The sequence below is a fragment of the Bos indicus x Bos taurus genome, chromosome 16, assembly GCF_003369695.1.
Source record: "Bos indicus x Bos taurus breed Angus x Brahman F1 hybrid chromosome 16, Bos_hybrid_MaternalHap_v2.0, whole genome shotgun sequence".
Classification (NCBI taxonomy): domain Eukaryota; kingdom Metazoa; phylum Chordata; class Mammalia; order Artiodactyla; family Bovidae; genus Bos; species Bos indicus x Bos taurus.
In genome coordinates, this window is record NC_040091.1 from 5,038,120 (window position 1) to 5,110,208 (window position 72,089).

At 37.9% G+C, this 72,089-nt stretch overlaps 1 protein-coding gene across 8 annotated transcripts; it reads left to right on the forward strand.

Moving 5' to 3' along the window:
- Window positions 1–21,502: 21,502 nt before the first annotated feature.
- On the forward strand, window positions 21,503–50,096 carry CD55 (CD55 molecule (Cromer blood group)). Of its 8 annotated transcripts, none has more exons than XM_027564373.1 (12): window positions 21,503–21,573; window positions 22,791–22,975; window positions 23,708–23,890; window positions 25,278–25,469; window positions 26,578–26,677; window positions 27,694–27,779; window positions 31,531–31,719; window positions 35,914–36,522; window positions 40,022–40,042; window positions 45,494–45,566; window positions 47,570–47,667; window positions 48,905–50,096. In XM_027564373.1, exons 2-11 carry the CDS (start codon window positions 22,876–22,878, stop codon window positions 47,622–47,624), a joined length of 1,608 nt encoding a protein of 535 aa, XP_027420174.1. In that variant the 5' UTR covers window positions 21,503–21,573; window positions 22,791–22,875; the 3' UTR covers window positions 47,625–47,667; window positions 48,905–50,096. The 8 variants fall into 8 exon arrangements, with proteins under 8 accessions (XP_027420174.1, XP_027420180.1, XP_027420182.1 ...); XM_027564379.1 differs by lacking the exon at window positions 21,503–21,573 and having other exon boundaries at window positions 22,368–22,975; window positions 35,914–35,964; window positions 36,439–36,522; XM_027564374.1 differs by lacking the exons at window positions 21,503–21,573; window positions 22,791–22,975 and adding an exon at window positions 22,370–22,730.
- Window positions 50,097–72,089: the final 21,993 nt, after the last annotated feature.

A 72,089-nucleotide genomic window follows, 5' to 3' on the forward strand; every position in this document is an offset into this window, starting at 1 on the left:
AGCTTGGCATGATAACGTTGCAAAGAATAAATGGAGGAGAATTTTTCTAAATGTGGCCTGCCCTACATTTATCCTTCTGTGGGGATAAACAGTTCAGTAGAACTGTTTCCCTCTGATGAAATCCAGCATGACTTTGAACACATATGCCCATGTGCTCCAAGTGGTGACTGGCAGCAAAGAGAGGTTTTCTCCTGGTGGAGTTAGGAAAGATAAGGAGAAGCAGATGGTGCAGTGAGGCAGCTTCCAAGGGCTCAAGAGCCAAAGTGTTCCTTCTTCACACTGGTGAAGTGAACTTTAAAGTGTGTTTCCAAAATTAGGGAAAATCCTTTACTGAGAGTTAGAAATGTGTTGAGTGGAGGGCAGATATTTGAGAAAAGTGGAAAAAGTATGAAAAAGGTGAGATAGAGGATGGCAGAGAGATGTGATGGAGAAACACAGTTCAGATGGTTTAGTATCCACTGGGTTGTCTTATTTCTCTAGTAGATCACCCATTTAGAAATGGGCTGCAAGGGGTTCACCCCCTTGGTATTTGATCAGGAAGATACAATACAATGGGAGAACTGGGCACTGGAAAGGAAAAGGAAGTGAGAGGTCAGAGAATCTCAGTCAGAAAAGGAAGGATTGTAAACAGGAGCTGAAAGAAAGTGGAGTCACTCAGTCGTGTCCGACTCTTTGCCACCCCATGGACTATAGCCTACCAGGTTCCTCCATTCATGGGATTTTCCAGGCAAGAATACTGGAGTGGGCTGCCATTTCCTTCTCCAGGGGATCTTCCTGACCCAGGGATAGAACCCGGGTCTCCCTCATTGTAGACAGATGCTTTACTGTCTGAGCCACCAGGGAAGAAAAACAGGAGCTGAGAGAGAAATAAAAAGTAAAGGAATCTATGAATTGAAGAGGACAAACAATGGTAGACTGAGAGTAATTGATCAAAGGTTTATGTTCAGAGTTTGCTGTCTAAACAAATATTTTTAGAGCTGGAACAATTCTAGATGAAAAGTTCTAGGGTGTGCCTATGGAAATGGGTAGCTGAAATTTCACTGGAAATGAATACATGGAAATAAGTGTCTAGGATGTTAAGTGTGGATATGATATCATCCTGAAAATGAGTGGATATTGGGTGGAGGAGAAGACTGTGAGGATGCCAAAGCCTTCAATGAATCAAGAGCAGTGGTGAAGGGAGGTCAGGAGCTGACAGCAAGCAGAAGGCATGGAATGATATTGCTTGGTAGAACTGTTTCCATAGAGGCAGGTTACTTTTCAAATAGTGGAAGAGAAAGAATATGAAATTGACAATGTGGAACAAGCAAATTATTTACTAATAGAAACCATGGAATTGGCAAGGATGAGTTGGTATTTTTATCTTTTCCTTTTAGAAAAATTTAAATAGAAAATAAATTAGCATCATGTAAATGACATGCAGTTTGTTCTCTAGCTTGTATATTTTCTTTGTCATGTTTTCTGCCTCTTAAGTTTATCCTAGTTTTCATCTGTCTTAAAACTGATCTGTTCTGCTCTGTGCCTGGTAGAAGAGTTTACTTGTTTGTTCAGCCATGTGGTATATTGTGACAGAGCATATTATGTACCACACCCAGATCTCTGTAACTTCCCTGTTCATCATTTCCTGAAGCTTGCTCAAACTCATGTCTATTGAGTTGGTGATGCCATCCAACAATTTCATGCTCTGTTGCCCCTTCCTCCTCCTGTCTTCAATATTTCCCAGCATCAGGGTCTTTCCCAATAAGTTGGCTCTTTGCATCCGGTGGCCAAAGTATTGGCGCTTCAGCTTCAGCATCAGTCCTTCCAATGAGTATTCAGGGTTGATTTCCTTTTGGATTGGCTGGTTTGATCTCTTTTCTGTCCAAAGGACTCTCAAGAGTTTTCTCCAGCACCACAGTTCAAAGACATCAATTCTTCAGTGCTCAGCCTTTTTTATTGTCCAGCTCTTACATCCGTACATGACTACTGGAAAAACTACTGGAAAAGGTTGAGAGATATTTAACCACTCATTTGCAGGTAAGTGATCTGATAGTTTATTATTACAAGACCATGAAAGGTGGCTGCTATATGCACAGCCCTTGACAAAGAGAGCTAATGAAAGGAAAGAGAATTTAATCAAATCTCTGGTCCTTGGCAGCTTCACTCATTTGCCCATTTATTTACATGTTTGTTGAATGTATCATATGTCATAAACCACTAGACAAACACAAAGTTAGTTTCTAGAAAGATAAAGATGATTTGTTCCTAATCCTTATTCTTGAGAGGCCACAGTCTGGTGGCATTAGCAAATAGAGCTGGCCATTGAATAAGATAGCTTTGAACCTTGTGGGCCCACTTATATAAGATTTGTTTCCAGTAAATACTACTGTACTAGATGATGGTTGAATCTCGAAACGGTTGAATCTGTAAACCATGGATGTGGACGGCGAACTATGAGACTTGAATTTCCACAGATTTGGGTATTTTCAGTGGTTCCTGGAACCAATTATGTATTGTTCAAAGGTCAACTGTAAGTACAGATCAGTTAAGTGCTGTAATAGAATACTGAACAAAGCATTATGAATGTCTGGGTGGGAAGATCACAAACAAACCACAGCTTACCTGCATCTTGAAATAAGAGAATCTTAGGTAAAGAGCCTAGCGGTTGAGGTTAAAAAGAGTACAGCACAGAGGAAAGAGCACATAATTCAACTAGGCTTTAGCATCAGGTGAGTGAGGAAAGAGGCAAGTGATATCAAGGGGAAGGTAGAGAGGGAGCAGATCATGAAGTGGGTTGAATGTTATGTTCAGGAGTTGGAATTCTAGTCTATGAAAAGTTAAGGCTATGTAGGATTTTAAATAAATTTCTTTAAGGTGGAAACACTTGTAGCACAGATTGAAAATAGAGTCGGGGTGAGGGTAGGGTTAACTCAATGCCAGAAGATAACATAACAAATTATTACAAAAGAAAAAAACTGGTATGGTAAAAGAGAAAAGGAAAAAAAAAACAGATGTTTAGGAGGTTGAATTCATAGGACTTGGTGAATGATATAACATGTTGAAAATGAAAGAAAAATAGAGGAATTCTAGAATGACTGTTGGAGTCTGGCCCAGACATACTGGTATCTTATTGTGCCATTAATTATGATTAGAAACACTAGAGGAAATGAAAGTTTGGTTGAAGAAGAGGTTAGAGTTGCTGGTTGGACAGGGGCATGAAACTATCATTTTTACAGGGTGGATTTGAGACAGCTCTAAAAAATTCCCATTAATGGTCTCTTTACAAAGCAGTTGGTTATGTGAGTCTGGAACTCAGGAGAAAGTTCATATTGAAAGGGCAGTTTGGATCTCAGGGTCTGGATTTTCACCAAGATAATGAAAGTAGACCCTAGAAAGTAGGCAGAGAGCACTCAGCCTGAGAGGCCTGAGATGCACGTTGGGGCACCCATGAAACAGATACACACAAAACTGTTTTTTCTTTTAATTCCTTTCCTGCTACTTTGAAAATTATCTTTGTTGTAAAGAAAGTATTGTTCCCCTGACAACACAAATAGGGTAGAAGTAGGTGCTACTGTAGAGTCTGACAACCTACAGTCATAACTGGATGAAGGACATTGGGAGTGTGGAGAGCATTCAGCAGCCAAAGGAAATAGTCTCTACTCCACCCTGGGAGAGTGTAAGCCTGGGGAGACACAGACCCGGTGCGGCCTAGTCTGACTTTTCAAGGAGAACATGAAATATGATATTTTATAAGAAATATTCTGATTCAAAAAAACTTTGTGCATGAATTCATTTATTTAACAAATATATGTTGAGCACCTACTGTATTCCAGGCATGATTCTAGGATCTGGAGACTTCTCAGGGAATAAAGAAGACAGCAATCTTTTTTTCTGGATAAAGTTTACCTTTAAGTGTGGAGACATATACCATAAACAAAAGAAATGAGTAAATTCCTTGCTTAGTGAGTACAAAGAGTCCAGTGCAGCTGAGGCAGTGAGACCTAGAAAGAGTCTGGGGAGAGATGAGGTCAGAGCAGTAAGAAAGAACAGGATCCTACAGGGTCTGGTTGGCCATCGTCAGAGTTTGGGCTTTTATCCTGGTGGAGACAAGAAGCCACTGGTTGCTACATTGAGAGCCTACTTCTCCAGAGTCAGGACAGACCAGGAGATCTGGGAGGAAGCTACTGCAGTCACCCAAATCAGAAATGAAGGCTGCTTGGACAAGACTGGGATGAGTGGAGGTGGGGAGATGGAGAAAGACTTGGGATGTACTTTGGAAGTAGAGACAATGGAATTTGCTGATAGATTCTATGTAAGACTTTGGCCACCTCATGCGAAGAGTTGACTCATTGGAAGACTCTGATGCTGGGAGGGATTGGGGGCAGGAGGAGAAGGGGACGACAGTGGATGAGATGACTGGATGGCATCACTGACTCGATGCCCGTGAGTTTGGGTGAGCTCCAGGTGTTGGTGATGGACAGGGAGGCCTGGCATGCTGCGATTCATGGGGTCGCAAAGAGTTGGACACGACTGAGCGACTGAACTGAATTGAACTGAAAGAAAATAAAAAATGGGGCAGTGGCTGAAGGGAGGAGAGAGGACTTCTTTCTTTCTAAAGATCAGAGTAATAACAGTATGTGTATATGTTCGTAGGAAAGATCCAATTGAGAGAAAAAAGCTGATAATACATGCAAAAGGGGAGACATTTGCTAGAAGAATATCCTAGAGTAGGAGAGGTAAGGCTAGGACCTGGGGCCCGAGTGGAGGCTTGGAGTCTAGACAGACAATGCATATCGAGTTCTGGGTCCAGCATGCAAGCCACTGGTTTGCAACCTCTGCAACCTTTGCTTATCCTGAAAATATACTGGACATTGTGGGTCCTTCACAGTAGAAAAGTCCTCCTTTGGAAACATCAATATTCAGATCTTCCTCAGTGTAAACATTGCCAAGCTAAATTTGCTGCCCATAATTGGTGGAGCTTTGAGGGAATCATATACTCTGAAAGTGGTCAGCTGGATTTGGGTTTGGAATGAAGAAATAAAACCTGAGTTGATTTCAAATTTCACTATCCACAATAGAAGCTTACATCTCTTTTTAACAGTTTGGCCTTAGCCATGAGAAATAGATAGCCATACCATTTCAGCTCCTAGCCTAAAACTACTGACATCTCAAAGAATCTGATTTGTCTTTTAAGTGCATGCTGATATCATCACAGAACAAATGATTAATTTGGGAGCCCCTCTTGGAAGCTTGAACTTGTCACTTATCTGAAATGATGAAAACTATATTTGTCAAGCAATACTTCACCTAAAAGTAAACACAATAGTGCTCTGTGCACAGACTGAGCATCTGGGGCCCTTGGCAGCCCTTCTGGATTGGCCCCTTTAGAGAGGGAAGGCTCCCCTTGGGCCAGCATGCCATGCTGTTTCATCCATGGGAGGTACTGGTGTCAAACGGTCAATAGGCCTACTTCCTGGCACAAAATGGGGGCACGATGGACAGTTGCTAAATTAATGAATAAAACTGATTTCTGTCTGATATCTGAAGTACTGCTATCTCCATTAGACTCTGGACTTTGAATTATCATTTTGTCAAGTGATCTTATTAAGAAATGTGACTAGAGCCTGAAGACTTTCTTTAATAATGCACAAGAAAATTAGCTTTGGGGGGCACATATTGATGCACTTTGTCACATCTGAGGTAACATTTGGATAAGAAGAGCCTACCTTCTAAGCCATTTAAAAGGAATTAGCTAATCCACAGTTGCCTTACTTGCTGGATCTTTCTGTCCTAAGAACAAAGAATTTTCAATTTATGCCTCTTTAATTTTATTGACACATCCAGTTTTCTTAAAGTTCCTACCTGGATGCCAATGTCAAATAGGAGATGGTAAGAGTGAACATTGACATTTTAGGAATCAGTGAACTACAATGAGCCAGGATGGGTGAATTTAATTCAGATGACCATTATATCTACTATGATAGGCAAGAATTCCTTAGAAGAAATGGAATAGCCCTCATAGTCATCAAAAGAGTCCAAAATGCAGTACTTGGGTGCAATCTCAAAAACAACACAATGATCTCTGTTCATTTCCAAGGCAAATCATTCAATATCACAATAATCCAAGTCTATGCCTCAACCACTAATGCCAAAGCAGCTGAAGTTGAATGATTCTAAGAAGACTTACAAGACCTTCTAGAACTAACATCAAAAAAAGATGCCCTTTTCATCATAGGGGACTGGAACGCAAAAATAGGGAGTTGAGAAATACCTGGAGTAACATGAAAATTTGGTTTTGGAATACAAAATGAAGCAGGGCAAAGGCTAACAGAGTTTTGTCAAGAGAACACATTGTTCATAGCAAACACATTCTTCCAACAATACAAGGATATCACCAGATGGTCAATACTGAAATCCGATTGATTATATTCTTTGCAGTCAAAGATGGAGAAACTCTATATAATCAGCAGAAACAAGACCAGGAGCTGACTGTGGCTCAGATCATGAACTCCTTATGCAAAATTCAAACTTAAATTGAAGGAAAACCTCTAGGCTATTCAGGTATGACCTAAACCAAATCCCTAACGGTTATATAGAGGAAGTGACAAATAGATTTAAGGGATTAGATCTGATAGAGTGCCTAAAGAACTATGGACAGAGGTTCGTAACATTGTACAGGAGGAAGTGATCAAGACCATCCCCAAGAAAAAAAAATGCAGAAAGGCAAAATGTTTGTCTGAGGAGGCTTTAAAAATAGCTGAGAAAAGAAGAGAAACAAAAGGCAAAGGAGAAAAGGAAAGATATATCCATCTAAATACAGACTGCCAAAGAATAATACAGAAAGATAAGAAAGCTGTCCAAAATCAATAATGAAAAGAAATAGAGACAAATAATAGAATGGGAAAGACTAGAGATTTCTTAAAAAAAAAATTAGAGACACCAAGGGAACATTTCATGCAAAGATGGGCTCAATAAAAGACAGAAACGTATGGACCTAACAGAAGCAGAAGATATTTAAAAAGAGGTGGCAAGAACACACAGAAGAGCTATACAAAAAAGATCTTAATGACCCAGATAATGATAATGGTATTATCATGTCCCTAGAGCCAGATGTCTTGCAGTCTGAAGTCAAGTGGGCCTTAGAAAGCATCACTATGAACAAAGCTAGTGGAGATGATGGAATTCCAGTTGAGTTATTTTAAATCCTAAAAGATGGTGCCGTTAAGTGCTGCAGTCAATATGGCAGCAAATTTGGAAAACTCAGGGGTGGCTACAGGACTGCCAAAGGTCAGTTTTAAATTCCAATCCCAAAGAAAGGCAATGCTAAAGAATGTTCAAATTTCTGCACAATTACACTCATTTTACATGCTAGGAAAATAATGCTCAAAATTCTCCATGCTAGGCTTCAACAGAACATGAATCATGAACTTTCAGATGTTCGAACTGGATAAAGAAAAGGCAGAGGAACCAGAAATCAAATTGCGAAAATCTGTTGGGTCATAGAAAAAAAACAAAAGGATTTCATAAAAACATCTAATTCTGCTTCAAGGACTGTGCTAAAGCCTTTGACTTTGTGGATCACAGCACACTGTGGAAAATTCTTAAAGAAATGGGAATACCAGACCACCTGACCTGCCTCCTGAGAAATCTGTATGCAGGTCAAGAAGCAATAGCTAGAACTGGACATGGAACAATAGACTGGTTCCAAATTGGCAAAGGAGTATGTCAAGGCTGTATATTGTCACCCTGCTTATTTAACTTATATGCAGAGTACATCATGAGAAATGCTGGACTGGATGAAACACAAGCTGGAATCAAGATTGCTGGGAGAAATATCAATAACCTCAGATGACACCACCCTTATGGCAGAAATTGAAGAGAAACTAAAGAGCCTCTTGATGAAAGTTAAAGAGGAGAGTGAAAAAGCTGGCTTCAAGCTCAACATTAAAAAAAACTACAATCATGGCATTTGGTCCCATCATTTCATGGTAAATAGATTGGGGGAACAAAAGGAAACAATGATTGACTTTATTTTCTTGGTCTCCAAAATCACAATAGATGGTGACTGCAGTCATGAAATTAAAAGATGCTTGCTCTTTTGAAGAAAAGCTATGATCAACCTAGAGAGCATATTAAAAAGCAGAGACATTGCTTTGCTGACAAAGGTCCATATAGTCAAAGCTATGGTTTTTCCAGTAGACATGTATGGATGTGAGTTGGACTATAAAGAAAGCTGATCATCGAAGAAATGATGATTTTGAACTGTGGTGTTGGCGAAGACTCTTGAGAATCCCTTGGTTTTCAAGGAGATCTAACCAGTCCATCCTAAAGGAAATCAATCCTGAATATTCACTGGAAGGACTGATGCTGAAGTTGAAGATCCAATACTTTGGCCACCTGATGCGTAGATCCAATTCATTAGAAAAGACCCTGATGGTAGAACTATTGAAGGCAGGAGAAGAAAGGGATGACAGAGGATGAGATAGCTGGATGACATCACTGACTCAGTGATGCCTGGTGTGCTGCAGTCCATGGGGTTGCAAAGAGTCAGGCACGACTGAGTGACTAAACAACAACATATATATATACATAATGACTTTTGATTTATAATGATGAAAATTGAATATTCATGTTTATTTTTACTCTTTCTCAAAATGTCACTAAAGTGACAAGAAAGGAATTTTTTTACAAGTTAGAAAAACACAAAAGATTCACAATGGGTGAGCAGAGGCACACAGGTGTCCCAATAGTAACTGATTTAGCTGAGAGTAGGAACCTAACTCCCTTCTGAGACAGAAGCCAGTATGTTTATGAAGAACCTTAGAAAAGCTGAGAACTGGAGGCACCAAGAACCTCTCAACTCATGGGAGTGAGTGCTTGGACTGAAAACAGAGAGTATGTTCCAAACATATATGAATTATACATGGATTCTTCTTATATACAGAGTATACAGGTGACTTATCTTGTCAGTAGGAAGTGGGTATTAAGTGGAAAAATTAACTCACAGTAATTTTCTACTTTAAGATACTTCAAAGTGAAAGAAGAGGAGTAGGAAAGGCAAATATTAAGATCCCAGGATATTAGTAGCCAGGCTTATGTCTCTCTGTTCCATCCAGGCAAGGCTTTGGAGGATTTCTTTCCAGAGAAACAAATGGACCTGTAAGAAATTATTTTCAGACAATAACATATAGAGCTACTTCCTCCACACAATAACCCTACAGTCAAGCCATCCATTCAGGAAATCAACCAGGACCACACACACACACAAACAGAAAAGTCTTACTCTTTGATATTAAAGGAAAATTACAAGTTATAAGAGAGTTGAGAAAAGACTCCAGCATGAGAAACAGAGGCCAAAACTAAAAAAGCAGAAAGGAAAAAAAAAAAAAAAAAACACACACACACAAAAATTCGAACTCAGAAGACACATGCAGACAATGCAAATAGCAGAATGCTTATCCACCATCAAACCAAAATAAAATTTACATAATTAATATATCTATGAAATTAGAAAAGGATACTGGTAAAGGCAAAAAAATATTCAGAGAATAATTAAGAGATGATGGTAATTGAAAAGCCATAGCAGTAATACAAGTTCAATAGAAGAACTAAATGATATAACTAAGGCCATCTTTAAGAAAATATAACAAAAAGAAAAGAGATAAAAGATAAAAAGTTTAGAGAACTAACAGGAATCTCAGGACTAATGATCTAACTAATGGAAGTTCAAGAAAAAAGAATACAGAAAAAAAGTTATCAAAATAATAATGTGAGAATACTTCCCAAAACTGGAGGACATGAGTTTCTAGGTTGATCTGTCCAGCAGAGCGAATGAAAAAGTATAATACAAGGCATACTGAGATAAAATTTTGGAGATCCAAGTTCAAAGAAAAGAAAGTATAACTTTACAGAGAATAAAACTGGATCAGACATAAAGAGTTTGGAGTCAGAATGATATCTAAATTCTGGAAATTAGTAATCTTGAAAATAGAGATGCCTTTCAAAATTCTAAGGGAAATAAATTTCAATTTAGATTTAAAAAATGTAGACAAACTTTCTGTCAAGCTTGTAGGTAAAACCAAGATCTTCTCAGACATTAAAAAATTAAGAAAAAAACTATGTCCTATCCCCTCCTCCTTGTCCCGCATTTCAGGAAGTTAGCAAAATGAGGAGAAACACAAGACAAGAAGACAGGTTCAGGAAGAAGGAAATCCAATAACAATAATAACATAAGAGACAGAGTTAATTCTCTCTTCTGGCAAAAGGAAGTCTCAAGATGACAGAAGTACAGATTGGCAGAAAATAATGAAGGACTACAAAAGTTTGTACTCCAAGAGGAAGAAAAAGTGGAACCCATAGTTTTATTTAATGTTTGACCATATTTTAGGGAATTTTATACTCAGTTGCTCAGTCGTGTCTGACTCTTTGTAACCCCATGAACTGAAGCCCACCAGGCTCCTCTGTCTATGGGATTGTCCAGAAAAGGATGCTGGAATGGGTTTCCATTTCCTTCTCCATGGGAATTTTACGGTACTGAGCAGTTAGTGAAAGGTACATAGGAAAACTGAGCAAACAGCAGAATGAGACAATTATCACTGGAAAGAAATGTTTTAAAAATTAATGCAAAAATTAATAATGTACTATATACCAATCTGTTAATGTTATAGTAATAATATATAAATATTGAATATTAATTCAAGTAAAGATTATTATATAACTGTATTGAGAGGCTGAGGGAGAGAAAAGAAGTAAGTATGGGAGGTTGGGGTGTAAGAGACTTAAATTCTAATCTTCCATAATAGGAAGTCAACAGATAAGGTCTAAAATTGATAAAGAAATAGTAAGACATGAAGAATAGAGTACAGAGGTATATACCAGAAGATACATTAAAGACACTGAAAATTGCTACCTTTTAGAGGGACAATAGGTCAGGTGACTACTGTTTCATATCCTTAAGGAGTACTGTTTGGATTTTTCAATTGCATACACACACTCATAGCCTAAAATTTGAATAAAAAGTCACATATGAAGCAATGTAGGAGAGAAGATTTATTGTGACTATTTAAAAAAATGTGTTATAGCATATAATATACTGTTGATACATATAGATTATTAATAAATTCCTAAAAAGTTTTACTAGTTGCTAATATAAAGGTTGTCTCATTATCAGAAAAATCAGCAAATACATAAACATTTTTACTCTTCATTCCCTAGTAAAACATTTTTTACTAAGAGTTGTGGATGATAAGAAATATGAAATATACTCCTTACACTAAACTAACAGCCATGACAGCTAATATTTAATTGGTATAAAATGTATACCAAGCATTATTCCAAGTACTTTAAATTATCTCACTTAATTCTGTGAGATGGATACTATTATTATCTCCATTTTATAGATGAGGCCCAGTAAAATGAAGTAACTTATCCAGGTCACAGGACTTGTAAGAGATGGGGTCAGCATTCAAACCCAAGCAGAAGGCTTGAGAGCCAGTGCTATTACCCACGGTGTCACACTGCTTTATAACCTAGTTGAGGAAAAGAACAAACAGAACTAAACAACCTTATAAGATCTAAAAGAGTCCAACATAATGTCGGAAGAGATGTCTCAAATGCACGCAAGCATACTTTTGGGAAAATAAGTGTATTACTGTAGGATTCAGAAGAGATGGAGAATCTTTCTGGCTGATGGTCAAGGAAGACTTTTCTTGGACCAACCTGGGCAGGGAGGGCATTCTTTGAGAGAAAGTCAGGATGTAGAGGTAGGAACTGGATGCCAGAGATCAGCAAGGAAAGAATTTTCACCAGGGCATTGCAAATTTTGTTCATTCATACATGACTGATGAGAACAAAGCAAGGAGGACCTAATGTCAAATTACAAAGGGACTTGTTGGTGTCAGGCTAAGAAGACTGGACTTGATCCTCTGCAAATGGGAAGTCATTGTTGAGCAGATGATAGTTTAATCTGGACATTGTACCCATAAGTAATGAAGAGGAGGTGACAAAAACAGGGAAGGGTTTATTGTGATAGTCTGGATGAGAGTGTTCGAGATCAGAGAGTGGTTAATGAGAATGCAAATAAAGGGCTGCATCCTGGATGGGAAGAATTTGACATGCCAAAAAATGTTGGAATTTGTCTTTTCTACCAAGGAGAAATTTTTTCAAACTAGAAAGGATGCAACTGATATGATGAAAATGGAATTAAATTGCACGAAGTTCAAGTAGAATGAATTCAAATCACTAGATTCAAACAAGTTACAACCGAGAGTGATCCAATCAAATACTGAGCAATTATGATCTTGAAGCAGATGATAGGATTTCTTTTAAAATAAGAAAAAATTTTCTAGAATTAATAGTAATGTATGCTCAATAGAGAAAATAAAAACAGAAAGAAGAAAAAATCAGTAAGCTTACTCCACAGGTATATACTTAGATGACATTTTGGGTTACTTTTTTCTTTTATTTATAACTTTTTTTCATGTTGATAAATAGTCAAATGGATGATGCTATTATATATAGAACTTATCATTTTTATCTTGCTCGAATAACATTGTAATAAAACATTCCATATTCTGTTAGAAATTTATTTGTATATATAATTCTTAATCATTATATAACGTTCAGTAATGTAGGTATACATACTAAAATATATTTAACCAAATATAGTTGGATATTTAAACACTTTCTAAAAAAATTTCTTTTTACGTAAGTGTAGTATCCTTTTATTTACTCTTTTCTGAATTGTGAACTGTGTCTATAGACTAGTATTCCAGATAAAGCTTTTTGGAAAAAACAGGAGAGTATGAAAAGAGCAGCCAGTTTAAACATAATTTCTATTTAGTCAGGGATGAAACAGTTAAACTGCAAAACCTTAGTGAGACAACAAAATGACCGTTTGTTTTAACCACACTGCTGCCCCTGAAGGACAACTGATAAAGACACATGGGAAATAGCATGTAGCAAACATCCACGGAGGCACAACTAGGGTTTGATAATTAACTGCAGAAGCACACTCTAGTTAGGTCTATATTTGTGTGTTTTCATATTCCATTTACATTTATTTATATGTATTTGAGGGTTTCTTGGACTGCAAGGAGATCCAATCAGTCCATCCTAAAGGAAATCAGTCCTGGATATTCCTTAGAAGGACTGATGCTGAAGCTGAAACTCCAATACTTTGGCCACATGATGAGAAGAACTGACTCACTTGAAAAGATGCTGATGCTGAGAAAGATTGAAGGCAGGAGGAGAAGGGGAAAACAGAGGATGAGATGATTGGATGGCATCACCAACTTAATGGACGTGATTTTGAGCAAGCTCTGGGAGTTGGTGATGGACAGGGAAGCCTGGCGTGCTGCAGTCCATGGGGTTGCAAAGAGTAGGACATGAACAACTGAACTGAACTGATACATATTGGTTAAGTTAACTGGGAAGAAGGACATAGTACATTCTTAAGTATGGGTACAGTTATCCCCCAATTCATCCTCAGTTCAGTTCAGTCACTCAGTCCTGTCTGACTCTTTGTGACCCCATGAATCGCAGTACGCCAGGCCTCCCTGTTCATCACCAACTCCCCGAGTTCACTCAGACTCACGTCCATCAGTCAGTGATGCCATCCAGCCATCTCATCCTCTGTCGTCCCCTTCTCCTCCTGCCGCCAATCCCTCCCACCATCAGAGTCTTTTCCGATGAGTCAACTCTTCGCATGAGGTGGCCAAAGTACTGGAATTTCAGCTTTAGCATCATTCCTTCCAAAGAACACCCAGGACTGATCTCATTTAGAATGGACTGGCCAATTCATCATATTGTTGTTTAAAAACCCTGAGTTCATGGAAATGGTAAAGTTTATGGAAAAGTGATATCTGAGCCAGTTCATAACCCACTGACACTTACGAGTGAAAACAGCGTGTTTAGAGCAAGCAGACCAAATATACAGCACTCTGTGGTGTCTGCAGTTGTTTCATTCTGCAAGACTGTATATTGTGACGTGTGAGTGGTGTGATGATCACGTGCAAAATCTTTAGTACACTTGATGGATCAAGTGCAAAATCTGGTCATCACTTTTGTGTAACTTTGCGCTGGTTAGGTAATCCTTGAAATTCACTTAGGGGAGGATCATAACACTTTTGTCAAGGAGTGGATGGAAGACTAACTGAGATATCGGTGATGAACACACCAGAGCATCTGAATTACCTCCATATCATACTAGCACAAGATTTAGTGGGAACTCATAGGATAGGTCACTGGAGGACAGCCAGAAATCCTCCTCACTAACTCTGAGAAAACATTACTAGCTCCTCAGATGGAGCAGTGAGAATAAGTTGGGGTCAAAATTGGATGGATGATGGAATCCCCTAGGTTTTCACTTAATGGGAAGTCACACTTGGAACTTCCCATGGATGTACTGGTAATAATGAGCCCTCTGATTTGACCATCAGGCACCGAGAGTGCCTCTCAGAATATAGTAAACAACAAGGGTTATACTATCCAAATCAAAAGGTTTATCCAACATGCTTATAAGTGTCTGTCATGTTGTCAGTTTTCTCACATATATAAAACACAGTTTTTTGGAAGTCAGCAAAGGTCACTACTGTTGTTCCTTATAGGCTAAGATTACTGGACAGGCTGAAATTATAGCACAAGTAAGGTTAACACTACTTAATTAAATCTGATCTATCAGATAAGGGGGCAAAAAGGAAAAAGATACTTTTGATTATAGGACTTCTATGGTGGCTCAGCACTAAAGAACCCGCCTGCAATACAGGAGACTCAGGTTTGATCCCTGGGTCAGGAAGATCCCCTGGAGAAGAAAATGGCAACCCACTCCAGTATTCTGGCCTGAGAAATCCCATGGACGGAAGAGCCTGGCAGGCTACAGTGCATGGAGTCACAAAAGAGCCAGACACACTTTGAGACTAAACAACAACACATTTGATTGTGCTGTTCTTGATATAATGACTTATTTGGTTCTTTGCTGCTAAAGCCCACCAACTCCAGAGCTGAAAACTCTGATCTCATTTTTTATCAACTTTATGGGGGTGCTATTTACATAAGCCAAATGGCATCATTTACAGTATTCTGTGTGATGAATTTTGACAAATGCATACACACAAAACCACCACCCCAATGGATGTTATACAAAGCTTTTTTTTGTCGCTCTCAGAATTTCCCTGTTGCCCTTTTGCAATCAGTCCTCTTACCTCTTTGGCGTGCCCACTTTAGATGGTCATTAATTATATTTCTATCATAGTAAATATTTTGCTTGTTCTAGAATCTCACACAAATGAAATCATATAGTATATACTCTTATGTGTCTAGGTTCTCTTGGCCAAGCATGTTTTTCAGATTCATTCATACTGTTGACGGTAATCGCTGCTACTGCTGCTGCTGCTTAAGTCATATCAGTCATGTCTGACTCTGTGTGACCCCATAGATGGCAGCCCACCAGGCTCCACCGTCCCTGGGATTGTCCAGGCAAGAACACTGGAGTGGGTTGTCATTTCCTTCTCCAGTGTATGAAAATGAAAAGTGAAAGGAAGTCGCTCAGTCGTGTCCGACTCTTTGCGACCCCATGGACTTCAGCCTACCAGGCTCCTCCGTCCATGGGATTTTCCAGGTAAGAGTATTGGAGTGGGTTGCCATTGCCTTCTCCCATGGTATCACTAATCTGTTCCTTTTGAATACTGAGCGCATATGAAAGTACAAGTGTATGCATGCACTACGGTTTTTTTAATCCATTCAGCTGTTGATGGACATTTGAAGTGTTTCCACGTGTGGCTATGATGAATAAAGCTGCTAGGAGCATTTATGTGCAAGTCTTTTGTAGATATGTCTTTCTTTTCCCTGGGTCAATACTTAGAATTGGAATTGCTAGGTCATGGGGTCACAAAGAGTCAGACACAACTGAATGACTAACATACAAGGTATCCATTTAACTTTTTAAGAAGTGACCAAATGTTTCCCAAAGTGGTTGTACTATTTTACACTCTCACTAGCAATGTACAAGAATTCCAGGTGTTCTTATCCTCACTAATAAAAGGTCTTTTAAAACTTTAGTCTCTCTAGTGGGGAGTTAGTAGTAACCTACTGCTTTTGATTTTCATTTCCTTGATGAATAATGATGTTGAACTTCCCCCCCCGCCCCATGCTTGTTTTGGCCATTCAAATATTTTTTTTTCCATAAAATGTCTTCAAGTAATAGGAGCAAGAGATGGGGAGGTACCTAGATCTGAATGGATAACGATACCATTCTTTGAATAAAGCAGATTTGAAGTAGAGAGAGGGGTGGCTGAAAGTTAAAAGAAGCTCACTTTCATGTATTTCTCAAATAAATTCAAAATCATCTTATCTTTTATCCTGGAAAATTCTTTACTCTCTTTTCTACCTATTGGGGTTCTAATCAGATACAGAGGTCATGGAAGATTTATCTAAATTATGGATTATGAGAGAGAAATGGCCAAAGTTGAATTAATGCTTTCAGTCCTTATCTTAGTGTATCTGCTGTGTTTATTAAACAAGTCAATAAATTCTAGGGTCATAAGGAAGATAGACTGGTAAATATAACAACCATGTATTCAATACTTACTCTGTGCATGAAATTGCACTAGGGAATAAAAGACAAAATGAAAAATTAGATCTTGTAATTGCCATAAAGAAGTTCAAACCTTCTTGCAATTTAGAGTTATCCTTCAGTGAGCCCATATATGGCAGAATGTACTAAAAAAGAATCAGCAAGGAGAGGCAAAGGGCTTTGAAGCACAAGGATTAATATGTAGGAGGAAGAAGAAAGGATACTACAGAAGTATTAGAGGAGGTGGTAAAAAATGGAGACCTCGAGGAAAAAGCATTTTCACCAGTGATTGCAGTCAATGTTTGTTTGAATCACCTTCTGTATAGCAGACTATTTGGGTTTACATGAAAAAGTACAATTTATTCCAGGGAAATGCTCATCTTTAGGTAATGGGCTTTTATTTGACAACTAAAAGTGAAGTAGTAAGAAAATATTTACCCACTAATGAATCCTTCTGAGAAATATCAAGGAACAGTTATCTTTAATTATGTATCAACAAATATAAAGTAATGTGTAGTGGACAGAGCACAATTTTAAAGCTACTGAGACCTGGATTCAAATCTTGGTTTTGCTATATGTATCTCTTGATCCAATCATTTTCTCCTTTGAGCATTTGTTTTGTGTGAAAATGGATGTACTAGTCGTTTGCTTGTGGCATTGCCATGATGGCTAAGCAGTGAGGTTAGTCCTCAAACTAAGAGTAGCATATGTGATGTGATCCTTAAGTACACATTTCTTTTTTCTCTCCTTACCCTTGTGCAATTCTAATGAGCTCAGATTGTAATTTTGCTTTTTAATTTGCAAGATCATAAATCAAGGCAAACAAAATGCAGATGGGATTACAGGGGAAGTAGGGAGGGGGACAATGTTAAACAAATCTGAATCTTTGTAAATGACCTAATTTTGCCAATGGTGAAATTCTACTGGGTAAGGAAAGAAGAAGGGGAATAGTGGAATGGTCTCAACACTATTAGCATCTCCTTGATATTTCTGTTATAGATTTTTCAGATTCTCGGTCATGATTTTTTTGAAATACATTACATGAAAAGTGGGCATGTCCTGGTATATGAAGTGCTCATTCATGGCTGTCATTGTCACCGATTGTTGGTAATAGTCATTGAGTATTTACTGTGAGTCACACAAAGTACCAAGTGTTTTACATACATTACCTTACTTATCTTTCACAAAAACCCTATGAGGTAGGCAACATTATCACATTACTTGAGTTACAAATAAGTGATTTGTGTCACAGTGGTTGGCTACCATGCCACATAGAAAGTGAGGGAGCAATAGAGTCAGTATGTGAAATTAAGACAATATGACTCCCAAACTTCCCACTCAGCCTTTGTGCTGTGTTGCTTCCCATCACACATTCACACATATACACTAACACACATATACTCACACACACACATGAACGTACATACGCACGCATACACACACATACACGTTCACATACATTCAGAAGCACAGCCACACACACATTAATACGCATACACACATGTATATAGACACAGAGTCAAACACACAGATACATACACACACATACCACACAAGTTTCTGGTTCCTGCCACCACCTCTACTTTGGCAAAAATTCACTGTCGTCTTACAAAATCAGGGCTTGGCTAGAAACATTTGCTCATGTGAGTCAAGCATCATGTTTCCATCTAGCCTCTGAGCCTTTCCTCACACACAAGGAAGCCAGAGGCAGGGCAGGATGCCACCATGCCAAGGGCAAACATCACATGATATTAAGTCATTTTTATGGGGTACTGCTAAACCTGCCCCTAGTGGAAAAAAAAAAAAACAACTAAATTTGATGCAGTACACTGATATCTTGATTAGTGAATTCCTGAAGAATAAACTCCCCTTAAAAGAAGCAGGAGTCTGCTCTTCAGTTTTCATTTACTTTTTACAAATACACTTATTCTATGCAGCACAGCTGCCCTGGTTTGCAACTGTGTGACAAAATATCTCAGAAAAAAGTTTTGATTTTCATTGGCGACTTTAAGATTGATGGGATAATTCTAGGCTGAGTTATGAATGCAAATATGAAATAGACTGATTTAGAATTGAGGAACTGAAAGATACTGAAAGGTGGTGGTCCTTTGGTACTGGGTCTGACTTTGTGAGCAGGGGGTTTTGCAGAGAGGGTGATGCTGAGCAGTGTAACAGAGGGGTTAAGGTCCTAAGCCCCAGCTCCACCCTTCACTGCAAAGTGATCTGGAGGCACTTAACCTCTGTAAACACCAACTGCCTCCCTGACAGATAGAGTGATAATATCTGGCTTAAGGTTTTGTGTCTCTAGGCTTCCAGGAAATGGCACTTCTTTTCTTTCCACTGTTCCCTCCTTCCCCTTTATTATTTGTACTGTATTGTGGAGGCAAGGGATTGATGGAGCAAGGCTTACACCTCAGGCCTCTTCGAGTTTCTGTCTACATTCTCTCCCTTGGTTACCATGCCTTCAGCCATATCATCTAAGCTCCAGCTCAGTTCTTATCTACATTTTCATCTTATGCTATAGACCTCCATGTGGACACCCTGTCAAGGCATTTTACTTTTAATAAGTGCACCGAATTTTTATTTCTTCCCTAAATTACCTCTTGACTTTGAAACAGTTCTTTCAAATAGGACCTCTAGGCTCAAACACCAAGGCGCTGAGTCAGCTTTAACACTTCCCCCACCTTGTTTCCTTATCTATGAGTCACCAAATTGTAAGTTCTTCCATTGAAACATGTTTGGTAAGAACAATCATAAAAATTCAAATGGCTATAATAATCATGTCAAGGGTTTTTTAGAGTAACAAGATTGTTTCCTTAACATACATTTATGAATCTAAAATTAAAGACATTTCTGTTTTCCAATCTTAAGTGGCTCAACCACTGCGCAGTTAGCTGTAAAATTGAGTCTTTGCTCAGTCACCCCATTGCAACATCCTACACACAACTGTGAAATTCACTCAACTTCCTGCTTAAAATCCTCAACAGTCCTCCAGTGCATCTGAGCAGCACTAAATGTGGAAAAGCCTTGCATTTAAGGTTCCCTCAAATCTATTGCCAGTCTATGTTTCAACCTTTTATTGCTCCAATTCAGTTCTACAAGCTCTCCTTAAATGAAACTCCTTACTCCTCTTGGAATAAACTGTGCTTTTCCTGACCCCAAATCTCTGCTCATACCATGCTTATCTATTTTCATATTTTCCCTATTACACTGATATTCATTTGTCGTATTTAGTTGAATCACTAGGATGTCAGCCTCCTCTGCGCCCAACAGCCATGTTCCTTTCTGTCTTCTCTGAACCGTCATAGCACATTGATTGTGGCATGCTCATGGCATTTATCACATAAAACCTCTCTCTTAGGTTACAGATTCTGGAACACAAGTATCACCACTTTCTTAGTGTGCTTCTGAGTACTAAGTGGCCCTCAGTGTATTGAAAACCTTTGATGTAGTCATTGAATGGTGCCTGGGACAGTGGTGGAAGCCATGTTTTCTAACCTCTGAGAAAATCATAGAGCTATTTTCTATTTTGTTAAATGTTTTTCAACCTAATTATATAAACATTGCTTTGGAATTGCAAAGCTCTGTAGAGCCTATTTTTGTCCCAAATCTTTCTTGATCAATGGGTACCTGAGTCCCTGAGAATACACAGATGGTTTTTTATGGATCAAGTATGAAGGCTCAGAACCACTGCTGTCATCAGATGTAGCTGGGTCTCAAATAATCTCCCCAAATTGCCTAATTCAGAGTCTTTCACATAGAAGAAAACTTTGCTGATTAATTCCGACAAAAAGAATATAGTGTGGTAGAGTAGGGTAGGTAAGTAGAGGTTTGGGAATAAGACAAACTGGATTTAGATTCTGGCCTGGTCACTTACTAGCTGCACAGATTTGGGTAAATTGCTTACCTTCTCAGCTTGCTTCCTCATCTATGAAACGTGGACAGTTATCTCCACTTTAAGAAGTTGTCACGGCAAAACAGTGTATAATGTCTATATTGGAACACAACAAATTGAGGCCAAAATAATCTTCAGTAAATAACAAATTTGAATATTTAATTTTTCTTAATCATGCATAGATTTTTATCATAAACCTTTTTCTAAGTTGAATAAGTGGAATTTTTTTTTTTTTCAACATTCTGAGGAAATGTTGAAATTTGGGAGTGTTGTTACTGAAAGTATTACTAGATTCCACTCAGTTACTTCTCATAAAAGTTCCTTTAAAAAAAGATGAATTATCAACTAAGTAATTTGGAAGGTAAATGCTTAGAGCATTTAGTGTGGTTAAGCTGGGTGATAGACATTTTTTCCCTTACATTTGCAGACTTCAATGTTTTCTTTGAATAAAAAGTTATCACATTCACTTAATAAACAGTTCTAACAGGCCTCATAGTTAAGTCTTCTAGCAACTCCATAACTGGCCTTGATCTCCAACTATTTTTTATGATGCCACCTTGCCTTTCACACCATTTCTATGAGCTCAAGCAGGAATGTACACTACCTGCCTATGATGGTGTAGCAAAAGGGAGTGGTAGTTAAAGTCAAGGGAGGCTCTTGGAAAAATAAATGAAGATCTGGTATAACTTCTAAAACACTCTGAGCCCTTATACACTTTGTGATTTTATGCCAAATATGGAAGTAAAAATAAGGTATTTTGATATCAAGTTTGAGGATCACATTAGTTGGTGTTAAAAGCACTCCCTTCCCCTTCTAAGGTGAAGGGGAAAGGGTGTTTTAAACTCTTAAAACTCTAAGGTGTTTTAATACTAATTGGCTTCAATGAAAGCCTATAGGAGTTCCTTTCCTGGAATGGTCCTAGCACTGGGTGACACAGAGTTGTGTTCAGTACAGTAAGCATGAGTCAGAGAAAATACTGTTGTTGAAACTGTTGTTTTCCTCCTTGTAAAGCTCACACTAACCAATAAAGAGTGGTCAGAAAGCATTTAGGAAAGGATAAGAGGCATGGACTCCACAGCTGGTCGGCGGACCAAGGCATAATTTCAAGTTGGGGATTTCATTTAATCAGGTAAAGGGTCTGGGGGGATAGGAAACCCAGGCTAGGACTCTGCTAACCAGCTCAGTTAAACTATTGAAGGGAAATATGTTCTGAGTTGTTCCCAGGAAGGTTGAATAACTGACCCTTTCATCAATGTCCTTTGGTGTTTTTGACCAGCACTGTCATAGCTCTGTGGTTCTCAACCTGGCTGCAAAGTAGAACTACGAAGAGCGCTTTAAACAATCCTGATGTCCTCCCGGTCCCATCTCCAGGGATTTTAACTTCAGGTGTAACTTGAACATTTGGATTTTAAAAACATCCCCATGTCATTTTAAGGTGTGGCCACCCTGGCAAATCTCTGGCATATACTTAAGGTTTTTCTAACAGTTTCCTCTTAAAATCCACCCTCTTACTATTTAGCTTTCGAGCGCTCCGTTTTTGTTTTTACAACTTTCTCCCAGCCGACACATGCTTACAGCACAGGACGGTGACTTTCTACTTGCAGTCACACTACAGCAGTCCCTAAGTAGAATCCAAGAGGTGTCCTTGGTTTATAAGGAATACCCCTGGCGATGAAAGCGATTCTCATGCAGACATGCTAAGAACACTGTTCACTCCCTGCTGTTTCTCGACCTGTTTTCTCGGATGGTTTCCCGTTTGCTGTTTTCAGATTACAGAATGTTCAAGGAGACAGAACGCGGTGGTTCTTCCCTCTCATCTTCTTGTTGCCACTTGACAGACCTCCAAGTTGAAGACGCCAGGTCCCTGGGTGGGTCCTGTTTCTCAGCTCCCGGGGAAAACTCCAAGCCTGCCGCACCTACCGCTCAGCTTTGCCGCACTCAAAGGCGCTTCATTAACACTTAAACTAATCCAGATTCCGGGAGGAGGAACGCCTACCTACGCCGCTTAACCATTCCTCTGGCCTCCTTTCCCCCCATTATTTTGTTTACGTAAGAAAGCAGATATTTACATTTCCACTCGGCGGCTCATAGCAGGCCCCACCCTAGCAAAGAGAAAGCAAGGGTCCCAGCGTCCGGCGCCGACGAGCTGCTTTCCCTGCCTGGGGCCCCTCTTTTTCCTCTTTTTCGGATCCCAAGGGCCCGTGAAGATGGGGCTCCCGCCCTTACTCCGCCCAGCACCTGGTGTGAGAAAAGCCCTCGCCCACTCATCTCGTTCTCAGTCCTTTGGTGAGTCAGAGCCCCGGCCCCGCCCAGGGCGCTAATCTAACTGTTATTGCTTAACTTCAGAGCGCTGCCCCGACTTCAGCTCCGGTTTTCAGCCCGCTGTGTCTTCACCGCGGAGGCCCACGCCGGGTCCCCGTCCCCGCGCGCCATGAGTCCCGTGCGCCCGCGCGCCCGCGCGGTGCTGAGCCTCCTGGGCGGGCTGGGCCCGCAGCTGCTGCTGCTACTCCTGCGTCCTCTGGCTGCGTCGGGTGAGTGGGGGTCCAGGGCCGAAAGCCCAGCCCTGCGGCTCAACCTTCGGGCAGGGTGGAGGGGGTGGAGGTCGTCGGCACGACAGCCGAGGAGTCCGCGGAACGCGGCGGGTGAGCCACGTGGGCATCCCTAATCGTTCCTGGAATCCTCCACCTGTAAGGGTCAGCCCTCCTACTGGCACGATCCCTGGGAACGGAAAGAGGCTCTTCGCTGCTCACCTGCCACTAGGAGGTTTACTATGCTGGACCCCAGCTGGCAGGGTTTTAGGAGTGAGCCTTCGCGGGGAGAGGGGGCAAACATGGAGAAGCCAAAAAGACAGGCAGAGGTCGAAGAGAGTGAATCTTTCGCGTCTCCTTAAGGTTGGGAAGCCAGATCGTTGACCACCACAGGGTCCAGTCGTGCACAGACTTGGCACTACAAGTTTGTGCGTCGTCTCCTCCAGGTGTAACGTTCCAAGGGGGCGTCTGTCTGTATTGTGTGCCTCGAAACAGTATCTCTGTGAAACTCTAAAGCTCTCTCTATGTATATGATAACGAGGGGCAGGAATTTCTTTTAGTTTTGAGTTAATTGACAGACAGGAAGCCTTGCAAGTTCTTGATGTGTCAGCTCAGCACTGGATGGAAATATGTAGGCATCAAAAGCCTTTGCTGCCTCCCTTATTTGTCTTGGAAAAGAATGTTGCTATGAATTGAAAAGTGGTATTTCCTTCAGTTTTGTTTATTCCTTCCTAGGTGACTGCAGCCTTCCCCCAGATGTGCCTAATGCCCAAGCAGCTTTGGGAGGTCTTACAAGTTTTCCTGAAAAAAGAACAGTAACCTACAAATGTAACAGAGGCTTTGTAAAAGTTCCTGGCAAGGCAGACTCAGTGATCTGTGAGAATAATAAATGGTCAGAGCTTGCAGTATTTTGTAATCGTAAGTTCTTCATTTCATTTTAGAAAAGTTATGGGAATGGAATGTTTCTTAAGTTTAATTTTATCCCTCTTTGGAATGACTGGTAATTGATAGTTTTCTAGCATTATTAATCACCTGGGCATACCTGTTGGCAATTCACAATCTAGCTAATTGATGGCATTACTTCCTGGAATAGGTCCTGCTCTTCATTAACAGGTTTATTTTTTTTTCCTAACAGTGTAACTCTTGAACTGATTAATAGCGAAAATAAACAATAGGTACTGTTTAGGGAGTAAATTATCTATAACTATGTTTGGTAGTTACCTTGAGACACATAAGAGAGTCCTCTGTAGGATTTGCCCAGTACAACTCTGTGGTGATATTTTTAAAAATTCTCAATCTTTAAATATAAATCTATCTTTATAGTCATTGCCCTAGTTTAGCCTTGACATGTACAAGTAAAAATAAAAATTTAATTCCTGTGTTTGAACAACTTGGAGCAATAGAAACTACAGTGAACATAGAAACTGCCACAAGTACTTTTTGAAATCAGGTGTGAAATCAGTGTTAACGTTTTGTTTTTATTTATCCATGATCCCAAGGCAGGAGGTTGAAGGACATGTCTCTACACATGTATCACGCTTTAGTGTTTACAACTGAATAGAGTTATTCTGCATAGACTACTTTGTCTAATTCTTCAAACAACTCCCTGAGGTTAGTTAAGGACTTATCCACACTTTACAGTTGAGAAAGCAACTCCCAGTTAAACAATTTCCTTGGGATCAGGAGCTCCTTATGCAGAAGAGCCAGTGAGTCTGTTGATCATAGATCTAATGCCCCTTACACTATATGATGCCACTATAAATTTGCATTTGTCTAGATGATTCCAGTTTTTAAATACTTCATGTGCTCCATTGGCTCATCTGATCCTTGCCTCCATAGGTTGTCCTGAGGATTAAATGAGTTTACATGTGTAATACATTTACCAGTACTCAATAAATGTTAGCTATCATTGTTAACTATTATTATTGTCCAGGACACTAGCCCAGGGATCTGGAAATGCTGGTTCTTATCTATCCCTATGATACATGGGACAGGGTAAGGGAATTGGCCTTCATTGAGTCAATGCCAGAATGATGCCAGGCGACTGAAATAAGTTACATTTTCTGAATTGTGGACATAGTGACTTTGGTGTACCAAATCTACTTCACAGGGCTCTAGTAATTAGGGAATGAAAATTTCTATGTGAATATGCTGATACACTATCAATGCCATAGTGACATTAATATGAATACTATGTACAAAGAAATACAGATAAAGAGTGATCTAAGGACCAGATAATTAGACATCGATTATAACAGCAAGTGATACTCATTTTTTGTTGTTGTTGTTTTGTTAATACTTTTAGGTAGCTGTGATGTTCCAACCAGGCTACTTTTTGCATCTCTCAAAAAGTCTTATAGCCAACAGAATTATTTCCCAGAAGGTACCACTGTGGAATATGAGTGCCGTCAGGGCTACATAAGGGACCCTTCTCTCTCAGGAAACATAACTTGTCTTCAGAATTTTGTGTGGTCCAAACCTGATAGATTTTGTAAAAGTGAGTATGGTTTTAAAGAGTAATCTTAATCATATGGTGTTTGGGGAAAATGATGTTTCTTCCTTCACTCATAGCAGAAGTCTATGTGTACATATTATTATTTAGAATGTTTCTTAAATGAACCATTAGAACCAATTTGTTTTAAATTAGGCAAACTAAATACTTGTGAGCCAGAAATATTACTTTGCTCACTGATTTCACATTTAAGGTTTCAGTTCAGTTCAGTCGCTCAGTCATGTCTGACTCTTTGCGACCCTGTGAACCGCAGCACCCCAGGCCTCCCTGTCCATCACCAACTCCCGGAGTCCACCCAAACGCATGTCCATTGAGTCGGTGATGCCATCTAACCATCTAATCCTCTGTCATTCCCTTCTCCTCCTGCCCTCAATCTTTCCCAGTATCAGGGTCTTTTCCAATGAGTCAGCTCTTCGCATCAGGTGGCCAAAGTGTTGGAGTTTCCAACATCAGTCCTTCCAATGAACACCCAGGACTGATCTCCTTTAGAATGGACTGGTTGGATCTCCTTGCAGTCCAAGGGACTCTCAAGAATCTTCTCCAACACCACAGTTCAAAAGCATCAAGTCTTCAGTGCTCAGTTTTCTTTATAGTCCAACTCTCACATCCATACATGACCACTGGAAAAACCTTTAACCTATGATTAAATTTAGTTTAAGGTTACCTAAAAATGCAATATTGGTAAAGAACTCTCCTGCCAATGCAGGAGACTTAAAAGACGTGAGTTCGATCCCTGGGTCGGGAAGATACCCTGGAGAAGGAAATGGCCCACTCCAGTATTCTTACCTGGAGAATCCCATGGACTGAGGAGCCTGGCAGGCTACAGTCCACAGGGTCGCACAGAGTTGGATGTGACTGAAGTGATTTAACATAGCGCAAAATAACTTAAGTGTATATTTTAAAGAAAGTGAAAGTTGCTCAGTTGTGTTTGACTCTTTGTGACTCCATGGACTAATACCTTGCTTTCTTGAAACTGATAAAATGAAGGTACAATTTTAATAGTTGGATAAGTAATAGCAATGGTTCAGATGGTGAATTTGCATAGACATGCCTGATAATTTAATGAAAAAAATAAATTTATATTCTTTCCTAGAAAAATCATGTCCTAAGCCTAGAGAAATAGAAAATGGTCATGTCAATATAACAACTGACATACTACTTGGTGCAACCATCTATTTTTCATGTAACGCAGGGTAAGTCTGAGCATATGAAACACTATATTTAACAACTGGAAAGACAAATTAGAATTTAAGATAGAAACTTTTAGATTTGTGACAAGCAATAAAACCACCCTCTGCTCAATGATGAATTCATTGCAGTTAAAGTTAGTAAAATGGGGCAAGAAAGGAATATTTTTTATAATACCACCAAAATTCTCTCAATCACTAGATTTCATTATAAAGTTTTAACTGTGACTTGTAGATGAAAAAACTTGTGATAAGTTGATGATCCTTGGAGAAATTAAATCTTTTCAGTGTTGAAACCAGTCTTTACCTAAATAATGAGTTTGCATTTGTTTGTTTTCTTTGTACGCGAACAATCCGTTATAAGATATCAAGGGTTAAAAACAATCATTCCTAGTGTAAAAATATCATTCTGACCTAAGATCTTTTGTGAGTCCTCTATGTATGGGAAAGGAGTATTATCATTGAGGATTATCAGTGTTTCAAGTGCTGCTAAAAGCTTTATGTTCATTTTCTCATTTAATATCTGTAAATTGGACTATGATATTTTATTCTGTGTGTGTGTCCCTGTTATTTATAAAGCTACCAGTATCATTTGTCTCCTGTACTAAACACAGATATTTGGATCATTAATAACAAATCTGGGGATACTTTGAACCCTTTAAATATAAGTACATTCTACTATTCTATGGAATCTGTATTGATCTTTTATAACTCAGAAATAGAAAAGATTTAAGCATCTGTATTCTTTAAAAACGTTTTAAAATATTTTAATATTTTCTAACATATGCCTTACCCAAATAAAAAATATTTTGCTTATCTTACACTTTTTTATCTTTGATGTCACCCTTTTAGATATAATTTTTTCTTTTCCTTTAAACTGCCAAATGAGCTTTTATCAACTATTGTTTTGTCTCTATCTACTGGTGTAACAAATATTGTAAGGCGCTATTCTGAAGGATTTAAGGGAAGTCAAATATGTGTGAGTGGAACTTAATGTTTTTTTTCTTCCCTCATTATTTTAGATACAAATTAGTTGGTGCAACTTTTAGTTTCTGTGCTCCTGTGGGAAATACTGTTGGGTGGACTAATGAATTTCCAGAATGCCAAGGTAAGACTGAAAAAATCTAAGCACTCTGCTGTGGGACTGAATAATCAATGATAAATTGCTTTTTGCTCTTTAGAATTACCGTCAGTATATGCTTGTAGTACCCTCACCTTCCAATGTGTGAATGTTTTGCCTAGTTTATATAACTCTATTAGTAATACGTCTTAATTTATTAACCATGAGGATAAAGGATTAAAAAGTTAACTAAGGTTTATATTGTGCTTGGTCATTTATTATCTTATCATTCCTTCTAACAGTCAAATAAAATAGATTTGGGATTTTTTTCCCCTCCTTCATAATTTTTAATTTTTTGGTGGTTAAATACTATTCATTAAAAGGTCTGTATGACTTGACCCTATATGCCAAAATAAGTGGCCAAAGTAGGCACTTAACCCAGACCTCTTGATTTCAAGCCCATCATTCTTCTAAGACCTAGTGTTACCTTACACTAGATTCCTTTAAGGATTGTTAACTGAGCTAATTATGTTGAAATGTTTTAAACCATGAAATACTTTTATCTTTGGAGAAATAAGCATATATCGTAATGAAGAAATATCTGCACTTGAAAATTCTGTCTTCTCAAGAGGGAAGAGGGCACAGAGGCTAGTTTCCTAAAAGGGTATATCAAGTTAAATATATGTGCATTAGAGACATATGTCTCCTGAAAACAGAGAAATATATATGTGCAGTGTTTTAAAAAGTAGGCTTTATTTCTCTCATCCTCATTGAAATTATTGCTCATTTCAAGTTTTGGTGTTATTAAGCGCAGGAAACTTGAGTAGAGGTAGTGTAATTTAACAAGCGTCATGCTCTCTGGTAGGGAATGTGTGGGGTCAACTGATAACAAGACAAATGAAATGAAGCCTTGCCAACAAGGAGTTTGCTCTTGCCACACCCGCCTTGGGCCCCACCTCCTATATCTACTATTTCTTCCTTTTTTTCATTATTAGTTTCAAATATCCATCCTTACTACCTACCATCACCTTTCCTATGTCATCCAGTTAGGAATGCTGTAACTGATACTAAAGCGAATATGGAAAGCAAGCAGGAGCTAGACAGTATCTTTTTTTCTGACAGAGGCAACAACTTGTCACAAAGTCTGGACAAGCAGTCTCCCAGTTGAGGCCAACATATTTACAAGCAACTGCTGTCATGAATTTCACAGAAATGTGTACACCAAGCATGCATTCCAGCACAGAAGAGCTTTTGCGCTGCAAACCCAGTTTCTCTTTGTGTTTGCTTACAGCTAGTCCAGGTCCTGCTCTCTGTCTAATATCTTCAATTCTGTGGTAAAACTCCTGATGTTCATATTTTTCACTCTGACTCTCTTACCTGGCTCTGCAACTCTGCAATCACTGACATCTGTATTCTGTGGGAAAGAGCCCTTTTCATTCAGCAACCCCATGTCTTCAACTATCCCTATTAAAGCCCTACTTCTCCTAATGTAGACTTTCCACCAAAGACTTCAAGTAGAAAGTATAAATTCTTAAGCAATGAGGTTTTTGACCTCAACTGAGCACACAGCATATCTCAAGTATGCACTCTGGGCTTTTATCAGCACATGAGGCAGCACTGATGTCCCTTTGTGAATGTGGATATGGAGGTGTGGATCTAAAGAAGGAAGGAACAATGGACTTATTCAGAACTTTTCCTCAGTCATACGCCAATCACAGGTGATACTTGTTCACCTCTGAAGAAAGCCTCAATGTCAGAAACACCTGTTTTCCTATCTCTCTGCCAATATTTTCTTTTCAAAAATAATTTTAGTTGACTGCTAGGACACACTAGCCTAGAATCAGTTGCTGCTCTATAATATCTGTCATTCCAGTCCCCTCTCTTTATCTTAACCTCTCACTTATAATCACCAAATATTTTTTCCTTTATCTCCTTAATATATTTCTCAAACCTGTATTATCTTCTATATATAACACTTTTAATATGGTTTACTAGCTTTCATTTAGACTTTGCAATAAGAGCTATTTCTAACATTTTCAGGGCATAGGACAAGAGTATAAATGGAGGTCCCTAATCTAAGATTCATCCATTCTCAAGTTGGTGCCCCCTTCTTGCACTGTGAGGGGTCTCTGATGCCTGTAAATGGATAGCTCAATCTACACACCCAAATCATATCCCCTATAACCCTTAGCCCCACTCCATTGAATTCTGGCCTAAAGGTGGACACATCAGCAGTATAGACTATTGTCAAGAATATGGACAGGGAGAAGCCCTGAAAGGAGTGTTGGCCCAGGGAGTTCTGGGCACCGGTTCCTGGAGCGTGATTTAGAATGGGGTGGGGAGGAGCTGTCGTTGAGCATACTATCTCAGCCCTGCAGATTCCCCATCTAATAGAGAGAGGCACACCCAGAGGAGGGCAAGAGCGTGGCCTTTCCATGTGGGAGCTAGGCAGGAGCTCCACTTGCTCAAGTGATGCTGACTGCAGTGGCCTCCAGCCTCCATTCTCACACCCCTTTAGTGTTTTATCCAGCCTCTACCCTGTCATGCATCTGAAACACAAATGTGACTGGTCTCTTCCCTTCTTGAAAGAGACTTGGTAGTATCTCCTCATCACGTCCAGCGCACCAGGTCTAAACCCCTGCATACAGTGTACAAGTCTAGCCACGGTCTATCCAATTCTCCACACTTTACGTCTCACCCTCCTCCTTCACAAACTGCTGAGGTTGTCTGGATACCTCAGACTTCTTCATGTCCCTGCATCATTTCTTACGATACTGCCTTTGCCAGGAAATCCCTTCAGCGCCCCCTACCCCTTTTATTTTATTTTTTAAGAGTTTGCTCGTGAATTTCTCCTCGAAGCTTTCCCTGACTGTAACTGTTCGTTCTTTCCACACCACTGCGCGTGCTTCTATGATAATCCTCACCATTTCGTATGGAAATGATCTCTTTGAATGTCTCTTTCCACTATAGTTTAAGACAGAGGAACTGTATCTTACTTGGTTATACTTCTATTTATAGAGCAATGACCAGTATGTATTAGATGCTCAGAAACTGCTGGGACTGAACTGCTGTAATGTGTGTTGTCAATACCCACTCAGCCCAGTGTAAATCAGATTAGCTTGTTTTTGTCCCTTGCTTTGATCAGTGGCCTAAAAGTAATTCATAAATAGCTAGTATTGTCTGGGTACTTAAGAGTATTTGATGTAATTTGACGTCCCCATGTGATCACATTGCTTTCTTGCTTAAAAAAAAAAAGACAAGAAAAACAGGTTCATGTCTCTAGAGAATGTGGAACCACTGAATCAGGGGAGCTGCCAGGGAGAGGCCTCTTTTTATAATATAACAATCAATACTTTGCTTGTATTTGTTTTACAAATTCAGCTGCTCAGTAAGATTTACTTCAAATAAAAGGCCAAGAGTCAACACATGCTTTAAAAATTTTATCCTGAAAATCAAAGTCTAATTTTGACTTTTAAAATCTTTTGCTCTATCCAAAATTTCTGTTTCCCATGCATGCCACTTACATTCCCAGCTCCTTTCATTCGGTATTGTTTCTCCCTGGAATCAAAAGCAGAGCCCTCTTCTCTGCTCTAAGGAGGGTACATCTTAGGTTTAAACTCAAGTCCTTTTACTCCTTAAATGGAAGCCTCTGCCTTGCTTTCTCTGAGATGAAATGTTTAATTTAAAAGAATGGTATATTTTTATTTTTTTAAATAAAATATTTAACATATTTTAATCTTGTTTATGAAATTATCTTGGGGATTTAATTAACTTAACATATGTTATGATGTTTTAAAAGAAATTTTATGTCCAGAACCACCAAAAGTTGACCATGGAATGATTCAAGAGAAACAAAACAGTTATGCATACGGACAATCTGTAACATATAAATGTATGGAAGGCTTCACCCTACATGGAGAGAGCTCTATCTATTGTACTGTAAAAGATGACCAAGGAGAGTGGAGTGGCCCCCTACCTCAGTGTAGAGGTAATCCATTTGCAAAGTTACAATTCTGTTTGTTCTTACCCTTGGGTCTGTATATGGGCTTCAGAGAGTATACAGACTCCCTGAGAAATGAATGTAAAGTGTTGTACTTAAGCATATTTGCATTTTTCTGGGGAATAGACTCTACGAGGGGGTCTATGACTTCCAAAAAGGAAGAAGCACTGATGTGGAGAACATATGTTATTGCTGCTGTTGTTTAGTTGCTTAGCTGTATCTTACTCTTTGCAACCCCATGGACTGTAGCCTGCCAGACTCTGTCTATGGGATTCCCCAGGCAAGGATACTGGAATGGGTTGCCATTTGCTTCTCCAGGGGATCTTCCCAACTCAAGAATCAAACTCGAGTTTCCACTTCTCCTGCATTACAGGCAGATTCTTTTACTGCTGAGCCACCATATGGTAAAATACAAATAATACACACATGACCTCTGTGAATATCTGTACATATATAATAGCGCAAGTATGTTCGTACTCAGTCATGTCTGACTCTTTGCGACCCTATGGATTACAGGCCACCAGGCTCCTCTGTCCATGGTATTTTCTAGGCAAGGAAGTGGGTTGCCATTTCCTTGGGATTGTCCTCACCCAAGGATCAAGCCCATGTCTCCTGTGTCTCCTGCATTGCAGATGGACTCTTTACGGCTTGAACTGCAGAGTAGGATGGAGATGTATAATTATATATATATATATATGCACACATATATGTCTCATGTTTTTAGTGAATTAGCTTATATTTGCTGTTTCTTACCATGTTACTTTCAATAAGTTAATATAGATATATTCTTGTTTTTAAAAAAAGTGTATAAAGTGGTTTATTTAATTGAGAGGAAATCTTAGATTGAACTGAGAGATCTAAATAATGATCTTATATGTTGTGACAACAAAGAGAAACTCTTGCCCACCTGTTGACTTCATTGAATTGTATTGTTTTCTGCCTCCAGAATTTCTCTCTTATTGACAATGCTCTCTTGTTTACATTTCTAGAACTTTCCTAGGAGGTGGCATTTATTTAAGCAGTATCATATTCAAATGCCAGTATAATTCAAACAAATAATTACTTTTATAATTATACTTGAATTGTATTAGCATGGTTTTTAAATAGCATTGCTTATTAATAGTAGTTTTTTCATATAAGTGGTATACATGAATATTATGAAGTAATGTTAAAACCAGGCTTCCCAGGTGGCTCAGTTGGTGAAGAATCCACCTGCAATGCGGAAGACCTCAGTTTGATTCTTGGGTTGGGAAGTTCCCCTGGAGAAGTGATGGGCTACCCACTCCAGTATTCTTGGGCTTCCCTGGTAGCTCAGACAGTAAGGAATCCACCTGCAATGCAGAAGACCTGGATTTGATCCATGGATTGGGAAGATCCTGTGGAGGAGGGCATAGCAACCCACTCCAGTATTCTTGTCTGGTGAATCCCCATGGACAGAGGATCTTGGCGGGCTACAGTCCATGGGGTCACAGAGAGTTGGACACGACTGAGTGACTAAGCACAACACAATGTTAAAACCATGTTGATGATTATATAAAATGAAAAGCAAAAGTCTCTTCTAGTCCTATCCTCAGAAGTAGCCACTGTTTACAAATTTTTGTATTTTATTCTAAGAAATAAATATACATACACATATTTCTTTTAAAAATCATATTAATGATATGGATACATTATTTACTTAACCAGTCTCCTATTGAAGGGAATTTAGTATCTGTTATAGTTTTTTAAAAAAATATTTTAAAAAAAGTTCTACAGTAAATATTATTGTGTTCCTTGTATCTGTGCAAATACATTATTTGCAATAAATTCCTTGAAGTGTAATTACAATATCAAAGATATATGCATTTAAACTTTTGATAGATGTTACCAATATTGTTTCAAAAGAAACTGTACCAATTTACTGTCCTAGTAATATTGCACATTTGTTCTCTGTACCATTAATGATAATGGTTATTATGATGTAAAGATGTGATAGGTGTAAATTTCATTTAATGGTTTGAATTCATTTAAAGTGAGTAAATTTTGATATTTTAGATTTTAGCCATATGATCAATTCATATTTATTTCCCCTATTTTATTAAATAATCAGCTATCTAGAATTTACAACTCTATGGTAATGCTCAAGGATGTCATGGCAGGCCAGTGCTGGCATGACAATAACTACAAAACCTGGGTAGATTTTTTTAAAACCATATTTTAAAGGCAAAAATTGTTCCCTCAGGGGAATAACTAGGGCTGAATGACCTAAAATTCTGAATGAAGGCAAATGATTCTGATGTGCACCTAGCCTGAGGATCCATCTTGAACCAGATAAAAGACCATTGGTCTCAGCAGTTGTGGTTAGCTAGGATAACACACTGGAAAATGGAAATCCTCAAATGCTGACCCAGTTTTTCCTAAGAGCCATTTGCTGATTTCTAGGAATGCAGGTGAGACTGGGGAGCTAGACCCCAAGCTGCCAAAGTACAAAATGAGATCTTCCTGAAGCTTATGGTATTTGGACAACAAACCCATCACAAAAACAGGCTTGTATCAAACATACAGTCAGTGTCCTTCTTACAACATTTAAGCTCATTTTGAAGCTTTGTGGAGAGAGAGGGCACTGCTGAAGAATAGACTTGGATCTCCCACAGTCTCTCAGGGCTGAGGAAAAAAGATGCACTTCCAAGCAGCAAAAGTAGACTGAGTCATATGGAAACTGTAACCCAGCTCAGTCCTCATAGGCTGAGGATGTGATCACCGCAAACCAATCTGCCTATCAGAAAAGGATACCCTCCCTTTGGAAGATCATATCATCTGAATTTTATACAATGTATTGCATACAATAAAAAATTATTAGATATGGAGAGATGCAACAAATTATAACCAAATTAGGAGAAATGAAAAGCAAATAAGAAAAATCTAGATAATTGAGTTAGCAGACAAGGATTTTAAGTGATTAATATATTCAAGATACTAATGGAAAAGATAGAGAACTTCAACAGAGATTTGGAGTCTATAAAATGGAGTAAAATAGACATTCTTCAATGGGAAAATATAGTATCTGAGCAGTACAGTAGACAGGTTTAACAGCAATTCGGACATAGCAGGAGACGGTATTGGGAACTGGAAGAAAGGTTATTTAAAACTGAAGAACAAGGAGAAAAATGAAAGTAAAATACAGACCAAATTTAAGAGACATTTGAGATATGACTGTTCTAATTATGATTAAAAAAATAGAGGAGAGAAAGAGAGAGAGGGAGAGAAGCATAAGAAATATACTAAGAGATAATGAATGAAAAATTTCCCAAAGTGATGAAATTTTTCAACCAAGAGATTCCAAAAACTTTCAGGACTCTAAGCAGAATAAAAATAAAATCATCTCCAGGCACCTCATTAGTAAAACTTTTTGGAAACTCATTCATTTTACAGATGAGAAAACTAAAGCTTAGAGAAGTGAACAGCAATCTCTAATATCTGGTCAAACAGGCTTACACACTACTCAGTACTGCCTTATGAGGGAGATTGGATCAGCAACCCAAAGTCAAACAGACCTAAAATTTTAATGTTAGATTGGTGACTCTCAGAATAATCTGCACTTCAGATATTTGTTATCTCACCTAAAATCCAAAGAGGAACTAAACTTTTTTCTGTTTAAGGTTGGTAACCAACACAAGAGGAGAAAAGGGATTTACTGTAGTCTGATTGAATTTATTGCTTTAAAAGAGAAGTGAAACAAAATAAGTTCCCAAGGTCACTAACATGTCCTGACCACTTTGGAAAAAGTGACTCTGTTGTGCTTATCTTTTTTGCTTCAAGGTTGCATCCTGTTCTTCTTTGGTCTTGGCATGAGGGAAAGAGGACACTTTATGAGAAAAACTCTTTATTTGAGGGGTATTAAGAATGAGATCACTGTCAGTTCTGACTTTGATTTCCTTTTTCAAATAGAAAACAGTTTTAGGAATCTCAATATTACTTTGGTGTAGATCCACTTTAGTTGCCTATAGGTGCAACTTATTTCAAAGCAAAGATAATATATAGCGTTTCAGTTCCTTGGGAAAGACATGAGAATACTTGGTTTCCTAAAAGTCATAGTTAGATTTTTGTGGGGAAAGAGAAGAGTCAGAGCAAACAATTGGTTCCTAAATCTTAACTTGGACAGCATTATTTACCTATTTTTATTATAAAATTTTTCTTCTACAGAAACTGATGTCACACCAACAGTTCCAAAATCCACTGAAGTAAATGTTCCAGGTACCAAAGTCCTATCAACTCCTCAGAAACCCACCACAGTGAATGTTTCAGCTACAGAAACCCCACCAACTCCTCAGAAACCCACTACTGTCAATGTTTCAGCTACAGAAACCCCACCAACTCCTGAGAAATTCATCACAATAAATTCTTCAGCTACAAAGCCCCCACTAGTTTCTCAGACATACACCACTGTAAATGTTCCAGCTACAAAGGTCCCATCACCTCCTCAGAAACCTTCCACAGCAAATGGTTCTGCCACAACAGCCTGGAATTCCCCAATATCAAACACTGTCTCTACAGCCGCTCAGAATCTCCTCATGGCAAATGCTTCTGCAACCACACCAACAACCCAAAGATTCACCCCAGCAAAATCTTTACTTATACAGAATCTTAAAACTACACAAAAGTCCACTTCTGTACATACGACTAAGGGTCTCCATATAACACAAAGATTGACCTCTGCTCGTGTTACAGCAGCAAAAAGTACAGCTGTTCCCAGGACAACCCCACGTTTTCATGCAACAGGCACACCTCAAGGAAGAGGAAGCGCTCCTTCAGGTCAGTTGACTCAGTCCAGGTTTCCACATATGGATTTTATGTGCCATGGTAGAGATTTCAAATTCATCAGGGTTAAAAAATTAAGTAGCCTCTGGTTTATTGTAGGCAGAGTTTCTTCATAGCAATGTTCTGACTTTCTTCAGAGGCTAACTTTGGATTGTGCCAGAGCATACCTTTAAGAAAGAAATATTTTTGCAATGATATAGAAAAAGGTTGTGGTGTCATAAAAGCAATTCTAAATTAACGTCAGTAAAAAAATGCTGCTTTTCTTGTTAGCTTTAGGGAGCCACTGAATTCCTCATGATCCCTCAAAGAACCAAGTGTGTATAATCCTTTAGGTTGATTTCTAGGTCTGATTCAATGACAGAGACTCATCCCTCAAGCATGCTAAAGGACCTCTCCAGATTCCCTAGAGTTGCTGATTTGGTTAAGTACCTTAATAGTGTCTTCTAAGTAATTAAAAACACAGAGTTCTTTGAAAGCTTTCAGGTTAACTCTTTAAATGACTTTTCATAGTTTTTATGAAAGCAGAGTAACATATGCTTTAGATTTCAGGAAAACCTACTGAGTGAATGAAACCCATCTAATTAATGCTTTTTCAGACTACCAGGATGTCTTCTTATTTTACGACTTGCTTAATGAATAGTCATTTTTATAGACACTCTTGTTCTTTAATAGAGGTATGTGGATTTTTGGTTGTTTTTATCCGTTTGTTTTTATCTTTTTTTTAAATCTCAATACGACTAAGCCAAGAGGTAATTTTTAAAATTATTTTAACTTTTCATTGACATCAACACACAGAAAATTGTACAAAATATACATATAAGGCTTAATAACTTTTCTAAAGCAAATATCAGTGAACTACCACATATGTCAAGAAATAGAGCAGCATCAGCTGCTCACCTTCCAGATGCTCTGTGATTCTGAACTCTGTTCCCTGACTTCTCCAGCCAGTGAAACTGTGGCTTTCTGCTCTCTGTGCCAAGTGGCCTAGGGATTTCTCCCTGCTGTGCACAGGCAAATCGCACTCCCTGCAGCTCATCTGCTGCCTGAGCTCTCTCAGCTTTGATTTATTTCTGCCTGAGTTAGTTTGTTCTTCCATGTCTTCAAATAGTTATCATTGTTGTTTTTTCAGTACATTGTACAAATTTCATAAATTTCCATGCTCAAGCTCATTTGGCCATTACCCAGAATCTTTAAGAACTTAAAACATTACAGATATTATTGTGGAAATTTCCTTTGTATGTTTCTTTATCCTTTAGGTAAAAGGTCAAATACATAAAATCTCACTCCAATTAGTTCCCTTTTAAAAAAAGGGAACCTCAATTCCTGCCTGCTTTTTTTTTCCTGCTTATTTAAAAAATTTTTTATCAAAGTATTATTGATGTACAATGTTGTGTTCATTTCTTTCATACAGCAAAGTGACTCAGCTTATATCTATAAATCCCAACCTTCTAATTTATCTCTCCCTCCAACCTTTTCCCATTGGTAACCATAAATTTTGTGTTCTGAGTCTGTGAGTCTGTTTCTGTTTTGTAACTAAATTCATTTGTATCATTTTTTTCTTTTTAGATTTCATAATACATGATATCACATGATGTTTGTCTTTGTCTGACTTACTTCACTCAGTGTGACAATCTATGTTGCTGCACATGGCATTGTTTCATTCTTTCTATGGCTGAGTGATACTCCATTGTGTATATGTACTGCATCTTCCTTACCCATTTCTCTGTTGATGGACATTTAGGCTGCCTCCGTGTCTTGTCTATTGTGAACAGTGCTGCAGTGAACATTGGGGTGCATATATCTTTTCATATTAGAATTTTTGTCTTTTCTGGATCTATATTTAAGAGTATTAGATCATGTGGCAACTGGACTATCTTGGTAGCTCAGCTGGTAAAGAATCTGCCTGCAATGCAGGAGACCCTGGTTTGATTCCTGGGTTGGGAAGATCCCCTGGAGAAGGGCTAGGCTACCTACTCCAGTATTCTTGGGCTTCCCTGGTGGTTCAGGTGGTAAAGAATCTGTCTACAGTGCAGGAGACCTGGGTTCGATCCCTGGGTTGGGAAGATTACTTGGAGAAGGGCATGGCAACCCGTGCCAGTAATCTTGTCTGGAGAGTCCCCGTGGACAGAGCAGCCTGGTGGGAGTCCATGGGTTCGCAAAGAGTGGGGCACGACTGACTGACTAAGCACACACACACAGCAACACTAAGTTTTTTAAGGACTCTCCATACTGTTCTCCATAGTGGGTGTACCAGTTTACATTCCCACCAACAGTGTAGAATGGTTCCCTTTTCTCTACGTCCTCTCCAGCATTTATTGTATGTAAACTTTTTGATCTTGGCCATTCTGACCGATGTGAGATGGTATCTCATTGTGCAAGCTCCCTCTCTGTGTTTTTATTCTTATGCTACACGTATGTCACCATAAGTAGTACATATTATAGCTTTGCATGTTTTTTTTTTTATAATTTGCGTAAACAGTATGTCATATGTTTCATTACCTAACTTGACTTTTTGCACTCAACATTGCTTTGTGGCTTATATTGATCCAATTAGATTCAGTTCATTAATTTTAACATTTATATGTGGTTACTGACTTCTTAAAATTTTACAACATCTCTGGCCCTAAAAATTTTAGGTTGAATATATAGGTTTAATAGGGCAAGGTGAAGAGAAACAAGTTCACTTAGTATAAATTTGTTATACAGCTAACTGTGTTGAAATACTTTTTTCTTCATGAATATGATAATTTAACAAATTTAACAAACTTTTCAATTATTTTAAATTGATAAATTATGATAAAAATACAGTGAATATTTGGGATCAAATTTCTCTCTTATATACAATTAATTTATCCTTTAAATATTGTATGCCTTTTCTGCTTTTATTGAAAAAATAGTAGTAGCTACTACTGAGTGTAATCCATAGTGCATGTACCATGCACCTTCCATTTGTCATTGTTAGTCCTTACAGTAACCTTGACTTGCCATAAAGTCATATAACCAAATTTACATAGTATTTGTTTCACTATTCAATAACCCTTTAATCACATTTTATGTTTCTATTGTTGACTGACTTTGTTTAATAGAAAGAAAAGAAAGAAAGTGAACAGTCATGTCCAACTCTTTGCGACACCATGGACTGTAGCCTACCAGGATCCTCAGTCCATGGGATTTTGCAGGCAAGAGTACTGGAGGGGGTTGCCATTTCCTTCTCCAGGGGATCTTCCCAACCCAGGGATTGCACCTGGGTCTCCTGCATTGTAGGCAGACACTTTACCATCTGAGCTACCAGGGAAGCCCTTGTTTAATAGAGAGAGATACTAATGTGTGTTACTTGATTGTTAGTAATATGATTGCTTTCATTAATTTATTTATAATTGTTTCTTTTTAAGTACAGTTGATTGATAAACTTATATATTTATTAAATTGCTAGCAAATCAATGACTTTAAAACAGTTTTACTTTTGTAATTCTTTCCTTTTTTCCTTCTTTAGTTGCTAGCACCGTTGCATCGGGTAAGTGTGACTCTCTGAGAGTTCGCAGAATTTGTCATCGCATTCGGATATATAATTCCTGGAAAAGAATATTGTTTTTTTACTGTCTTTGTTGTTGCTGTTCAGTCACTAAGTCGTGACCAACCATTTGTGATCCCATGGACTGTAGCATGTCAAGCTCCTCTGTCCTCCACTATCTCCCAGAGTTTGGTCAAATTCATGTCCATTGAGTTGGTGATACTGTCTTAGGGATACTATCAGAATACAGTATGTGTGGGTGCCAAAGAGAAAAGAGGTAAAGGCATCTTATCGACATGTTTGTGGGCACCATTAGGTACTCAGTATGTTAGAGTACTCACTATGTTAAGAACATTTCCCACCATGTTCTTGTTCCAGGGTAATTTTAGGAGAACTTCAAGTCCTTTGGCCAATCAATCAAGTATTATTGCATGCCTAGTGGCTCACTGCATCTCATTTTAGTGCCTAAGAATCACAAGAGGAGAGAGTTATCAGTACAGTTGCTATCTTCAAGTGTTTTATACTTAAATGTAAACTACTCATTGACTATTTCTAGATTTGTCCTGTCCCAAGTAAAACAAAGAATGTTACTTTTGGCTATATCTTCTTCCTTTTCCCTTCCCTGTCAGTGGTTTAAAGTAAAGTTTCTCCAGAAAATGCTCTGTTGCTGTAGGCATGAGACCAAAAACATACCTGTTGCAGTTTCTTCTATCATTTGGTCCAGTCCTTTTTTGTTTGTAAATATATCATCTGATGTTATGTATTAACAAGAATAATAAGATGGTAAGAGAAATGTCTGTTAAGAAGCTATACAGCTAAATTGGCATATTGATAAGTAATGTCTAATGGAAAATACACATAAAAATTTGTAAAAAACACTTTGATTTATGTGTTTATAAGCTGAAAGCTCATCTTATGCATGCATGAATTAGCCATGTGACTATGAAACTGAAAGTAATACTTGCTTTTATTATTTTCATTGTTACTTATTATAGTTTTTGTGTTTTAGGCAAAACTTTTTTAAGCTAAAAGATATATTTTGAAAGATTCCAACAGTTGCAATTCATTTTGTCCATTCTATATTTTAAATAAAAATAAATGTATTCTAAGTGAAAAATCTCATGATCTAATGGCTTAATGACATTTTTAATAGATGAAGTTAAAATTTAATAGATACACTTTTTCTTACCAGCTCAATGGCATTCAGTGAAGATTTGAGGTGCTTATTATTTTCCCTGAAATTCTTTAAGTATATATTGTGTGATTTTCCAGAAACTTTCCCTTAGGGTTAGTTGTAATTCCAACCTGTGCTCAAAAATAAAGAGGAATTCCTTCCCTCTTATATCAGACATATGGTAATATTTTTCTTTGGGATCTTACACTTATAAAACATAAACCTGAAAATTATCTTTACTTCTTAAAATGTATTCTGTGAATGAGGTCACTTTTCTCATTTTAAAGATAACCTCTACAACAAGGAAATTGCTTTTATTGATTCCACTGCAATGCACATGCGTGACACAAATGATACTAGAACTTTGCATTTGAATGCAAAAACTTTGAATTTTTTCCTGTTTAATTTTGCCAAGAAATAGACACTGACTGCTCATCTCAGAACTTGATCTGCTGTGTAAGTGAAGCCTGCCTTGTGATTTTCTTTAAAACATTTTATTTATTTATTTTTGACTGTCTTGGGTCTCAGTTGCCACATGTGAGATCTTCGTGGTGCAAGGGCTTTATAGTTTGCTGTCCATGGGCTGTCTGATTGAGGCCTAGTTGCCCCAAAGCATGTGGGACATTTAGTTCCCTGTCTAGGGATTAAATCTGCATCCCCTGCATTGGAAGGCATATTCTTAACCACTGGACCTCCAGTGATATCCCTGCAAGGTGATTTTTAAAGTTATTCTCTGCTGTGTATTAGTGTATTTTCCAAAAACAATGTTTTTTTTTTTTTTTTTTTTATTACCCTCTCCCCCTCAAGGATCTTGTAAGGCATTTTTTCCTAATCATCCCTATAAAATATTAATATTATAGATATAATATAAATCTATTTGTGTACTGTATGCACATCTGTACTTTATATGTAAAAAGTAAAAAAAACAAAAACAAACTTTTTCCCCTTTAGGGATGATACCAACCCCACTGAGAATACATGCTGTATATAGTTGTGGGGTTTTCTGTTTGTTTTTGATGACAGTATTTTACAGAAGGATGACTTGTGCTTTGGAGTCAGTCAGATCTTGGTTTCAATCTTGTTTTGGACTTTTTTTTTCCATTTAATAATTACTCAACCCAAGTGGTTTACTTAATCTCTCTGAGTCTCAATTTTTTCATTTATGAGATGGTGATCATGATTCTTATTTAAAGTCTTGGAAGCTTAATGAAATATGGGTTGTGAAAACTATTGGTATAGTGCTAAAAATTGGGTAAATCTCAGCTTTAATAATTCTTTATTATTTTTCACTATTATCTTTCTGAGATGGATTTCTGACAATTTTATCGTTCCCTCTGGCCACACCAAAGAATCAGATAGCCCTTTATTAGAGTGACATGTGCATCTTGAGTCGGTGGTAAGGACTGCATTGAAACATGCCTGTGTATTATTTCATTTACTTCTCACAGCAGTCCTGTAATGTAGCTGTATCCCACCTTGTAGCTGAGAGGAACTGTGGCTGTGCAAGATTCTTAACTTGCCCAAGGTCACACTGCTATTAGGCAATTGAATAGAGGGAGATGATTAGTTTCTTTAGCACTCAGTGCTTGAAAGGGTAGAAAAATTCTTTTCCTAGATCTGTACAACTCAAATTTAACAATTTAGTCCTGATTCTTTATAAGTGTTGCTTTTTTTCCCTTCATTGCTGAAATCCTATGTTGTGACACTCATAAGCTGCTTGTAGGAATTAGTAATAGTAAAGAAAAAAAAATTAAGAGAATGCTCAGTGAAGTATCTAAAGTACTTTTTCTTTTAAATATCACATGCTTATTTACTTATGCTTTTATGTTAAATAGGATTATAAGGAAGAACAAAACCTGTTCACAGCTTTCTTAGTTTTTCACAGTACAGAGAGTGCATTTCCACTTTATGGCATGTGTGTAAGTGAGACCTTTTGAAATGACTTGGATGAATCCACATTTCTTCAGGAAAGGAGGCAGCTTCATTCTGATTTGGGTTGTTCAGGAATGGAGATAATACTCTATTAATGTAATACCCATCTAATACAAATTTAGTTTGAGTAATCTCAGGTATTTTTATGGAGAAGATTATGAACAGTTAAAATCATGGATTTTTACTATTGACAAGTACCATGCCAGTTATTGGAGATAATGTGCTAATATGTGACAAACTGCTCTGCACTGTTTTAAGGACTAGGTAAATATATTTCTACCTAGTGGGGAACATTACTAAAATACTCCTTTTACTTAGAGAAAAACATTTCTAAAATTCTGTGATTTTCCTACCCAAATGCTCCTTAATGACACTGGAATCATAATCTTAACTTCATTTATAATATTACAGTTTCATTTATCTCAGGTTGTTGTTGTTGTTCAGTCGCTCCTACTCTTTGCTGCTCCATGGACTGTAGCACGCCAGGCTTCCCTGTCCACTATCTCCTGAAGTTTGGTTTGCTCAAGTTCACCTTTATTTAGTCAGTAATGCTGTCTAACCAAGTTGGCCTAAATTGTTTTAGTCTTAAATCAGTACTGATTCACCTTTGGGTGAATTTTAGATCATAAACTATTGCCTTTATAAAGTTTTCTTTGTTTTAATTTGCAAAATAGTATTCTCATTAATTATTAATTGAGGAATTATTTATTTAGAATTATACTTCTCTCACGGAGAAGGTGATGGCACCCCACTCCAGTACTCTTGCCTGGAAAATCCCATGGACGGAGGAGCCTGGTAGGCTGCAGTTCATGGGGTCGCTGAGAGTCGGACACAACTGAGCGACTTCCCTTTCACTTTTCACTTTCATGCATTGGAGAAGGAAATGGCAACCCACTCCAGTGTTCTTGCCTGGAGAATCCCAGGGATGGTGGAGCCTGGTGGGCTGCCGTCTGTGGGGTTGCACAGAGTCGGACACGACTGAAGTGACTTAGCAGCAGCAGCATACTTCTCATATTTCTGTAGTTTGCATTGGTTTTCTGTTAAAACATAAATGTTCACACTTTCTTTTAGAATCACATATATGTGCTGACCAGTGTTCTAAGAATATTCCCACTTTTGTCATCCAAACATTTGGGATCACTTAAAAATTTTTCGATCTTCATTTATCATTCAAATTGAAAATGGGATTTTTCTGCAACATTTGAAAATGGTGGGATTAATGGGAAGTGGTAAATCAAAAAGAAACCCCAAATTTTAAAGGATCCATGACTTATTTTATTAGTGTAATCTTTCAAACTAATGCTATGGTGCTAAGGAATCAATTAAAGAAATTGGGTAAAATACTGTAAATTCTGTGGTAGAAACAGCTGTTTTTAAAATTATGTATCCACGTGGCAGCTCAATTATGCGACATTTATCGTATTTTGCTGATTTAAAACTGGACACACTTGTTAGTCACATTAGCTTCAGTTGCTTTTCTAGTATCATTATACTTTGTAGTACAGATCAATAAAATAGAGTTCAAGGATTTGGGAGGATGTAGACTTAGCAGCAGCAGCAGCAGCAGCAGCAGTAGGGAGGAAAAGGGATACTCAGGTGGTGAGGAGAAAGGGCAGTGACTGGTTTTAAGAAGAAAGTTTATGTGTAAAAATCAAGGTATAAAAATTTTTTTTTTTACTGTTGATTAAATTATTTCATCAATTATTTGTTGTTGTTCCACTCAAAATAGTGCATTTAATATTGAAAGTAAATACCAGTTTCCCTAAATGAAATTTTATCTGCAATAGACTAAACACTGGAAAGCATTTCTGTAGTTTTACTCTCCGTGCCCCGATACTGATGCCTTTCCTATGATGGAGAAAGGCCTACATCTCTGTTACCTTTACTATGAACTGAGTAAATGGCCTTGCCATTAACCGCATGTGGAAGCTTCACCTTTCTCAGACTCAATTTAATTATCTACAAAATAAATGTGAACTCCAAGACATCTTCTAGTGCTGAAATGGTACATAGTACAGACAATGTTTAAATAATCAGTGATCAAATAATTTAAAATTAAGCATGGTGGGGTTGAAACATTTTAGAATCCTCTCAAATCTGTAAGATTTTATTTGAGCATTGTGATCTTCATTTTAAATATTTCATTTTCCCTTGAAATAAAACAGGATAAAGAACATGTAGATCTTACTGTCAAACTTGTGACATAAGCAAACAAGCAAAATATAATTCAAGTCTCCTGTTTTTTCTTTAACTTACCTGATAATCAGTATGTTTGTCATTGTGAATTACACTGTATATGTAATTGCTCATTTCTATATTGGTTAACTTACCATTTTTTCCCCCTCAAGGATGTGTTGCCGTTACTGTAATAATTGGTATCATAATTCTAGTCAAAATTTTCTGGGACGGTGGAAAATCAGGGTGAGCAAAAATTCTGATGATTTTAAAAAATTTGTTCTTACCTTTTTTCCAGTAAACCTTGACACTATAACAGTAGATAACTTTCTAAGCTTAATTGTATTTTTTGACATGCTATATCTTTATTCCTTTTGTCTGTATTTACTATCTTTGATGAATAGCCTGTCTTTTTAAAAAAATTTAGTTATCTCAGTATATACAAGAACATTAAGTGATTTGAAAGCCAAAGTCTCATCACAACCTGTTGATCAACTCATCTTTTTTCTCTACATAGTAAAATTTATGAGTATCTGTGTGTTGTACAGAAGTGAAAATGTCTAGAAAAAGAAACTCTAATGTATTGCTAAATTGCATATGATTAGGCCTATGAATAAATCGGATTTATTAATAGATGCCAGTCTAGCCAAAGTCAGCCCAGTGGTTAAGAGGGCAGGTTCCAGGCCCTAGCTGCTTGATTCCAATTCAGGGTCTACTGTTTACATGCCATTTGACTGTGAGGAGCTTCACCTCTCTATGCCTCAGTTTTCCCATTTGTAAAATGGGGGAAATAATAGTACCCACTTCATGGGATTGTAGTATCTGATTTGTGGGATAAAATGAATCACCACCTGTAAAGGGGTTAGGACCTTACTTGGCACACAGTAAGCACTCAGGTGATAAAACAACACAGAAAGAAAAAAAAATCAGTACTTGAAACGTCTGATCTGCATTGAATATACATGTGTTAAATATCAAGTCACGGTTGGCTCTGATATATCCTGTAAACAGAGTACTATTTAAATTGACCTTCTGTTTCGTAGATTTTATCATTCAGAAAACTAACTGCGGAGTTCACAGAAACTGAATTCTTTCTGAAGTGCCCTAAAGCCTGTCTATTTTTTCATTGCTTAAGAACAATTATATTTTAATGCTGTTACTCAATTGCCTTTTCAATTCTTTGGATGATGTATCTCCTTTTTAGCCTTCATGGCTCTTTCCCTTGTCTTTAAGTGAACAATATTATTTAAGCCTATTATAAGCTAAAGTATGAAAACATTCTTTAAATCATTAAGCAGTTCAGTCTTTTGCTAAAAGCATTTGGCCACTAGGTCCTGTTTTTTTTGGCAGGTTTTATAGATATTTGCTTACTGTCGATAAAACTAGATGTTTTAAGAGCAAATGTAGTAAAATATGACTTCTTCTTCAGATTTTTCTGAAACTTTTAAAGAATGTGCTTTATAGCTCAGTATAAATAACAGAATTCTAAGTCATATAAAGTGAGTTAAGTTGATACAGATGCCTCCTCAAGACTATTTTGGAAAAAAAGAATAAAGCATGTATTTTCTGTACTTCCTTACATTTAGTCCAGTTCTGCTTTTGAATTGGAGCATTATCAATATAATTCTCAAGCCAATATTCCAGGGCTTGTTAGGTTGAGGGGGAAGGAATGGAATGAGTTTTCTGGGGGCTTTCTCTTGGCTATCATCAGTTTCTTCAGATATTTTGGTAAAATAATTGACCATGATATTTTTAATAGAATGAAAAGTGCTGAAATGTAGAAGGAGGGAATATTTATGTTTTATTGGGATTTTGCTGTAAACCTAATTTTTCTATTTCTGAATGAGAGAAAATTCATGCAAACCCCTAAGAAAGAATTTGCCTTTTTTTTTTTAATGTCCACTTAAAAACACTCCACTTGCCTTATTTTGAAAGTATAAGCTGTTGAGAGTAAGAGCTAACTTTATACATTCTTTGTTATTCTCTCAATTTTATGCTGATTTAATAAAATTTAATTTTCAACGAGACAGGGGAAAGAGCAAGTACGTGTGAAGGTGTCTCGTACCTTACCTGTTGATCTTTTGTGTTTGCCTGTCCAAGGATTTATTTACATCTTTTAGAAGTGTTGGTATATATGATACATTTTAGCTTATAAAAAGAATGTGATTATAAACAAATGCCCATGTTGCTTTTTAATTGAGCTTTAAACTTTCATAATCCAATCACTATTTTCCTTCTCTACTATTCAGCTCTTACTACACACATGAGAACACCACAGCACTTAAGTTTCATGATTCACTGTAACTGGTGATGCTGCAGAAGTAAGACCTCTGGTAATTTACAAAAGGTATATGGTTCAGTAAAATTACATTTCTGTGTCTTGGAAAATGTCCATTAACACAACTGGCTTGGTATCTATCTGTGACTATTAAAGGATAATAGAGGTTTAAACCTCTATTATTGTTAGAATTGTTTTTCTTTGTTGAATGATTGACTAACACATTGATCTTTGTTAATGTGACATGTCTTCAGCCTTCCACTCTTCAGCAATTTACCTATTATCTCATTCTGTGGTTTTTACTCAGTTGATTGAAATGTTTGGATGTTCACAATCCTGCAAATAATCTAGAAAAAGCAAAAGATTGATACATTAGGGCTTACAAATGGGAATGTTTTCATTGTGACTACGTGCGTCATGAGATGGTTGGCTCATACTGTATTTGTTTCTCCCATTTGTAATATTTAAGAAATATAAAATCTATTTTAAAGAGTCTTTTATAAGTCATGTTTATAGATCTTATCTCTGTTATGTTGAGTCAAAATTATCAAACAAAACTGACTTAATATGTATGTGTGAAACTTTCTAGGTATCTTCTTCTTTTGATTAAACTTTCTTCTATTCTAGGGACTTTTCATTGATTTTTAATCTGAAAGTATCTTAGTTGAATTTAACTTGGAAATTAATCACAAGAAAATAAAAACTCAAGTGTCATATTTTAGTTGGTGTTGCTTAAAGAATCCACCTGCAATACAGGAGACCTGGGTTTGATCCCTGAGTTGGGAAGAACCCCTGGAGAAGGGAATGGCTACCCACTCCAGTATTCTTGCCTGGAAAATTACATGGACAGAGGAGCCTGGCAGACTATAGTCCATGGGGTCACAAAGAGATGGATATGACTGAGTGACTAACACACTTTCATATCTGCTGCTGCTGCCGCCTAGTTGCTTCAGTCGTGTCCAACTCTGCAATCCTATGGACTGTAGCCCACCAGGCTCCTCTGCCCATGAAATTCTCCAGGCAAGAATACTGGACTGGGTTGCCATGTCGTTCTCCAGGGGATCTTTCCAACCCAGGGATCAAACCCAGGTCTCCTGCACTGCAGGCAGATTCTTTACCACTGAGCCACCAGGGAACTATACTGGGTGGGATTGTCCATGCTCTATAACTTACTAACTTTGCATTTTTTTTGTACCCCAAATTAACCAACTATTCTAGTTCATGATTTATCACATAGTAATTAAAAAATGAATATATATAACCAGTAAGTAATTTTGGTTTTAACTTTTTTTTTTCTTACTTTCAGGACATATGTGTATAACATTGACAATTTTGCTTATAATGCTAGAAACCATGGCTAACTGAGCCAAAGAAGTTGAGAAGAAAGTGTTTTGCATATTATCTTGTTTTTAAGATGCATAGGAATGTCCACGAAGCAAGGAAAGATGAATCTGTCCTGGAATCACATTCTCAACACTCCTAAGACCCTTGAAAATAGAACAATTCATAAGATTAAGAGTGATTACTTTCATAAAAGTGTGGGAAAGTGGAGAGATTTGTTCATGTTTAGAATGTGAGAAAGAAGAAAAAAAAGAATTTTTTTCACCAAATACGTAATGTTATTTTTATTTATAAAAGACAAAAAAATTAAAACAATTGGATATTGAAAACAAATGAACCAGTCTCTTATAAGGAAAATTGTCAAAAAGATAAAACACATTATACAATAATTTTCCTTGACTAAAGGGCATTTTCTACTTTTCTTATTCTATTAAAATGAGCCTGAATTAGTTGGCAAATTTTTTTAAAGGAAAAACATGATGATGATCCAAGAGTGTTGAGTTTCTTGGGTTAGTTGGTGACAAAGGAAGAATACATAATGAAGGAATAATTCTTCCTTTTTCATTAATTGCAGATAGTGAATTAGCCCCTTATTTGTAAGATAGTTAGAACAATTTTTTCTATTTGAAAAAATGCCCCCATGAAAGAGTGAAAGTTGTCTTAGATTGACTTAATGTCTTTAAAACTCTGTAGAGATATTGTAATATTAGTATAAGAAAAGATGCTATATTTCTGAAGTGAGATATTCATATTCAAATTGTAAATCTTATTCTTTTGTAATATTAAGTTTAATTTATATTTATTTATGTTTTACATGTATATCAGAAAAAGTTCAAGGAGATATGTAAAGCAAAATTTATTTTCCCTAAGTATAAATAACCACATTTTTGTCTCATGTATTATTTGACATTTATTTTCTTGTGTAAATTATTTATAAATAAGGGAGCCCCTTCCTGCCTTTCATAGGAGTTTAGAATGCTGCCCTTTGGCCTAGTGAGAATCACTTTTAATGTATTACTTGTTGTTGATTTAACTAAAGGCAATCACATCAGTTTTCAGATTCTTAATATGTTCTTGTCATCTTGCCACTTACATGTTAAGTGTTGGAATAGACTAGAATATATACATAAATAAATTTCACAATAATTATATTGTCACATTGCTTCATTGACTTTGTTGTTCAGTTCAGTTCATTCGCTCAGTCGTGTCTGACTCTTTGTGACCCCATGAACCGCAGCACGCCAAGCCTCCCTGTTCATCATCAACTCCTGGAGTTCACCCAAACCCATGTCCACTGAGTTGGTGATGCCATCCAACCATCTCATCCTCTATTGTCCCCTTCTCCTCCTGCCCTCAGTCTTTCCCAGCATCAGGGTCTTTTCAAATGAGTCAGCTCTTTGCATGAGGTTGCCAAAGTATTGGATTTTAGCTTCAACATCAGTCCTTCCAATGAAAACCCAGGACTGATCTCCTTTTGGATGGACTGGTTGGATCTCCTACAGTCCAAGGGACTCTTAAGAGTCTTCTCCAACACCACAATTCAAAAGCATCAATTCTTCTGTGCTCAGCTTTCTTTATAGTCTAACTCTCACATCCATACATGACCACTGGAAATACAATAGCCTTGACTAGATGGTCCTTTGTTGACCAAAGTAATGTCTCTACTTTTTAATATGCTGTCTAGGCTGGTCATAACTTTCCTTCCAAGGAATAAGCGTCTTTTAATTTCATGGCTGCAATCACCTTCTGCAGTGATTTTGGAGCCCAGAAAATAAAGTTTGTTACTGTTTTCATTGTTTCCCCATCTATTTGTTGTTAAAGTGTTTTAAAATAAATTCCATAAGCATCATGACATTTCACTATAAATATTTAAATATGTATTTCCAACAATGAGGACTTCTTCCCTAACTAGCCACATCATCACAACTAACAAGATTAATGGTAATTTCCTAATAGTTTCTAGTATTAGGAAATTCTTTTAACTTCCTTAGAAGTTCTGCAAATAGGCCAATGTCTATCTACTAATTCATTCATTTGTTAAATAGGAGAACCTACTCTACCTGCTGTGACAGTCTGTGCTTCCTGGGGTAGTAGCAAGGATAATGCTGATTTAGTTACTCAGAAAAATACCTAAGAGCCTACTCCATGCAGGTTATCATGTGCTAGGTGCTGCAGCTACCAAATGACTGTGCAGTATCTACCGACTTATCTACTTAAAAGAAGACCAAAACCATACACTTATTGAGAGAAAGAATGTAAAGTTATAAGTGTTACACTTGTACAGAATATAAGGAGTGCCTAAGCTATTTTTGCTAGGTGGTGGGCTGGGATCATTCAAGACTGTGCAAACTGAGAAAGGACAAATAGATGAGATTCACATGGCAGGATTGGGGACTGCAAACAGTGTAGCAAGCTCAAAGTAGGAAAGGCTTAGAGAGAGGACTATGGTGTGTCATATGTTGAGTGTAAAATAATAAATTCTGGCTAGTTTATTTTGATGTGATTAAATTAAAAGTTGGAATCAATGGTCACAAGTTTGTAGCAAGAGTTTTAGATACTGGGAAACATTAAACTTTGACAATAAATTATACTGAGTTAGTCTTTACATCTTATTACTTAGATAAAGGTATAAGCTGAAAAATATCTAACAACAAGTTACACGAAGAAAATAATAATAGAAATAAGTATGTTAAGTATAATGGGATTTTCCTGTATGACTTATAATTTGTATCCTGTAATCATGAAGGTGAATAGCTTTATATTTTCCCAAGGTAAGCTCTTCTATAATATTATACTTTAATTGCCAAGATTGTATTATTGCTTTTACTCTTGAGACTGGTGCTTATTTGTTGTAGGAAATTATACTTGCTCACCACAAGAAAGTTGTGTTTTATAGTATTTAACCCACAATTGCTATCAAATTTCTTGGAACATTTGAACATTAATTATTTTTGTCTTATCACACCTTGGCACTGTTTTTTAGTCAATGCCCAAAGTAGACATGCCTTATTTTCCACACACCCACTTTGAGTGTTCCCTTCACCCCCTTGCCTAAGTTAAAAACTGCCTCTTCCCTAAGGTTGGTGAGTCCTTTGCAGCCCACTGCAGTGGTGGCTGGTTTATTTTCAGATTGCAGATGCTTCAGTGTGCAGAGGTCATGGTGTTTTCCTTGCTTCCCCTTGCCACTACTTCCATCTAAGGTCTCCCATATATTCTTTAAAAAATAATTATTCTTTTTACTCTGATTAGGTAGTTAACTAAAATGTTAACTTTTTTACCTGTAGTTTTTCCTCTCCCAATTTCAAACAGCTAGCCAAATTTCAATCTTCCTTGCCACAGGGAACAACATGGAAGCAGAAAATGTAAAGAAGCTTAAAAACAGTTTTCTTCCTTGTTTTGTTTTTTTCTCTGAAATTCTGTGTTTGCATCATAGACTAAGTTGTGTGAAGGAAGGTAGAATCAGAACCAGGAAGAGAGAAGATCCTTGTAAACAGCAAAGAAGACAGATGTTGCTCACAATCTAAAAGTTTCCAATCCAAGCATCCTGATGGTTTCTGGGGTGGGGAGGTAGGGGCAGGAAGTGAACCTTTTGAAGTTGGATATTTTGAAGTTAAGGTTAGCAGAATTTCTTAAAGGATTAGGTGTGCAGTTGAAAAAAAAAAAAAAAAGGAGTCAAGGATGACACCAAGATTATTAACCTGAGCAAAAGAAAGGAAGGTTGCCACTTACTGAGCAAGGAAAGATTTTTGTAACAGATCAGGAGTTTGTTTTTATACATGGTAAGTTTGAGATGCCTTTCAGACATCAAAGTGGACGTGTATGAATAGTCCAGTTCAGTCACTCAGTCGTGTCCTACTCTTTGTGACCCCATGAATCTCAGCACGCCAGGCCTCCTTGTCCATCACCAACTCCCGGAGTTCACTGAGACTCGTGTCCATCGGGTCAGTGATGCCATCCAGCCATCTCATCCTCTGTCGTCCCCTTCTCCTCCTGCCCCTAATCCCTCCCAGCATCAGAGTCTTTTCCAATGAGTCAACTCTTCGCATGAAGTGGCCAAGTGCTGGAGTTTCAGCTTTAGCATAATTCCTTCCAAAGAAATCCCAGGGCTGATCTCCTTCAGAATGGACTGCTTGGATCTCCTTGCAGTCCAAGGGACTCGCAAGAGTCTTCTCCAACACCACAGTTCAGAAGCATCAATTCTTTGGTGCTCAGCCTTCTTCAGTCCAACTCTCATATCCATACATAACCACAGGAAAAGCCATAGCCTTGACTAGACGGATCTTTGTTGGCAAAGTAATGTCTCTGCTTTTGAATATGCTATCTAGGTTGGTCGTAACTTTCCTTCCAAGGAGTAAGCGTCTTTTAATTTCATGGCTGCAGTCACCATCTGCAGTGATTTTGGAGCCCAGAAAAATAAAGTCTGATACTGTTTCTACTGTTTCCCCATCTATTTGCCATGAAGTGATGGGACTGAATGCCATGATCTTCGTTTTCTGAATGTTGAGCTTTAAGCCAACTTTTTCACTCTCCACTTTCACTTTCATCAAGAGGCTTTTTAATTCCTCTTCACTTTCTGCCATAAGGGTGGTGTCATCGGCATATCTGAGGTTATTGATATTTCTCCTGGCAATCTTGATTCCAGTTTGTGTTTCTTCCAGGCCAGCGTTTCTCATGATGTACTCTGCATATAAGTTAAAAAAGCAGGGTGACAATATACAGCCTTGACGTACTCCTTTTCCTATTTGGAACCAGTCTGTTGTTCCATGTCCAGTTCTAACTGTTGCTTCCTGACCTGCATACAGATTTCTTGAGTCAGGTCAGGTGGTCTGGTATTCCCATCTCTTTCAGAATTTTCCACAGTTTATTGGGATCCACACAGTCAAAGGCTTTGGCATAGTCAATAAAGCAGAAATAGATGTTTTTCTGGAACTCTCTTGCTTTTTCCATGATCCAGCAGATGTTGGCAATTTGATCTCTGGTTCCTCTGCCTTTTCTAAAGCCAGCTTGAACATCAGGAAGTTCACAGTTCACATATTGCTGACGCCTGGCTTGGAGAATTTTGAATAATACTTTACTAGCATGTGAGATGAGTGCAATTGTGCAGTAGTTTGAGCAATCTTTGTCATTGCCTTTCTTTGGGATTGGAATGAAAACTGACCTTTTCCAGTCCTGTGGCCACTGCTGAGTTTTCCAAATTTGCTGGCATATTGAGTGCAGCACTTTCACAGAATCATCTTTCAGGATTTGGAATAGCTCAACTGGAATTCCATCACCTCCACTAGCTTTGTTCGTAGTGATGCTTCCTTTCTTCTTTCTTTCTTTCTTTCTTTTTTTTTCCCCCCGTAGTGATGCTTTCTAAGGCCCACTTGACTTCACATTTCAGGATGTCTGGCTCTAGGTCAGTGATCACACCATCGTGATTGTTTGGGTCGTGAAGATCTTTTTTGTACAGTTCTTCTGTGTATTCTTGCCACCTCTTCTTGATATCTTCTGCTTCTGTTAGGTCCATACCATTTCTGTCCTTTATCGAGCTCATCTTTGCATGAAATGTTCCCTTGGTATCTCTAATTATCTTGAAGAGATCTCTAGTCTTTCCCATTCTGTTGTTTTCCTCTATTGATCGCTGAGAAAGTCTTTGCATTGCTTTCTTATCTCTTCTTGCTATTCTTTGGAACTCTGCATTCAGATGCTTTTATCTTTCCTTTTCTCCTTTGCTTTTTGCTCCTCTTCTTTTCACAGCTATTTGTAAGGCCTCCCTAGACAGCCATTTTGCTTTTTTGCATTTATTTTCCATGGGGATGGTCTTGATCCCTGTCTCCTGTACAATGTCACGAACCTCCGTCCATAGTTCATCAGGCAGTCTATCTATCAGATCTAGGCCCTTAAATCTGTTTCTCATTTCCACTGTATAATCATAAGGGATTTGATTTAGGTCATATCTGAATGGTCTAGTGGTTTGCCCTACTTTCTTCAATTTCAGTCTGAATTTGGCAATAAGGAGTTCATGATCTGAGCCACAGTCAGCTCCTGGTCTTTTTTTGTTGACTGTATAGAGCTTCTCAATCTTTGGCTGCAAAGAATATAATCAATCTGATTTTGATATTAACCATCTGGTAATGTCCATGTGTAGAGTCTTCTCTTGTGTTGTTGGAAGAGGGTGTTTGCTATGACCAGTGTATTTTCTTGGCAAAACTCTGTTAGTCTTTGCCCTGTTTCATTCTGTATTCCAAGGTGAAATTTGCCTGTTACTCCAGGTGTTTCTTGACTTCCTACTTCTGCATTCCAGTCCCCTATAATGAAAAGGACATTTTTTGGGGGGTGTTAGTTCTAAAAGATCTTGTAGGTCTTCATAGAACCGTTCAACTTCAGCTTCTTCAGCGTTACTGGTTGGGGCATAGACTTGGATTACTGTGATATTGAATGGTTTGCCTTGGAAACGAACAGAGATCATTCTGTTGTTTTTGAGATTGCATCCAAGTACTGCATTTCGGACTCTTTTGTTGACCATGATGGCTACTCCATTTCTTCTGAGGAATTCCTGCCTGCAGTAGTAGAAATAATGGTCATCTGAGTTAAAATCACACATTCCAGTCCATTTTAGTTTGCTGATCCTAGACTGTCAACATTCACTCTTGCCATCTCTTGTTTGACCACTTCCAATTTGCCTTGATTCATGGACCTGACATTCCAGGTTCCTATGCAATATTGCTCTTTACAGCATTGGACCTTGCTTCTATCACCAGTCACATCCACAGCTGAGTATTGTTTTTGCTTTGGCTCCATCCCTTCATTCTTTCTGGAGTAGGAATAGTAAAAAATACAAATCTGGAGCTTGGAGGAGGTGTTCAGACTCGATATGTTTGGGAGTCATCAGTTGGAGAACATATGCTAGGGAACCAAAGAAAGGAAAAGAAAGACTAATAGTCAACTTCTGGGTTTACAATACACAGGCTATTGGTGGTCTTGTCCAAAATTATTCCAGGACAGTTGTTGTGGATAAAAGCCTGGATTGAAAGAGAAACCTGACAGACACCATGTTAATCAACTGATCAAAGGTAACATTACCAACAATAGGACAAGTAACATGAAGTTGCTCCTGACAAATCACCTTGGGAAGAGCTCAGTATCATTTGCATGGTAGTCCTTTTAAAAATGCTTTTAAATCCTTTTAAAAATCTAGGTCAATTTATGAGAAAGCATCAGAGAAAAGCAGTTCAAGGAACATTATACAAAATAGCCTGTACTCTTTCCAGAGTGTCTAGGTCATGAAAATCAAATACTGCTCCCTGCCCCCTGCAAATAATAAAGTGCAAAAATCTTTGAGATAGAATAGCAAAAAGTAATAGGGAAAAAACAATGAAATCAAAAGTTAAATCTTAAGCAATACAACTGAGAAAATTCCATTTTGACTGATAAAGAATAAAAGGAGAAGACAAGAATTACCACTATCATAGTATCAGAATGTATCACTCACTATAGAGCCTGGTCATTAAAAGAAAAATAAGATAATACTCATTTCATGCCAATAAATTCAACATTATACCAATAAGTTCAACAACAAAAAAAATAGGTACAATGAATAAATTAGTTGAAAACACAAATTATATAAAGTCTGACCCAATAAGAATACACAACTTGAATAGCCCTATGTTTAAAAAAAAATTCAATTAGAAATCTTTCCAAAAAAGAAAACTCTAGGCCCAGATGGTTTCACTGGTAAATTCTAACATTTAAGGAAGAAATTAGACCAATGTTACACAAATTATTTTAGAAAATAGAGGAAGAGAGACTATTCCTAAACTCATTTTATGAGGCCAAAGACATCAGAAAAGAAAATTATGAACCAAGATCCCTCATGAAAATAGACACAAATAGCCTTAACAAAATTTTAACAAACCTAACAATACATAAAGAATATGGTGCATCTTAATCAAATCAGTTTTATCCCAGTAGTAAAATGTTGATTTAATATCCAAAAATCATTCAGTATAATTCACCATATTAATAAAATGAAAAAAAAAATGATCAGTTCAATGGGTGCAGAAGAATTTTGAAAAAGTCCAACATCAATTCATGATAAAATCTCTCAGAAAACTAAGAAAAGGGAAATTTGTTAACCTAATTAAGAGCATCTTTAACAAACCTACTTTCTACTTTCTACCTAAGGAAAGGAAGAAAGCATGGATATCTACTACTTCTATTCAGTATTTTATATGAAGTTTTAACCAGTACCATAAGGCAATAAAAAGAAGTGAAAGTCAATGAATTGGGAAGATAGAAGCAAAGTTGTCTTCATGAGCAAATGGTATGATTATGTATATAGAAAAGAGTCTACTAGAATAAGTGAATTTAGTAAGGTCACAGGATACAGTGTTAATACATAGACAATTATAATTTTATAATTCATGTACCAGTAATGAATAATCAGAAAAAGAAAATTTAAAAACAATTCCATTTCCAGTAGCATCCAAAACATGAAGTATTGAGAGATACATTTTGCAAAAATGTGAAAGAACTCTATGAAGAAAACTATAAAACTTTGCTGAAAGAAATTATACATCTAAACAAATGATATATCATTTTCATGAGTCGGAACAGTTAGGGGGATTAAAATGGAGGGAACCTTGTTTGGGTTTCATAAGCAGGAGAACAGGCCTCTGATCTTGTTTCTGACCTACCTGGACACTGCAGATTCAGCAGTGCCTGTTCACTAGGACAGATAGTCAGGCAACACTTTAGATAAGAAAGGGAGTGGGTCTTGGAATTCTTGAGCCCCTGGAGGTCTGGCCAACTGCACCCAGGGTTTAGTGAAATCCTATGACTCAAAAGATAAACCAAAATTTACACCATTGTAAAAATGTTAAAGTAAAACCAGAGCTGCATTTTTGCATGCAAACCGATGCTGATATCTGTTTGCAGCCTGGGATTATAAGTGGGAATCCCTGAAACTGCAATTTGAAGTCTCACTCATGAAGTAGACACACCAACTTGGATCTTTTCCAAACTCAAACTCCAGATTACTGTTAACAAGGGAATTTCCAGTGTGTTGTTTAAGTCTGGATATTAGTCAGCCCAATCTGTTGATGTTTGTTTTGTTACTCTTTTTTTATTGTTTTTATTTTTCTTTTCTTTTAATGTTTGTATATTGAAGTTAAGTTAAAGAACCCTCTATTAAATGTTGAATTTATTTATTTGTTTGTGATTTTTTTTTTTTGGTTAATAAATTCTTCAAATCTAAAATGAAAGTAAAAACTTCAGCAAAACATAAATTGGTGCTATGAGCAGGATTTGTTAATAAAATGCCGCTCTGTAAAAAGAAAGAAGTTAAGACTAACCAAGTTTTTATTCCCAGATGAGAAGGTTTGCCTTACTGCTCGTTAGCTACTGAAAGGGACATATCACTGGATTGTGTGAGAACTGGGACCCCAAATTAAAGTGGGCCAAACCTTAAGTTATATGGAATGGTTGTGGCTTATGCCAATTGAGAAAGGACAAGACTGTAGCTTGCTGGGTCCAAGAGGCTGGATCCTCTTCTCTGCCTAATGTAAGATATATGAAACCAAATTAAAATTGGTTGAAGATAAATTAAAATTAGAGGAAGAGTTATGTGACTTGCAAGGATGATTGTCCATGTTACAAAGTCAAAATTGCATTTTAGCTGACTGAGTCTCCATCAGTCAGTAGCCAAAAAGGCCTCTCTGTAAAGATTGCACAAGTTAAATATGGAAAGCAGTTTGGCAAGGTTAGCAAAAAAAAAAAAAAAAAAAAAAACTGAAAGAAAAATCATTGGCAATAGCTAAAGCAGAGGTAGATCGGAACCCCAACTCTTGGGATAGGAGATCAATCTCTCCAAAATCCAGGGACCTGCCCAAACTGTAAAGCTTTGGGGAATAAAATGAGCTAAAGGACATAGAGAGATTTTACCTAAGGCTAAACAAAATATAATGAAATTTACAACTTACCAGGCAAGAAGGGAGGCTCAAAAATTTCTAGGGCTATTTGGTTTCTGGCAACAGCATATTCCACATTTGAGCCAGGTATTGAGTCCACTTTAGAAAGTAACTCAATATTATCTTTTAAGGAAAGAAAATGTAAGTAAGAGCTTTTCAGTTCAGTTCAGTCACTCAGTCATGTCTGACTCTTTGAGACCCCATGGACTGCAGCACACCAGGCCTCCCTGTCCATCACCATCTACCAGAGCTTGCTCAGACTCATGCCCACTGAGTTGGTAATGCCATCCAATCATCTTGTTTTCTGTTGTCACCTTCTCCTCCTGCCTTCAATCTTTGCTGGCATTGGGGCTTTTCCAGTGAGTCTGTTCTTTGCATCAGGTGGTCAAATTATTGGAGTTTCAGCTTCAGTATCAGTCCTTCCAATGAATATTCAGGACTGATTTCCTTTAAGATTGACTGTTTGATCTCCTTGCAATCCAAGGGACTCTCAAGCATCTTCTTCAACACCACAGTCAAAAAGCATCAATTCTTCTAAACATCCAAGCATCTAAGAGCTTTTAGATATCTATTAAGAATAATTATGCTTTAGGAATGTCTGCCTAAAATAGTTTCTGCAAATGTTGGTAACTTAAATTGCTAGGGCTGTGCTAAATTGAGTGATGGAAGTTTATTAAATAGCTAAGCCACTCCCATATAAGATACTGAAGCTAATTGCTGAACACTGGCTTCCTCTTACATTAAACCTGTCAGTGAATGTTTGGTACCATCCTGAGATGTTCTCTATAAGAAAGCAAACATTTAAAAAATCATCACTGGTATTTATGTTCACCAATCTACAGAATGCTAATATAAAGGACAGTTCATAGTTGCTTAAGGGAAGTAGGAATACTTTAGTAAAGAAAGTATGAGGAATAAAATTGCATTTAGTTAAGAGAAAAGGAAGTAGGTCTTACTTATAAGTGTCTATTTTTGAGTGGGAACATAAAATAATGAATATAAAAAGTGATAAGAAAGTTTTGTGAAAAGTGGACTCTGAAAAAAGAGTTTTATGCATCGTACAAGTTTTTCTTGGGATGTTGTACAGCCTTTGATAACACATTTTAAGTTTCTTTACCTCTTAAAAGGGGCCTTCCTGGTGACTCAGCGGTGAAGAAAACACCTGCCAATGCAGGAGACAAGGGTTCAATCCCTGGGTTGGGAAGGTCCCCTGGAGAAGGAAATGGCAACCCACTCCAGTATTCTTGCCTGGGAAATCCCATTGACAGAGGAATCTTGCAGGCTACTGTTCTTGGGGTCAGACATGACTTAGTGACTAAACCAACAACTAACAACGTCTTAAGTGACCTATATTTGCTTTTGAAATCTGTTATTATTACTTTGGCTGAGTGAATAACTATTGTTTCATAGTGACCTATGGTCTTATCTGACTGAGTTTTCTAAAGCCTTTAATATTTTTGACCAACTTCCTAAAATCAAATTCGAATGAAATTCTTTTGACCTCTAGCTATCTTTGAGATGCTTCAGAGGGCTCCTGAGGCATCCCAAAGAAAAATATAAAGCTAATTAGGTTCATTTGGTAGGTTAAAGGTACATGGGAAGTATTGTTAATAAGTAATAAATCTTCTCAGGTTGCATTGTATGGTAAATGGTACTAATATGGACATTCTGGAAATTATATAGAATTCATGAAGATCTGATACGTCCTGGTAAAATATTATCAGTCATAATTCCAGTTACTATCTTAAAGTATTACATGTCACAGCAGTAACCAAGTTACTTTGTCAATTGCATTGTCATCAGACTTTAAACATGCCTTATTAAACCTTTTTGTCATTATAGAGAGCTATGGTTTCATTCTAATGCCTTAACAAAAAAACCTGCCTCTTCAAGATTTATAGAAAAGACTTTTTAAGATTAAATTAAAATTTAACTAGATAAATAAAATTCTGTTATCAACAGTAAGCTGGTATCAGACTGGAATTTGGCTTTCTCTCTTTGTTAAGAGAACAACGTTTTCTTGGAATGTGGCTTTTGATAACAGACTATGCATATTTCTTCACCTTTAAGTAATTTACATTTGTTTTTAGAATCTTTTGTTACTTTGGTAAAGTAAATATTATTTCACAATGATCTATGAAGATTGTGGCACACATAGATAAAGCTTGTTCTGCTTCCACAAAAAATTAACCACTCATTGTCAGACTTCCACTATCCTGATGGTCCATAAGATATGGCAACAGTCTACTCCTAAATCAAGGAATTTAAAATGGGTAAATAATAGCTGTAAATCACACAGCTAGGGTTATGGGAAGTCCAAGATGGCTGCTTGGCTTTTCCCAGATCTCTGACAAACCTCATTAAAAATTTTTTAATATAAATTTATTTATTTTAATTGGAGGCTAATTACTTTACAATATTGTACTGGTTTTGCTATACATCAACATGAATCCGTCATGGGTGTTCATGTGTTCCCCATCCTGAACCCCCCCTCCCACCTCCCTCCCTGTACCATCCCTCTGGGTCATCCCAGTGCAGCCCCAAGCATCTTGTATCATGCATCGAACCTGGACTGGTGATTCATTTCATATATGATATTATACATGTTTCAATGCCATTCTCCCATATCATCCCCCGCCCCCTCCCACAGAGTCCAAAAGACTGTTCTATACATCTGTGTCTCTTTTGCTATCTCGCATACAGGGTTATTGTTACCATCTTTCTAAATTCCATATATATGCGTTAGTATACTGTATTGGTGTTTTTCTTTCTGGCTTGCTTCATTCTGTATAATAGGCTCCAGTTTCATCCACCTCATTAGAACTGATTCAAATGTATTCTTTTTAATGGCTGCATAATACTCCACTGTGCATATGTACCACTGCTTTCTCATCTATTCATCTGCCGACAGACATCTAGGTTGCTTCCATGTCCTGGATATTATAAACAATGCTGCGATGAATATTGGGTACACATGTCTCTTTCAATTCTGGTTTCCTTGGTGTGTATGCCCAGTAGTGGGATTGCTGGGTCATAAGGCAGTTCTATTTCCAGTTTTTTAAGGAATCTCCACACTGTTCTCCATAGTGGCTGTACTAGTTTGCATTCCCACCAACAGTGTAAGAGAATTCCCTTTTCTCCACACCCTCTCCAGCATTTATTGCTTGTAGACTTTTGGATAGCAGCTGCTATCCAAATCTCATTTTTTAAGTTGAAGAGATAAAACCTTCCCTGGCAGCAAGGTTAACACCCTCACAAAACATTTTTTATGCTTCACTGAATAAAAATTCTAGTTTTGTTAATTGAGATCTATGTTGACTAGGATTCACTACCCAGATAGTTTCTCTCTCTTTGGATAGAAATTAGTTACCTCATGAGCTACAACCAAGGAACATACAATTATATATGTTAATTGGCAAAATTATATATGTTTATGGCAAAAGCAGCAAGGCAAAAGAATACCTTTGGGCTTCTGGAGTAGGGAAATTTCCAGAGGCCAGAAGAAATTACACTACCTTTGAAAAACAGTAATTGGCTTATTATTGGGCTTTGATTGATATGGAACAATTTACTATAGATCATACTGTAATATTAAGGCCTCAAGTGCCAATCATGCAATGGGTACAAATTTTCCCAGCATCTACAGGATTGGGCAAACCTAGGAGTCCAGCATAATAAAATTGAAATGGTATATTCAGCACTAAGCCAAACCATGGCCATATGAGTTCACTGCCTTATATGAAAAGATTTCTGAAATTTCAACTGAACGACTCAAGCAAGAGGTTATAATTAAACTAGTGATAACTGTGTCCCTTGTAAAATGGGGAAAGCGCTTTGACACTTGAACTATACAGGAAAAATTGTATGCATTGTTCACTGATGGATCAGCTAAATATATAGGATCCACTCACTATTGGAAAGCGGTGGCATATAATTCAGTGGCTACTAAATTGCTAACAACTACTGGGGAAGGTAAATGCAAAAAGTTGCCTGAGGAGGCCTTACAAATAGCTGAGAAAAGAAGAGACACTAAAGGCAAAGAAGAAAAGGAAAGATATACCCATCTGAATGCAGAATTCCAAAGAATAGCAAGATGAGATGAGAAAGCCTTCCTCAGTGGTCAATGCAAAGAAATAAAGGACAATAATATAATGGGAAAGACTAGAGGTCTCTTCAAGAAAATTAGAGATACCAACAGAACACTTCATGCAAAGTGGGCACAATAAAGAACAGAAATGGTATGGACATAAAAGAAGCAGAAGATATTAAGAAGAGGTGGCAAGAATACACAGAAGAACTGTAGAAAAAAGATCTGAATGACCCTGATAACAAACGAAGGTGTGATCACTCACCTAGAGACAGACATCCTGCAATGTGAAGTCAAGTGGGCCTTAGGAAGCCTCACTACAAACAAAGCTAGTGGAGGTGGTGGAATTCCAACAGAGCTATTTCAAATCCTAAAAGACGATGCTGTGAAAGTGCTGCACTCAATATGCCAGCAAATTTGGAAAACTCAGCAGTGGCCACAGGACTGGAAAAGGTCAGTTTTCATTCCAATCCCAAAGAAAGGCAATGACAAAGAATGCTCAAACTACCACATACCAGGATCCAGCCCCGGTGGATCCAGGGAATTCGAAGGGGAGACCAGCTTTGGCGATCAGGATACAATAGAATTAAAGATATAAAGAGTGGTTAAATAGGGATAGCTCAGTGAAGAAATTTAGTGAAGAAAAGAGGCTGAATAACTTGGTTTACATGGAAAGCTAATAAAATTCCAACACAAGGAATTTGCGTCACCTACATAGGCCACAGGTGTCCTCCTGTTCTTCCGAAGGAGAGGAGACACTAAGGCCTCCCTGGTCAGATCTTAGAAGCCCAGGCATAATTAGTAGGCTTGACAAGCCTCCATGCTCCAGATGGGAATTCAGCCAGAAGGTGAGAGAAAGAACGACATGGGGAGACCAAGCTTCGTTGAACAAGGCCCGCACTTTATTTTCCAAAGTAGTTTTTATACCTTAAGTTATGCATAGAGGATAAAGGGGGAAGGGGTAGAGTCAGCAGTAAACCAGGCTTTCTTCCTGCAAACTTATCATATGCAAAAGTTTAGGTGATTTACATCATCTTCTGGCCAGGAGGCCTGTTAACATTTTATGACCCTTTCTTCAGAAAACTTATTTTTCTTTCAAGGTGATTATTCTAAAGTCAGGTGCCATACTCCAAAAGCATTAGATAAAGTTGCATTCCTATAGGGCAAAGGTGTGGTGGGCTATAACAAGAAAAGAATTAACTCAAGGGTCCAAGGTTACAAACATTAAAGCTACTACTTACATTCCTATACACCAATTATATTAATCAATACACTGCCAGGGACACACTAGGTAAGGGATATAGAAACTTAGCAGCAAACATTGGCCCAACAAATGAAAAACCCTTCACCAATACAATTTCTAATCAATCTTTTAACTGCTCAAAGGAATCTGTAGTTAGACAATTTAGAACATCTCATGCCTCTCACGGTTGGGAGGCTGTGAACAATCACACGTGGCCGGAAGAACCTGTTCAGGCAGGCTAGAGGACTTCCAAAGGAGTTTGTAGGTTGAAACACTCTTGTCACACCCAGGAACTTTATTAACTGGAGCTGTAAGTTAACTCTTTTTCAGAGAGAGGTGGTGGGGGACAGCCCCCCGTTAAGTCAGAGGTGTAGGTGAGAGCACAAAGCAGTAAAGTAGGCAGACTCTGGTTTTGAGGGTAGATGCTCGAGAATTTCCAGGGGGACTCCTGAGGCTCGATTCTGCCTTTGTGTATGCCAAGCCTCCTTCCTCATGACTTTTGCCACGGGCGGAGTTCCTCACGCTGGCTCCCAGCAACCACACAACTGCACTCATCTCACGTACTAGTAAAGTAATCCTCAAAATTCTCCAAGCCAGGTTTCAACAGTACATGAACCATGAACTTACAGATGTTCATGCTGGATTTAGAAAATACAGAAGAAGCAGAGATCAAATTGCTAACATCCATTGCATCATTAAAAAAGCAAGAGAGGTCCAGAAAAACATCTACTTCTGTTTTATTGACTATGCCAAAGCCTTTGACTGTGTGGATCACAACAAACTGTGGAAAATTCTTCAAGAGATGGGAATACCAGACCACCTGACCTGCCTCCTGAGAAATCTGTATGCAGGTCAAGAAGCAACAGCTAGAACTGCACATGGAACAGCAGACTGGTTCCAAATCGGGAAAGGAGTACATCAAGGCTGTATATTGTCACCCTGCTTATTTAACTTCTATGCAGAGTACATCATGTGAAATTCTGGGCTGGATGAAGCACAAGCTGGAATCAAGATTGCCAGGAAAAATATCAATAACCTCAGATATGCAGATGACACCACCCTTACAGCAGGAAGCAAAGAAGAACTAAAGAGCCTCTTGCTGAATGTGAAAGAGGAGAGTGAAAAAGTTGGCTTAAAACTCAACATTCAGAAAACAGAGATCATGGCCCCTGGTCCCATCACTTCATGGCAAATAGATGGAAATGATGGAAACAGTGAGAGACTTTTGTCTTGGGTTCCACAATCACTTCAGGTGGTGATTGCAGCCATGAAATTAAAAGACCTTTGTTGCTTGGAGGAAAAGCTATGACCAACCTAGACAGCATATTAAAAAGCAGAGACATTACTTAGCCAACAAATGTCCATTTAGTCAAAGCTATGGTTTTTCCAGTAGTCATATGGATGTGAGAGATGGACTAGAAAGAAAGTCTCGCACTGAAGAATTTTTGCTTTTGAACTGTCATGTTGGAGAAGACTCTTGAGAGTCCCTTGGACTGCAAGGTTATCTAACCAGTTCATCCTAAGGAAATCAGTCCTGAATATTCTTTGGAAGGACTGACGCTGAAGCTGAAACTCCAATACTTTGGCCACCTAATGCGAAGAACTGACTCATTGGAAAAGACCCTGATGCTGGGAAAGATTGAAAGCAGGAGGAGAAGGGGACGACAGAGGATAAGATGGTTGGATGGCATCACTGACTCTATGGACATGAGTTTGAGTAAGCTCCAGGAGTTGGTAATGGACAGGGAAGCCTGGCGTTCTGTGGTCTATGGGGTCGCAAAGTGTCAGACACGACTAAGTGACTGAACTGAACTGGGGAAGTTAAAAGTAGCTGATTTTCCAAGATGATAATCCCATGGATTGAGGAGCCTGGCAAGTGACTGTCCATAGGATCACACAGAGTGGGATGTGACTGAAGCAACTTAGCACACATGCACATCTATTTATCAGGTATTAAAGCAAGAGAATTTATCTGAATGACATCTATTCACAGATTCTTGATTGGAAGCCAATGATTTGGACCTGGTTTCCCCTATGGCTAAAGAATAACTGACAAATTCACTCCAAGGAGCTATGTAGAAATAAGTTATGGTCTGACCTTCGGGAAATTGTTCAAACTATTAAAGTTTCGGTCTTCTTGTAGATGCTCACAGTGTTCCAAATTCTAAAAAATAATGGCATAACTCTATTACAGGTAAACAAACATTAACCAAGCAGTAGAAGTCAATCCAGACTCCAGTGACTTAAAAGGCTTGACTTTTGGGGCACACCAAAAATGTGGCCATCTGAGAGAAAACGCAACATATGGGTAGGCTCAGAATCAAGGTATTTCTTTAACTATGGATCTCATTAAATCTGTTATTTCACAATGTCCAATTTTTTAACATATTAAACAGGAGCTTGCCACAATTAGTCAAAGGACAATTGACACGTGACAAGCTGCCTGGGCACATATGGCAAATTAATTATATCGGTTCATTGATTTGAGATAAAATATGCCAATATGTATGTACTGCTGTGGACACCAATTCTGGATATTTAGTGGCCATGTCTTTTGGGAAAGTTAATCAGACTAATATAATTAATTTATATTATGGTGTTCTACTTCAAAGTCAGTGTAGCAGTGGATCACATTTTAAAGGTAAATTAATACAAGAATTTGCTCAGAAACATAATATACAACGGATTTTTCATATTTCTTATTGTTATCAAGCTGCTGGCTTGATTGAAAGAATGAATAGTTTGCATAAACAGAAGTTAATTACACTTGGAGAGGGCTCTTACAAAAATTGGAAGACTAACTTTATTACTGCCCCCAAATTTTAAATAATAGACCTATAGGAGAATCAGAAACTCCTTTGAGAATGACTATTCCAAACTTACAAATTCATAAAATAGACTTCCAACCTGAAACAGTTGAGTATTGGGAAATCAGTCTAGGAGCAGCAGCTCTTTTCTGAGCTACTCCTGAGGCTTCTGAACTGGATTTGTACTCTATATCTGAATATAGACTTACTAAAAGATTGATATGTATTATTTCAAGTGTTGGAATTAAGATGTCTCCTGGACACCTTGGATTAATTAGAGAACATTCCAGTTTAGCTTTAAAAGGGGTCTATGTCTGTGAGGGAGTTATAGACCCAGACTGCCAAGGAGAAATATGGGTAATTTTACAAAAGGAAAAAAAAGGATGATCTATTTATCAATAGACATGATTTGTTGTTGTTCAGTCACTAAGTTGTGTCCAATTCTTTGCAACTCCATGTTCTGTAACTGCGAGGATCCTCTGTCCATGGGATTTCCCAGGTAAGAATATTAAAGTGAGTTGCCATTTCCTTCTCCAGTGGATCTTCCTGACCTAGGGATCAAACCCACATCTCCTGCATTGGCAAGCGGGTTCTTTACTGCTGAGCAACAAAGGAAGCTTCAGTAAACGGGATGGAATTGCTGAATTGCTGATTCTTCCATGTGTAATTGGCAAAGCATGAAAAAGAATATCTCTCATCTTACTAACAGTGAGGAGTGATGGCCAGTTTGGGTCCATAAGTGAAATGCTTGCAACTGGAGCTAAAGTCTGGGTGAAGCAACCTAACAGCCCTCCCATGCCTGCTGATATGATTATGCGGGGAAAGACAATAGCATGTTAGTGATAATCCCCTGACAGGAAAAAATGGAAATACTTATCATTAAGCTGGTGTTATTTTCATGAATAGATTATTCTTGAAAGCCTGACTGTAATGTGGATTGTCATTCATGCCTTAACATTCATGGATATGCCAATTAAAGGAAAAATATGAAGAAAGCAATTAAGAAATTTTTAGCTGGAGAAACATGAGCCAGACCCGAACTCAGGATAACTTCACCTGCCCTGCAAACAAGGCCTGTATTTTCTGACCTTTGCCTTTCTACAGACAAAATTTTATCTGTCTGCTAGATTTTACAGCACTGGTAAAAATATAGCTCAAGCCTTTAACACAAGTATTATGTGCCAATTTTGTGTGTTAATTTAATAATCATACTCACTTACTGATAGACTGTGACAAAGCTATCAAGGGACTGCTATATGGATCAACTTCTTTCATTTGGGAGCCCTACTTATTGGAGAACTCCATGAATATCTCCTCTTAATCCTTTAATGTGTGTGTGTGTTGTTTTTTTTTTTTTGAAATTGCTCCTCAATTTGTGTGGATGTTAACCAATGACTGTAGAAAATACTATATACTAGTTAGGAATCCCTTTTTCCAGAAGCCTAACACATTCTATCGTTTATATTGGAAAGGGACCACATATTACTTTCCCCTCATGAGAACTCAGGTATGGTGACCCAAATATCATTCCCTACTCTTTCTGTTCCAAATTTTAGCCTCCCCTGAGAACCCTTATGTAAAATTTGGCAAAAATCCAGAGTTATAAATTTTCATCAGTTCAGTTCAGTTACTCAGTCATGTCCAACTCTTTGCAACCCTATGGACTTCAGCACGCCAGGCTTCCCTGACCATCACCAACTTCTAGAGCTTGCTCAAACTCATGTCCATTGAGTCGGTGATGCCATCCAACCATTTCATCCTCTGTCATGCCCTTCTCCTCCTGCCTTCAATCTTGCCCAGAATCAGGGTCTTTTCCAATGAGTTAGTCCTTCGCATCAGGCGGCCAAAATTTTGGAGCTTCAGCTTCAGCACCAGTCCTTCCAATGACTATTCAGCTTTTTTATATGTTGTCTAGGTTGTCATAGCTTTTTCCCCAAGGGGCAAGTGTCTTTTAATTTCATGGCTGCAGTCACCATTGGCAGTGATTTTGGAGCCCAAGAAAATAAAGTCTTTCACTCTTTCCATTGTTTCCCCAACTATTTGCCATGAAGTGATGGGACTGGATGCCATAATCTTAGTTTTCTGAATGTTGAGTTTTAAGTCAGCTTTTTTGCTCTTCTCTTTCACTTTCATCAAGAGGCTCTTTAGTTCTTTGCTTTCTGCCATAAGGGTGGCATCATCTGCATATCTGAGGTTATTGATATTTCTCCCAGCAATCTTGATTCCAGCTTGTGCTCCACATTTCACATGATGTACTGTGCATAGAAGGTGAAAAAGCAGGGTGACAATACACAGCCTTGACGGACTCCGTTCCAAATCTTGAACCAGCCTTTTGTTCCATGTCCAGTTCTAACTGTTGTTTCTTGATCTGCATATAGATTTATCAGGAGGCAGGTCAGGTGGTCTGGTATTCCCATCTCTTTCAGAATTTTCCAGAGTTTGCCGTAATTCACACAGTCAAAGGCTTTGGCATAATCAATAAAGCAGAAGTAGATGTTTTTCAGAAACTCTCTTGCTTTTTCAATGATCCAACAGATGTTGGCAATTTGATCTGTGGTTCCTCTGCCTTTTCTAAATCCAGCTTCAACGCCTGGAAGTTCTTGGTCACATTCTGCTGAAGCCTGGCTTGGAGAATTTTGTGCATTACTTTGCTAGTGTGTGAGAAGAGTGCAGCTGTGCAATAGCTCAAATATTCTTTGGCATTGCCTTTCTTATGGGTTAGAATGAAAACTGACCTTTTCCAGTCCTGCGGCCACTGCTGAGTTTTCCAAATTTGCTGGCATATTGAGTGCAACACTTTCACACCATCATCTTTTAGGATTTGAAATAGCTCAACTGGAATTCCATCACCTCCACTAGCTTTGTTTGTAGTGATGCTTCCTTAAGGCCTACTTGACTTAACATTCCAGGATGTCTGTCTGTAGGTGAGTGATCACACCTTCGTGGTTATCAGGGTCATTCAGATCTTTTTGTACAGTTCTTCTGTGTATTCTTGCTAGCTCTTCTTAATATATTCTGCTTCTGTTAGGTCCATACCATTTCCGTCCTTTATTGTGCCCATCTTTGCATGAAATATTCCCTTTGTATCACTAATTTCTTTGAAACTCATAGATAAATGTAACTATATCCTGATAGGTTTTCAGGCTACAGTCCATGGGGTTGCAAATAGTCATACAGGACTTAGTGATTGAGTACATACCTTGATAGAATATTCTATTGTTACTACTATTGCTGCCAATGAGTTATTGGATATAGGAGCAGATGTACAAAAACATACTTCTCATTCATGGTAGGACTTTTTCTTTACTAAACCCCTTACTGTCAAAAAATCGTTTCCTTCATTGCTTAACCTATCACTCATTTCTTTGATCACTTTATTTATATTGACAATCTAGAATTTTTATTTGGCATATACAGTTAAGAAGGCTGCTTACGTTATCTTGGCCTTATTCCCATGCTCTTCAGCCTACACAGTCCTGAGGCTGTTAAAGGAAATTACAATGGAGGAAGTCTTGTTCAGGCTTCACAAGTTGGGAGAGCAGGTATCTGATCTTATTTCTGACCTGCCTGTACACTGCCCAGATTCCGTTCCTACCAGCAAGCACATTTAGTCAGGCAGCACTTTAGATAAGACAGGGAGTGGGTTTTGGAATTCTTGCGCCCCTAGGGGTCTGGCCAACTGCACCCAGAGTTTAGTGAAATCCCATGACTCATAAGACAAAACAAAGAGCGTTGTAAAAATGTTAAAGTAAAGCCAGAGCTGTATTTTTGCATCCAAACTGATGACAATATCAGTTTGCAGCCTGCGATTATAAGCAGGAGCCCCCAGCACTGCAATCTGAAGTTTCAAACAAAAGTGAAACTTTTGGCAAAACAGGAACACACAACGTTAAGGAATCAGTTTTCCACACATGGTTCTATAATCCCAGCAGTGATTTTAAGAACTTGATCCTAAATCTAGATCAGAAGTATATATTTTTTTCTCAATCCTCCTTTCACAGTGTCATTTTTTAAAAGGGTCAGAAAATGAAGACTGGACACACTAGAGGTAATATAATTAATTGAGATTGCAATTTGAAATGATTCCATTGTCCATTTCCAAGATAAGTTGTTTTATATCTGACAGTCTGTATTTCATATCTGCCTTACTTAGTTTAATTATTAATGAATGTTTATCCTTCATTGAATTCTCAAAACACTTATTTTGGTGTTTCTATCATAGTTTTTTTATTAAAAAAAATTTCACCCATAGTGAATTCCTGTTAAAATGTTGATTTCTATTGGTTGTTTCCTACATTTTTTCACATATTTTATACTTTTGATTTGCAATTTAAGATAGCCTCCCTTGATCTAACAGCAAGAAGGGATTTCTCCCTCTTAATTTCTAAGCACTCTTTTTATGGAAAGCTAAAATGCATTGTTAAAGTGCTTCCCTCAGTATGTTAACATATTTGGAAAACTCAGCAGTGGCTACAAGACTGGAAAAGGTGTTTTCATTCCAGTCCCAAAGAAGGGTGCCAAATAATGTTTAAACTATTGTACAATTGTGCTCACTTCACATTTTAGCAAGTTTGTGCTCAAAATCCTTCACACTAAGTTTTAGCAGTACATAAACCAAGAACTTCCAGTTTTACCAGAACAGAAGAACCAGAGATCAAATTGCTGTTCGTTGGATCATGGAAGAAGCAAGGGATTTCCAGCAAAACATCTACTTCTGTCTCATTGATTACCCTAAGCCTTTGACTGTGTGGATCAAAACAAATTGTGGAAGATTCTTAGGGATGGGGTCTCCTGAGAAACCTATATGCAGGTCAAAAAGCAACAGTTAGAACCAGACATGCAACAACTGATTGGTTCCAAATTGGGAAAGGAGTATGACAAAGCCATATATTGTCACCCTGTTTATTTAACTTCAATTTGCCTGGAGAATCCCATAGACACAGGAGTCTGGTGGGCTGCTGTCTATGCGGTCGCACAGAGTTGGACACGACTGAAGCGACTTAGCAGCAGCATGAAGAGTACATGGTGCAAAATGATGCGTTGGATGAATCATGAAGGTTGCC

Bases quoted from the DNA above. Each gene is read 5' to 3' on its own strand.
- CD55 (XM_027564373.1), top strand. From the start codon at position 22,876: ATGAGTCCCGTGCGCCCGCGCGCCCGCGCGGTGCTGAGCCTCCTGGGC. The intron at 23,891-25,277 runs GTAAGTTCTTCA...TAATACTTTTAG, and splicing joins GCTTGCAGTATTTTGTAATC to GTAGCTGTGATGTTCCAACC. The intron at 36,523-40,021 runs GTCAGTTGACTC...TTCCTTCTTTAG, and splicing joins AAGAGGAAGCGCTCCTTCAG to TTGCTAGCACCGTTGCATCG.